At 18.5% G+C, this 72,089-nt stretch overlaps 14 protein-coding genes and 1 pseudogene across 14 annotated transcripts in view, besides 1 other annotated feature; 13 read left to right on the top strand and 2 right to left on the bottom strand.

The window, feature by feature from the left end:
- Nucleotides 1–2,426: 2,426 nt before the first annotated feature.
- On the top strand, nucleotides 2,427–3,312 carry PmUG01_08013700 (fam-m protein; the record flags this gene model as incomplete). The annotated part of the gene is made up of 2 exons (XM_029004304.1): nucleotides 2,427–2,510; nucleotides 2,635–3,312. 2 exons carry the CDS (start codon nucleotides 2,427–2,429, stop codon nucleotides 3,310–3,312), a joined length of 762 nt encoding a protein of 253 aa, XP_028861006.1.
- A 4,457-nt stretch (nucleotides 3,313–7,769) lies between these two features.
- PmUG01_08013600 (fam-l protein) lies at nucleotides 7,770–8,761 on the top strand (the record flags this gene model as incomplete). Its single annotated transcript, XM_029004303.1, has 2 exons — nucleotides 7,770–7,844; nucleotides 7,973–8,761. The coding sequence occupies 2 exons, from the start codon at nucleotides 7,770–7,772 to the stop codon at nucleotides 8,759–8,761; spliced, it is 864 nt and encodes a 287-aa protein (XP_028861005.1).
- Nucleotides 8,762–18,621: 9,860 nt separating this feature from the next.
- Nucleotides 18,622–19,635, top strand: PmUG01_08013500 (fam-l protein; the record flags this gene model as incomplete). Its single annotated transcript, XM_029004302.1, has 2 exons — nucleotides 18,622–18,708; nucleotides 18,838–19,635. The coding sequence occupies 2 exons, from the start codon at nucleotides 18,622–18,624 to the stop codon at nucleotides 19,633–19,635; spliced, it is 885 nt and encodes a 294-aa protein (XP_028861004.1).
- Nucleotides 19,636–22,917: 3,282 nt separating this feature from the next.
- Nucleotides 22,918–23,808, top strand: PmUG01_08013400 (fam-m protein; the record flags this gene model as incomplete). Its single annotated transcript, XM_029004301.1, has 2 exons — nucleotides 22,918–23,001; nucleotides 23,140–23,808. The coding sequence occupies 2 exons, from the start codon at nucleotides 22,918–22,920 to the stop codon at nucleotides 23,806–23,808; spliced, it is 753 nt and encodes a 250-aa protein (XP_028861003.1).
- A 2,744-nt stretch (nucleotides 23,809–26,552) lies between these two features.
- On the bottom strand, nucleotides 26,553–27,681 carry PmUG01_08013300 (PIR protein; the record flags this gene model as incomplete). The annotated part of the gene is made up of 3 exons (XM_029004299.1): nucleotides 26,553–26,717; nucleotides 26,839–27,519; nucleotides 27,655–27,681. 3 exons carry the CDS (start codon nucleotides 27,679–27,681, stop codon nucleotides 26,553–26,555), a joined length of 873 nt encoding a protein of 290 aa, XP_028861002.1.
- A 10,099-nt stretch (nucleotides 27,682–37,780) lies between these two features.
- On the top strand, nucleotides 37,781–39,018 carry PmUG01_08013200 (PIR protein; the record flags this gene model as incomplete). Its single annotated transcript, XM_029004298.1, has 3 exons — nucleotides 37,781–37,798; nucleotides 37,935–38,714; nucleotides 38,851–39,018. The coding sequence occupies 3 exons, from the start codon at nucleotides 37,781–37,783 to the stop codon at nucleotides 39,016–39,018; spliced, it is 966 nt and encodes a 321-aa protein (XP_028861001.1).
- Nucleotides 39,019–42,356: 3,338 nt separating this feature from the next.
- Nucleotides 42,357–43,318, top strand: PmUG01_08013100 (Plasmodium exported protein, unknown function; the record flags this gene model as incomplete). The annotated part of the gene is made up of 2 exons (XM_029004297.1): nucleotides 42,357–42,443; nucleotides 42,563–43,318. The coding sequence occupies 2 exons, from the start codon at nucleotides 42,357–42,359 to the stop codon at nucleotides 43,316–43,318; spliced, it is 843 nt and encodes a 280-aa protein (XP_028861000.1).
- A 1,999-nt stretch (nucleotides 43,319–45,317) lies between these two features.
- On the top strand, nucleotides 45,318–46,108 carry PmUG01_08013000 (fam-l protein; the record flags this gene model as incomplete). The annotated part of the gene is made up of 2 exons (XM_029004296.1): nucleotides 45,318–45,401; nucleotides 45,533–46,108. The coding sequence occupies 2 exons, from the start codon at nucleotides 45,318–45,320 to the stop codon at nucleotides 46,106–46,108; spliced, it is 660 nt and encodes a 219-aa protein (XP_028860999.1).
- Nucleotides 46,109–50,072: 3,964 nt separating this feature from the next.
- On the top strand, nucleotides 50,073–51,016 carry PmUG01_08012900 (PIR protein; the record flags this gene model as incomplete). Its single annotated transcript, XM_029004295.1, has 3 exons — nucleotides 50,073–50,078; nucleotides 50,238–50,717; nucleotides 50,846–51,016. The coding sequence occupies 3 exons, from the start codon at nucleotides 50,073–50,075 to the stop codon at nucleotides 51,014–51,016; spliced, it is 657 nt and encodes a 218-aa protein (XP_028860998.1).
- A 3,401-nt stretch (nucleotides 51,017–54,417) lies between these two features.
- On the top strand, nucleotides 54,418–55,428 carry PmUG01_08012800 (fam-l protein; the record flags this gene model as incomplete). The annotated part of the gene is made up of 2 exons (XM_029004294.1): nucleotides 54,418–54,504; nucleotides 54,631–55,428. 2 exons carry the CDS (start codon nucleotides 54,418–54,420, stop codon nucleotides 55,426–55,428), a joined length of 885 nt encoding a protein of 294 aa, XP_028860997.1.
- Nucleotides 55,429–58,704: 3,276 nt separating this feature from the next.
- Nucleotides 58,705–59,678, top strand: PmUG01_08012700 (Plasmodium exported protein, unknown function; the record flags this gene model as incomplete). Its single annotated transcript, XM_029004293.1, has 2 exons — nucleotides 58,705–58,788; nucleotides 58,914–59,678. The coding sequence occupies 2 exons, from the start codon at nucleotides 58,705–58,707 to the stop codon at nucleotides 59,676–59,678; spliced, it is 849 nt and encodes a 282-aa protein (XP_028860996.1).
- A 1,961-nt stretch (nucleotides 59,679–61,639) lies between these two features.
- PmUG01_08012600 (fam-l protein) lies at nucleotides 61,640–62,608 on the top strand (the record flags this gene model as incomplete). The annotated part of the gene is made up of 2 exons (XM_029004292.1): nucleotides 61,640–61,738; nucleotides 61,862–62,608. The coding sequence occupies 2 exons, from the start codon at nucleotides 61,640–61,642 to the stop codon at nucleotides 62,606–62,608; spliced, it is 846 nt and encodes a 281-aa protein (XP_028860995.1).
- A 2,522-nt stretch (nucleotides 62,609–65,130) lies between these two features.
- PmUG01_08012500 lies at nucleotides 65,131–66,102 on the top strand (annotated as a pseudogene).
- Nucleotides 65,131–66,102: a sequence feature (fam-l protein, pseudogene).
- Nucleotides 66,103–68,193: 2,091 nt separating this feature from the next.
- On the top strand, nucleotides 68,194–69,350 carry PmUG01_08012400 (fam-m protein; the record flags this gene model as incomplete). Its single annotated transcript, XM_029004291.1, has 2 exons — nucleotides 68,194–68,223; nucleotides 68,673–69,350. 2 exons carry the CDS (start codon nucleotides 68,194–68,196, stop codon nucleotides 69,348–69,350), a joined length of 708 nt encoding a protein of 235 aa, XP_028860994.1.
- A 2,688-nt stretch (nucleotides 69,351–72,038) lies between these two features.
- Nucleotides 72,039–72,089, bottom strand: part of PmUG01_08012300 (PIR protein) — a gene marked incomplete at both ends in the record, with an annotated part of 1,148 nt that continues 1,097 nt past the window's right edge. The window contains one exon of the mRNA XM_029004290.1: nucleotides 72,039–72,089. This exon is cut by the window's right edge and continues 123 nt beyond it. Coding sequence (XP_028860993.1) covers nucleotides 72,039–72,089 — 51 coding nt within the window.

Below are 72,089 nucleotides of genomic sequence, written 5' to 3'. Positions count from 1 at the left end.
TGTATTTTTAACAAGCACTTTTTTGAAATAAAAATTATAATGAGAAATAAATATTATAAAACTAAATACAAAAATATTTACATTATATGTTTATATTTTTTCGATAATTTAATTAGGATATATTCATATGTAATAATATAATTTTACTTATTAGAATGTAATATTAATAGCTCATTAATAATATAATAATTTATAATATATTTTAATTAAATGAGTGGTTTATATGAAGATTGATATCTTATTATTTATGTTATATTATATATGATGTTAATTATTTTTAATAAATATTACTTATATAACTATAATAGACGGGTAATATAAATATTTGTTATCGACACTATGTAGCTAATATATATTTGAACCAACGTTAGCCTAATATTGAAATGCATAATACAGAAATTACTTATTTTCTTCTTTCTGAAATTACATGTATATAGTTAAAATGAGTAAAATATATATAATGAAATTAAGTTATTCATAATATAATATTTAATATATTTTAAGGATAAATTTTATTTGTACTTATGACATCATTATATACAGATGATTATTTATACATTTGTTATTCAATGAATTTTTTTATGCTTTTACTAGGGAATTAATGGAAACTTAGATATATGAACAAATATAATTAATTTATATTAATGACTAAGAATTTTTTCAAACACTACACTTCCTTTTAAAAATATAAATGTATTGCAATAGTCATTTTATATATATATATATAGTTCATACATGTTTAATAGTTATTTTACTAATTTCATAAGCTATTATATGTTATAATTAAAATATTACTCTCTATTATGTATATAAAAATTACTTATATAAGGAAAAGTCATGTAATTTTTGGTGATATTTATATATGAGTATTTTAGTATGAATAATTATAATATTTCCAAAAATGCTCTCCCGTAATTTCAAAAATAAATCTTAAATCATGATTCCTATTCAATTTCTTAAGCATGAGGTACGTAAATTTGCAAATATATTACTTATACAATAAAAATATTAAGTATTTCATTTATTCGGATATATAGAGCTGAAACTGGATATTTTGAATTGAATATTTGCATATAAATACAAAAGAAATATTGATCATTTTGTTAATGAAAATTGTAGTAAGAACATTAATTTTTTTTTTCATTATAAATATATAAAGTTATGATATTTTACGAAATAATATTTTTTACGCATTTGATATATATACATACGTAAGGATTTTGTCCTAGGATTATGATTAAAGGAAGGATATTATAAAATTGCGTTAGTAAAGTTTTAAATTCAAGGAGATATGTTAGTAGAATATTATTAATTTTTGTATTACAGAGTTTTACTAATGAAAGAAAGATTAAATACATATATTACATTCTTGTCACAATTGCTTAATTGTACTACATAGGAATCATTTAACAATTTAGTATAAAATAATTCACTAATCAAAAAATATGTATTTTTATTCTTAATTGAATTAAACTAATACATATTTAGCTTAAGATATTTTTGATATTATTATATTTTTTAAAACAATTTATGTATATCGTCACTTTTTTTTCTTTAATCTAATTTTATCTAAATACACATAAATATATACATATGTAAATAAAATAAAAAAAATTATGTTTGTAAAATTAAAAATCTTTAATTTAATAATTATAATATAAAAATATATATAATTAAAATTTATACTGTAATAATAAAACATGAATCTATAATTAGCCTTAAAATATATATTTTATCATATATTATTTATTATATTTATTATTTTAAAATATGTTATAAAACAAACAAGAATACATATTTTCGCCTAGTAACCGAGGGCGGTAATATTAATAACACAAAGCAATATGTCATATAATGTTATTTTCATCTATTATTACTATTATTATAATAATTAATACATTTAATGAAATAATAAAAAAATTTCAAAGACATAACTTATATAAAATAAAAATTATTAATTTGTAACATTTATGAAATAGTAATTATTCTATTACTATAAGGATGAATTAATTATCTATGTTATATATTATCTATAATCTATATAAACTCTCTATATATAAATATTTAGAAATCGTTTTTTATTTTAAAAAGTTTTAATAATAAAATTATTTAATTACTACACTATATTACATAATTATTTTATTTTTTATTTCTGAATATTTTTCAATGAACTAAAATTATTTTATTAATGAATAAATCATTTACATTAAAATAAGATTAGGTAAATAATTTAAGATATATTCTAAAATCTTTTTTTGTCGTTGTAGTAAAATGAATTACACTTAATATATTTTATTAGGTATTTACAAAGGACTAATAAATTTAATTTATAAAAAGTAATAATGCATTTTATTATAAAAAATATATTATATTAATATTGTTAATTTTTACTTACTTTATATATTAGAATATTATAGAACTTTATTATGGAACATAAAATTAAGTTATTCTTATTTATTAAAATATATGCTTTCATAGGTTTAACTTGGATATGTGGTCTTAGAAATAACGTAATAAGAAAATAATAAATAAAGAAATCTTTATTTTAAATATTCTTACTATATTATTTTTACTAATACTGTTCTATAATATGAATTATTTATTATTTAAATTAAAAATACTTTGATTTTTTAGGGAGAGTATAACAAATATTTCGATGGAAACTACAATATTGATAGAAAATTAGGTATAAGAAAATATCGATTATTAGAAAAATATAAACTAGAAAAGGATTCAAATATTGCGCTTTTAAAAGGGAATTCACTAAATAATGAAAGGTGCAAAAAAAATTATGTATCTAATAGTGAAAAATGGGCTAACGAAAAGAACAAAAAAATTAATAGAAATTTATTAAATAAGGCGCAATATTATACAGAAGTTGTGGATTATGATAGTGGAATGTTCGATGGAAAACATTTCCATTTTGAAAAAAAATGGATAAAAAAGAAAAATTATAATAATTTAGTTGAACGAAATAGAAGAATTTGTGACATAGCTTTAAAAAAAATAAAATTTAGAAGTTACGGTTTCGGAGTTACTCAATTTTTTATTTTTTTGTTGTTTGGAGTAGGATTAGCAGTATTGCCAACTTTCGACTTTTGGAGTAGTGTGGAGGCGAAGATTAAAGAATCCTCATTATTAGGTACTTTGTATAGTGCTTTAAAGAATTTGGAGAAGTATGAACAATTTTATATTTATGTAGCACTATTTAGTTTAATTATGATAATGTTATCTGTTATGCTTATAATTGGAATATATAAGATCTTAAGAAATAATGAAAAATATAATAAAATTAAATTAATGACGGAGTAAAAGGTATAATTAGAAATATATATTTTTCTGTAAAGTATTCCTCAATGTGACGAAATAATTTTAATATTTTCTATTGTACTATAAATGAACGTGTACACGTGAACTTTTTAATATATGATAATAGAAATATATGTTTTACTTTTATTTGTTTATTTGAATGTCTTAATGTTTTGGAACTTGTATTTTAATTATATGTTGCATCATAGATAAATATTACGTTATTATATATATATTTGTGTATTTAAATATATTTCTTTGAATATATATTTTTATGCTTCAAAATGAATTATAATTGTACAATTAATACAATTTTGTGGATGTATTATGATATATATTTGTAACAAACTGTTGTTCATTTTATTTCATATATTATTGTGGTTTGATTTTATTATTTATTCAGGTTTTTAAAAAAATTTATTAACTATTTTTAATTCAAAATAGATGTGCCTTCACTTATATTCTACATAAGGAAATGAGTGTTTATTGGTACATTGGAAAAAAAAAAAAAAAAATATATATATATATATTAATAGAAAAAGACTTAATATTTATTATAAAAAATTCAGTTTTTGAGAAATATTCAGCAAAACATATTTATTTTAAAAATAATTCAAAGTGCTAGTTTTTTTAGCATTGTGTAAACTCACGCTATAAATGTATATTAACGCAGTCTTTTAATAATAAATTATTTATAAATGCTTAATAACTTGAGGATATTAAATATATAAATTAAGTGAAGACATAAAACATTTTATAATTTTATTATTGTTATTAATATTGCAATTAATTCAGTTTTGTTATAATAGCTTAAATATATATTATACAGAAAAAAACTGTATAAATAAGCTATCTATTTAATTTATCTTTTTGTATCATTAATATATTAAATTAATGAATTAATTGTATTCAGATATTTATAGATCATTTTATGAAATACTTTTTTTTTTTTTTTTTTTAATATTATTTATTTTTCCGTCGTATAACATCTAATTGGTATAATTAAAATCCTTTTTATTTAATTAATACAAATTTTAAATTAACTGCAATTACCGTTTATTATTTCTCAGAAACAATTTTATAACTAATGAATAAATATATTATCAATAAAAAAAAATTATAGGTATTTTGTTCTCGTATAAGACAGAACTTTTATTTTTAGCAAAAAAGGTATGTTGAAAATGCCTCTTCTACAATTACATTGGTTAAGTAATTATATAACTACAATATATATCTTTTTGATTATAAGGATAAATAAAGAATTACTTTAATTCGTTAATAATATGCATTTTAATCATATTAATAATTATATTTTTTGTTTTTATCTTAATTCAATAAACCCTTTATTATGCATAATTATTGATGGTAATTAAAAAAAGAAATTATCCTTGTAATTGTATACTATAAATTATAATAGTTCATGCTGCTCATTTTTAGTAATTATTTTCATTTTATTAAAAGCTCTTGTAATCTTTAATTATATATTTTCATTCTTTTATTTTAGTATTTTCTATTATTTACATATGATTCTTTGAAAATTTTTTATAAGTTTACTAATTATTTATAAAGATACATAATAATCATTATTTTTCTCCTTTTAAATGTACGTATATATAATATATCACCTATCATATACTTTCTCATAGAATAATTATTAATATAATATTATTTATGGTTTGTCTGATATATTTTGTCATGTATTAATATTTCTTTTTCATTTACAATGTAGATAATTATACTTATATAAAGATTGACATATGTTATATGAAAGTGCATAAAATATGATTAATACATTTCCATTTAAAAAGTATAAATTAAACTTTTATTGTAAATTAATTAATTTATATTAACACATAGTTTCAGAACAAATGCTAATTTACTTTTTTAGTACATATGTAATTCTCTAAGGTATGGTTACATTATAAAAGGAAAAATGTATATTATTTATTCTATATTAGTATCTTCTATTTAAATATAAAATGTTAAAGAATAAAAACATGTATATTTTTACATACTATTAAATATAAAAATAAAATTCTCCAGTGCTTTTAATGTAATATATGAGCTTTTGTATAATTTCGCTTTTTATAGAATATTTTATATAAAAATCCTCTTCTAAATAAAAATCTAATCAGTAATTATTAAGTTCATTATTTATTCTTAAAATTAATAAAGTATTTTAAAAAAAGATAAAAATATCATAATTTATTAATAATAAGTGCATAATGTTCTTTTGAAAAAGCTTGAAAATATCCAAACGTTTATCATGTTGTTGATATTAGAGAAGTAGCTGAAATCGAGATATAACCATATATAAAAATATATATAGGAAAAAAAAACGCACAAATAACGTAATATGGATGTACATATGAAAGTACTAGATAAATACAAAAATGATAAATTAGTGATCGGAAAGAGGCATTTCTTTGAAATATATGTGGTATTCCTTGCAAAATGTAAAGAAAAAACAACCATGAATAATTTAGAGAGTTTAATTTGAATTTAAAAAATGAGTTATAGAATATTAATTTATTGTTCAAATATTAAACGAACTATGGAAAAAAATGATCATGAAAAATTAAGGGAAATTACACACTTTAAAGATTACACAGAAAGATTAAATAAGAAAACATATAGATATTAATGTGGGCAAAAGAAAGTTAATAACTGTAAATACAACTCCTTTACATTTTATAAAAGTAATGTAAAAATATACATGAAAAAAATGGATAATGCAGGAAGTACTCATGATGGAATAATATCCTAAATGAATGATTTAACTAATTGATTAAGATATATAAGAGAGAAATGCATATAAGTGGTAACGGAGTTCAATAAAGTATGTTAACGACAATTATAGGAAGTTTTGAAGATAAATGAGGTTTCAAAGAATTACATAATTGTAAAATAAAAATACCAACGGAAATATTTGTAATGATATGTATAATAATATTAAAAGAATGCATTAATAAAGCATATACGCTGAAAAAATAAAATTTTTTTATATTTACCCATCAAACATATAAAGAGATTAGAATAAATTGATAAAAATTAAAATCTTTCAGATGCTGTGGAAGACATAAAGGAATTATTCTAAACATAATGAACATTAATAATTATATATATATATAATTGAAGAACCCTTTGTTAGGGTGAATATATTTTTGAAGTGTGATAATTGTAATGAAGAATTAATTTAGTTTAAAAAAGTGAATTTATATAAATTAAAAGGAAAGTTATTATTGAAAAAACTATAAAGTAATCGAGAAAAGTATAGTAAGGTGTATGTATATGAAAATATTCGAACGGAAAGAACTTAAGGAAATTATGGTATAAATTGTCTATATACTGTTCCTAATGAAGACAAAATAAAAAAAAAGAAAAATTACGACTAACGTATGTAAAAACGTATGCCTAAGAACTGATTTATTGGGGGGAAAAGTACTTTTAATTATGTTTTGAAAAAATAATAATAATAATATTTTATATATTTTAAAATTACTTTATTTTTTGAATTTTATTTTATTGTTCATCAGATTACATTAATATTTCTTTTATATATATATATATATATATTTTATAAAAAATAAAATAATAAATTAAGTATATAATTTTAAAATATTTTGTTTACGCTAAATAGTATAAACTATATATTATTTAAAACAAGAAATTTAAAAAATTATTAAAAAAATAAAAAATTATAATTTATATACCATTAAGATATAAATAGTTTTTTATATTTGATTATATTTTATAGATTCAATATTTTAAATATATTACGGACTATTTAAGAACGATATTTTTATAATTAATATATCATATAATGCTATGCAAAATTTTTGATTTTTACATTTGTCCTTATTATAACTTTATTAATAAAATGACACAATAATAATAGACTTTTCTGATATATAATATTTATAGAATAATTATAATAACATAACATTGTCAAAATTAGTTATCATTTCAATGTAGAGAATGGCGTATTACCTATATTCTATGCGTTATATATTCTACATATTCTATATTATTTACACGTCATATTTTACATCATCTCAATATTTAGAAATATAAAGAACTTCTATATGTTTTTTTATTTTTAAAAGATCTAATAGAAAGAACTATTTAATTATTCTATTAAGTAATTTAATAATATATTCTGAATTATTATGAATACATTCAAATATTTTTGTTTTAAACAAAATTATCTTTTAAAAAATAAAATTAAGATAGAAATTGTATAACATATATTTAAAGCTATTTTTATTTTTTGGTATTGTCAAAAAAAAAAAAAAAAATTATATTTATATATGTTGTGTTATGTATTTAGAAATAAATAAAAAATAATAAAAAAATAAATAAATAATTCTCCATTGTCATTAAATTAAGATTATAATAATGTCAATTTATTCTTTTATGGATATATTAAAATATAAATAATTAGACTCAAAAAAACAATAATGAATTTAATTCTATTTATTATAATTGTCGCGTTTTTCCTTTTAACTTTTATTTGCCAATTTTATGATGATTTCGTATGAAAATATTTTAAAAATAAATTTGTGTCATTCATGAATTTTGTATGCTTTTTTTTGTTAATACTTTTTGTTAGAATAAACTTAATTATTCTTTTAAATTACGAATATATGCTTTAATTTTTTAGAATACGTTTAACAAATATTTGAAAGAAAAGCACAATTTTGGTATAAAAATGAATAGAAGAAATTATCGATTATTGGAAACGTGTTGGCAGAATAAACTTTCTAGAAGTGTAAGATTAATGCAACAGTTACCAAATAATGGAATACGAGAGAAAAATGATACATCTTATTACGAAATGGGCGTCGCAAGACAAATGAAACTGTCAAATAGAGCTTTAACAAAAGATGAAGAAAATAATAAACAGTCTATGAAAAATAAAACTTGTATATTTGAAACAAAAAAATATTCCCATTTAGAAAAAAAAATATTCAAAGAATTGGATTATATGGATTTTCTTAAAAGGAGCAGGACAATTAGTGATAAGGTTTACAAAAAAATAATACTTAAAAAATACGGATTACGACATGCTTTACCTCTATTAATATTCGTATTGTTATTAATATCACTTATATTGGATTATTCTTGTTCTTACGGAATAAAAAGATGGTTGTTTAAGGCATTGAAACCCTTATCACCTGATTGGTTCAAGAACTTACATAAATTTTTGAGAACTTCGTATTTAGGTAGTTTCTTCAAGTCTATGGAAAAAGTAGTAAAAAAAACGGTAAATTCTAGTGCGGGTAAGGAAAAGACTGTGAAGATCATAACTGAATCTTATGTAAGCAGTTTTATGATTTTTCTAATTTATGTATTAGCTTTCATTATATTAGGTAGCACAGTTATATTATTAATTATATACTACCATAAAAAAGTTAAAAAATTTGAAAAAATTAGGTTCAGGAAAAGATAAGTAAATAAGATTATATATTTATTTTTATAAGGAAATAGTTTATATGAAGTAATATCTGCAATATCGTTATTTATATATTTAATTAAAATAACTATAATTAACTAAATTTTGCAATTACTCCTGCATATACGCGCCATACATTACACACAAGAATAAAATACATTCATATCTTTTTAGTGAATTTTAACGTTTTAATATATTTGAATTCTTATCATAATGAATTTTTTATGTTAAATATATATGTCATAATATATATATATATTTCCTATTTATATTCATTTTTATAAAAACCCTATTTTTGTACATAAAAATTAATATATAATAGAAAACTTCAAAAGATTATATAGAAATTTTTTGATATTTTTTATTCTAACTAAAAAGTGATTTCTATCGTATATCTTGTTCTAGTGCGCAATTATTATTTTTTAAGGTTATTAAAAAAATATATTGTTAGTTTTAAATTATCAATAAATGTATGCTCTTTGCTATTTAATGAAAGAAAGTTAATATATTTTGTTTTGTTGATATGTATACATATTTTGTTTTATAGTAATAAAATTTTATATATGTCGGTATGAATCTATGTTATGATTATTGGTAATAAAAAATATTTATGTTTATTATTAAAATATAACAATATATATTTAATTTTTTTTTTTGAACATATTTTCTATTTTTCATGCATATAACGATAGGAAGAAGAAGCTACTATAATTTTAAAAATATATATAATTATGAATATACTTTTTTATTCAAAATTAATAATGCATTAATATTTATAACGCTCATATCTAAATAAAATGAAATTAAAAAAACTATTTATTATGCATTTGTAAATAATGCATAGGTATATAACTTTTTTTTTTTTTGGTCACATAAGTTTTATTTTGTTGAATTTAAGAGCCCTATATTTTTTGTACAACGCTATATTATATAAGTGTAAGGTATATGATTTCATAAATGAATGTTTTATTAATAATTTTCGTGACTGAATTTTACATAATAAATATTTTTTAATGGAATCATATGAAAATTACAATATAATTTTAATACGCATTTTAGATATCACATTTACTTGCTCTTAAAAAGTATTTTTTAATTATTAAAATAATACATGCATGTTTTTTTCTTTGTAAAAATATAATAAAGTGATAGATAATAGCAGAGTTATATATGCGAATTAGTGTGTATAGTGAAAGGGAAGAAATTTATAATAAAAATATTAATATAAAATATTTATATGTATTTTATTTATATAATATGAATTATATCTGTATATTATTAAAATTTTTTCTTCTATTATTGCGATATATATATATAAAATAATTATATTACGATATTATTTTTTTTTTTTTAAATAATACGATATTTTGTTTTAGTAATATTTATAAGATATAAAATGGGAATGTTCTAAAAAAATCGAAAAATTTGAAGTTGCATTATTTAAAACTGTTACATATTTAGGTGTATAAGAATAATAATATAAATAAATATTAAGTTGTAATACATTATATATTAGTATATATATTATATTATTAGATTTATATTCGCATATATGTATCTGTACGTGTTTTCAATATTAAAAATGTAAACTTATTTAACCATTTTTATTTTTTATTAAGCATTAAAAAAATTTATTATATTTTTCTAAAATTAATTTACTAAAATTTATCATCTTTTATTTTTTAAAAATACATTAATAGTTAATAACATTAATAATTAAAAAATATTTAAAAATATATGGATTATATGTGAAAAATTGAAAAAAGTTGTTATATAAAAGAAAGAATAAGCCTAACACATAAAAATGAAATATGTGTTACAAAAATATTCTTTAATATAAGATATAAAAACTATTTTTATTTGAATTGCAAAATTGAAAAAAAAATTATATTAATAAGAAATTATCTTGCAATTAGAAGAAGATATTTGTAAATTATTTATTTTTATTCCCTAAAATTATTAGTTTTTCATTTATATGTACTTTTATACCGTACATGAATTTTATATGACGAAATATTCTGTTTTAATGTAATTCCAAGAAGGAATATTAGTAGAATATTTTGAATAGGTTTCGCTTTGCCATTGATAATTAAGTAAAATTTTTTATGAACAAAAAAAAATAGAAAAAAACTTTTTTTTAATCTTTTGCTTATTAAGTTTTTAATTTTCCCTGTATCTATTATTCTTCTAATTGTATATATATTTATTTTTTATATAACTTTGAATTATATTCTAATATATAGAAACATATATAGTTAAAAAATATAAATTACATATATATATATCCATAAAAGGTTCTTAACAACTTAAATTGACTCTTTCATTTCATTTTTATATTTCTCCTTTTTACCCCGCTTTTTCCTTTTTTTTTTTGCATTTAGTTTTCGAAAAATTAAAATAAAATAATAACATATTATTAAATATTAATGGAATTATTTCTTGTGTATATTTTTCTAAATTAAGGTAAAGAATAAATTGCATTTTGCAGTTGTGAAGAGACACTGAAATGCAAGTATTACCCTGACCTGTTGTAATAATTGGAATGATAAATGTAACTATAATTGTAAATTTTACTTTATTTTCCGTGTTTGGTATACTATTTTTCACCATAGGCTTAGATATTAATGGAGTATACATGCAAAAATTTTAATAATTGTAAAAAGTGAGAACTGCATACATTATCAATATGTATGGGTATGAATTATCTATATGATAATCCTAAGCATTTATATTTATTTTTTTAGGATACAAGAATCTCTATCAAGACAACTTATTCACGTAGAAAGAATGTTACTCCGATGGTGTAGAAAATGGAGAGTAAGCAAATTCCTATCTTACGAAACGATGCGTAACTCGTAGAAAATGAAAATAAGAAATATATAAAAATGTAAAATAAAATGAAATGTTATTTATAATGATACAAAATATATGTATAATTGTAAACTTTTGAAATTAATTTTTTCCCCCTTTTTTTTCTATATTAAGAAAACAATTACAAAGATGCTTTTGCAAAAACGAAGATATATTTTCATTTGCAAGTCTTATGCAAAAGAGACTGAAAAAAAGGGAAATGTAACTGTTTTCAAATTTTTTTTTATTTATTCCTGCTTGACTTAATTGGTATATAAAACATAAAATCCACTAAATAAGGAAGTAATTGTATATTCTCGAGACATCGACGTATTAGAGCTGAAAAAAATTGTTTTAAAAGAATTTATAATAATCAATCATGCTACTGTATCGTGTACATATACGTGTGCGTATAAATATGAGCATATGTACAGGCATGTATGTACTTATGTGTAGGTGCAAGTGTATGTGCACATATGTATACTTACATAGTGTACCATATCCATTTGCATATTTTAATATATGTACTTCTTTATATTTCAAAATACCTATCATTACTTTTAAACTTGTAAAAACATGTTAAATTATTTGACTATATTATTAAAAGAGGCGATGTAAGCTTGTTGTCTAATATAAACAGAGGGCACTTAAAAATAATAACAAATAAAACATATATGATATATCTTTGCCAGATTAATTTATCCATTTAATCTCATAAAATCATTACAAAAATTCTTTATTACTGTTGAGCTTAATACAGATATATGTAAATTTCTTTTTATGTTGTTTTACTCATTTTATGTGACCGGAAAAAGAAATTCAAGGGGAAAATACTTTTATAAAGACACTAATGCTAATTCAATCCGTTTAAAGCAAGATAAATAAAATAAAGTATTTATCATAGGAATACAATTATATGTCAATAACTGAAACAATTTAAGTATACAATTGAATTCATATCTATGAAGTTAATAGGGTAGTATTACACACGATTATATATTTTTCTATGTATAGGACAAGCGCGAATATATATATCATTTTTTATACTATTTTTCCTTGTATATTTTTTATTATTTATGCTCAAATGTCATAAAGGGTAAAACATGTGTACATATATATATATGTATACAAACTTTTGCCTATTGGAAATTTATTTACATGCCATTACTGATATTACTAATTTATGTTCATCCGTTATAGATATGAACAATTTAGAATAACGTCAAGTGCATAAGAGAGTATGAAAAGGATGATAAAATTCAGATAAATGACAATGGAAAGTAAGAGCAATGCATGAAGTTCGTTGAAACATGTACTTCTCTTACGGATGTTAATAAGGAAAAAGGAAAAATAGATATATATTATAAGTCACCTGAACAGTAAACTTTTAAAATTAATTATTTAGAAAGGAAATTCATTTAAATGTAGTCCAATTTACATTACGTCAAAATTGTTAACGTACTTTTGATTAGCTCTATTAACGATATTTATATGGGAATTAATGAATGCATTCATCGTAAGCATAGAGGAAGCAAAAAAAAAAAAAAAAAGAATACAAAAATTACAAAATTATAAGAAGTAAAGATAAAAGCGAATACACGAAATTAAATAGTTCTTCATGGTATGACAGGAATAATTTAGCATAAGTAAATAAGTGTAAGTATATATGAACTGTAATTATATGTTTATTCATATGTTCACAATTTGCACCATTGTTAAGATAGTATCAAAAGAAATATACACATGTAATAATAAATAATATGCACAAGGAAATTACATGTGCAAGTTTACTTTTAATGAATGAATTTATTAGGAACATCGAAAAAGAAAAAAATTATAATTAGAATTTTTGTTTTTTTTTAAATTCACTTAGATATACATATGTTATCTTATCTGTAGTAAGAAAGTGTTAAATATGTTTTGAAAAAAATAAATTAATTAGAAAAAATAAATATCTGTAAAGTTCTAGAGTAAAATGAAATACATATATATAAAACTTGTAATGATGCTAGTTTTAGGGATTATATTAACATATATAAGTTTGTGTGGACATATTTCAATAGACTTCATGGTTGCAATAGTTTTGTAAAAAGATTTAGTAGTTGTATAATAAGGATGACTGTAAAAATATAACTTAATGAAACAATAGAAAAACAATAATTTCGCTGAACCTATGTATAGAGCAAATTAATTAATTTTTAAAAAAATATTAAAATAAAAAAAGGCATATACCCTATTATTATATCATTAAGAACATGCTAAATTAGAACAAACATAATCTATGAAAACAAAAGTTATATATATGGGAAATGATTATTACAAATGATATTATATCTATAATATTCTAAAAAAATATTAATACATTAGTGTAAATATAAATGAATTAATAGATATAACTATATGAATTAAATGTATATATTTAATAACGCTAATCACCTGTGTTATATGACTTCACTTATAACGTAACTAAATATTTCAAGAAAAATAAAAATTGTTTATAGTTAATACTGTCATTTTACTGAATATGTATGACTAACTGTTTTAAATTTACATTGATTTTTTTTATGAGTACAATATGGATAAAATAATATAGGAAAATATAATGCTATAAAAATTACTAATTCCATTAATTACACGGAATATTAGAAAATAGAAAATATATAGACGTTTTTATGTTTATATAATATTTATTATTAAATGTTATATATATTTTTATTATTTATTAAAAAGCGCTATAGTATTATTTTATATGATCACAAAATTGTAAATTTTGACGATGTAATAGACACCCATATGAAGGTATTGTTTAAAGGAATTTAAAAAAAATTTTTTTAATTATATATATACCAATATATATATACTCTATAATTATGAAAACACTAAATAAAAAAATAACTTTTTTATTTTTGTGAAATACTGTAATATGATAAAAATTATATGGCATAATATAAATTTCAAGATTTTACATATTTCTTTTGAATTACATAAAAGCTATAGTTTAATATATGATTTGTGGTAATATTTATTTATAAATTAATAAAAAATACATTCACTATTAATTCCTGCATAATGCTATTAAAAAGGAAAATAATGAATTATGAATTTTCCTTTATTGTATTATATGTTATTTTTTATATATTTTTTTAATATATCTTATCTATATAATTTTATATTCTAAATTATTTTAAAGTATTTTTTTATGGTAATTTTTTTTATTTAAATTATAACATTTACTAATTGCATTTTTCTGTCTGCAATTACTTTTTTATTCTTTTTTTCAAAATTATCATTTCTATAAATATTATAAATTTATTTTTTTTTTCAAAAAAAAATGAAAAAAGAAAATATAAATTTAGTATTTGTTAAATTTAATAAATTTTATTTTAGCTATTATAAAAAAATATATCTTTTTTAATTAAATATAAATTTTAGTATTCCATATAAACAATATGATTAGGAGTATATAAAAAAGTTAGATTAGACAGTACATTTTAAAAAATTAATATTGTGTATGCAAACTAAATCCTATAATATCATTTCGAAATTTTTGTTGTATAAATATTTTATATGTCCTAGGTATATCGCACATGTTAAATTATAATTTATGCTGTAAGAAAAAACTTGTCTTATTTCTTTATTTCTTTTTTCCTAGAATACTATTATACATTATAAAATATTCTTGTATTTTTCAATTATAAAATAATTTATAAAGTGCATAACTTGTACAAATAACAGATATTATTAGTAGGAACCTTAGACAAAAAGTAATAACTATAATCTTAATATATGCTAATGTACCACTTCTTTTAGCATATATTTTATTTATCCTAATTGTAAAATAAATTACTAATGTACGCTCAAAACTATTTTATTTTATTTTATTTTTTTGAAAAGTATTGATAACAAAAATTTAGAATTGTTATTTTAAACCATTATGATATATATATATTTTTTGAGAATCTATTGATAAAATTAGTTCTACTAGAAATTATTATATTTAATGTTGCTTTTTTATAACGAGCTTTATTGGAAATATTTAAAATAATATTTATAATATGATCTTTTCTTTTTTATCCTTTATGTATGCATTTTATTGGTGAATTTACTACAATTTTAACTAAATAAAATATCAAAGCATTTAACTATACCCTTTTATCAATACCTTGCATATATACATCAAAATTTGTACCTACATATGTACGTTATAAAATTAATTAATACCATAGTGAATGGAAAAAACTTATATTTTATTTAAAACATATACATTTATTCTTTTTATTTGGATAAATTCTTATTTTAATAATGCTATATGAATATAACATAGAAAAAGGCTTTCTATATATTTTTATCTTCTTCATGTTATATATACAAATATATACTTATAAGAAATTTTCCCTTATGTGGGAGTAAATTTTTGGCATTATAAATAATAAAAATATTATTTTTTCCTTGTAGTGTACCTCTGATAAATCTTTAGATAATTAGAGCGATAATGACGAAACGTTAGATTCAACAAATTATATATTATTATTAGAAAATAGGGGTGAACTTATAAGATGGGAATAATAATATATTATTTGGAAATTGATATTATGATTATGACAATGAGTAAGATAATGCTTAATCATATTATCATGGAAAAGGTTGGTTAAAATTATTGTTAATTCTTGATTTGCATACAATAAATTAGACAAAATATTGATGTATGTTATATATAATTCATTGGAAGAGATACATATATATTTTTTGAAAAAATATTATATATAGGATTTAATCGTATACATATACTTATGAACGTAGAAATCATATCGAGAAGAAAGTTTTAAAACATTTAGCATGTATGAATTATCTTTAGCAATTACTCAATAAGGGCTCTTTGTGAAGTTTTATTACTTTTTTTATTTCTTATTCCATTATGTAATTCTCTATATATACTAGATTAAGAACTACGAACGCGATTACTTAATTCGGAGAAGAAATATATAACTGTATTATTGTAAGTTACTTTGTCATATATTTTACTGCTTATATATGTATCAGTAATTTTTTTAGAATAATCCTTATAAGCAGAAAAAAATGAAATTAAAGGCTACTTATAATTAGTATACCGTTATAAGAAATATTTTTTTTAATGATCTATGAAAATTTTTCTTTAATATTAATAAAATTGTGCTTAAAAAATATTAACTGCATATACACAATTTGTTTTTATGTAACACAGATAATATACAAATATATTTTGATACAGAAAAGTAAAAATTTCTGCATTAAATATTTATAATAGTTCGAATCATCTATATTTGTTCAAGAATTATAATTTATTTTGGAGGGTAATTTGGTTCCATGCCACAAAAAATGGATGTAATATATTTTTCGGATACATAAAAATGTGATATGATATTTCTCAGTAGTTATAGTAAAAGCATGTTTTTTACGTACAATTTTTGGAATTCCTAAATGCTTCGTTAGTATTTTTATTATAATAAATACACGATCGTTAATTTAATATCGAATTTTACAATTTATATTACTTCACTGATCTAGTAAAGTAATTTATATTTTCAAAATTTTTAACTTTTTTTTTTATGGTTGTAAATAAACATTTTGATAATTATTTTTAAAAATTAGTTATATACTACTTTTAATTTTAGTATATTATATAGTTCTTCGTTCAATAAAGTTAAAACCATGGGTTCTTTTGTTGTTATATGTATTTCCTATTTAAAGGTAAACATAAGAGATCATCTTTATGAAAAATTTATTATGATAATTATATGTTTAATAACTTATTTTATTTATGAATATTTTAATAAATCTCAATATTTTTTTCATAGTTAAAATATGAATATATGAAAAACTAATAATACAACTCTCCTTTAAAAAATGAGTTATTAATAGAAGATTATTAACTTTTAAATACATGAATCTTTATATTTACCTGAGTTACTTAAAGGATAGTTCCTAATTCACTTTTTATCTTAGATAAATTTTAGAACTAAAACTTTATATAAATATTAATATAAATATATGTAAAAATATAAGAATATAAAATTATATTCAATACCACTGCTAACGGAATTAAACAGTTATATTATTATATCAAGATAGTATTAAGTTTATTGAAAAACTATTCTATACATTATTTGTTTATGTATAATTATTTTAGTTTATTTCTTCTAAATATATATTAAATTAAAAAGAAAATGAAATAAGTTGATAAATTTACAAACTTTTCATTCATAGATAATAATACATATTACAGCTGATTAAATATTATAACCCTCGAAAGTTATTTTACAAAAATAAAGGATGAGTCTTTATTTACCTTTTAAAATATATACCTTTTTAGTTAATTAAATGGTTTGTTATAAATTTGATTTTGTATATATGTTCTAGCAGAAAAAAGAAAGAATAGATTTATAGTATACCTAATTGCAATAATGCAATATAAAACAAAAATCTAAGAAAAATATTTTTTTCATCTATTACTTCTACTATTATATTGTTATAATAATTAATAGTTTCTTAAGAATAATAAGTTTTTCAAGAGTATAATAATTATAAAATTGGAACCATTAATAGGAAAACATTGTTAAAATCAGTAATATTTTTTTTAATGTATAAATGAACGCATTATCTATATTCTCTACATTCTATATTCCAAATATAATCAATATTTCGAATATTAAATAATCATATATATTATATATTATTTCAAAATGAATTAATAAAAATTTTTTTTAATTATTTTATTATATGAAATAAATAATTTGTATGATTTAAGTATTTATTAATGATTTCAATTTATATAGTTTTAATTAAAGTTTTTCCTGTCTCTGTTGTAAAAAAAAATTATAGTTATACACTTCTTATTATGTTTCTACAAAAAAAAAAATATATATATATAAATAAATAAAAAATAATAGTGTCCATTATAATTAAAAGAATATTATATTATTTTTAATAGTACCCCTTCTCAGAATATTACCATTTTAATGATCTACGTAATGGAAAAAAAAGTTAAGTTACTGTTATTCTTTAAAATTTATAGTTTTATCTTTTTAAGTTGGATATGTTATTTATATAATTATAGGGTATGATAATATCATTTAAAGTTAAACGTATGACTTATATTATTCGTGCTTTATTTTTGTTAGTACTTTTTTTTAGCGTGAGATAATTCGTTTACATGATCCATTTTTTTTTTTTTTTTGCTTTTTCAGGTTATGCATAACAAAATTTTGCCTAAATGCTATACAAATCATCAAAAATTATATGCACGAAATTATCGATTACTGGCAAAATATAAGAAGGATAAGGCTTCAAGTATTGTATGTTTAAAAGAATGGATACCAAATGGAGTAAAAGATAAAAAAGATATATATAATAATGATAAATGGGCAACAGAAAAAAGGAAATTAACAAATGGAAATTTATCACAAGGTGCAAGAGTCCACAAAAAAGATATAATAAATAAATCTTGTATATTTGAAACAAAAAAATATTCCTATATAGAAAGAAAAATATTCAAGGAACTTGATTATGAGAATTTTGTTAAAAACAATAGGACAATCAGTAATAAAGTTTACAAAAAAATAATACGAAAAAAATTGGGATCACTACTGAGGTCACCAATTCTCTTTTTGTTTTTTTTGTTATCAATAGGACTTATATTAGACGTATCTGCAAATTGTGGGTTTATATATGGGATTACCAAGTTATTGAATTTATTTGTAAGAGGCTGGTTCCGTTTCTTATATGAAACATTGAGTTCGTCTTATATAAAATGGATGTTTCAGCCCATGGAAAAAACACCAAATCTTCTAAAAAAGCTTCAAAATGTTCAGGGAAAATTTAGTGATGCTGGGAATGAAGCAGGATATAATTATGCGCCGGTTTTTTTTGGTTATCTAATTTATGTTATACCTTTTATTATATTAGGTATCACACTTATATTAGGAGTTTATTATTACCATAAAAAGGTTAAAAAATATGAAAAAATTAAATTAAGGAAAGTATAAAATATGTGGTGTGGAATACGTTCATTTCTGTAATGAAGTATATAATATAACGTAACAACCGTAATGTCTTTACTTATATACTTATTAACAATATATATATGTTTTAAAATTTTATAATTGCCTCTAACTCATGTTCTTTTTTTTTACAACATAGTTAAAAATTATGTTCCTGAACTTTTGATGAATTTGAATTTTACAATATTCTTAAATATGTATTTTAGTGTACTCTTTTAGTATAATTACATATTTATGGCTTAAAAAATATATTTTTGTATATATATCGGTTTTCATGAAAATTTTTTTTTATGAATTATAATGAATACATAACATGACAATTTATATAATATTATTGAGGTAGTTCATTAATTTATATTTGAACTAAAAGAAATAACATTTTCTATTTTTTGTCTTATTTCGATATAAAATTGCTATTTGTTGATATATTTAGATATATGTATTAATTCCTTATAAATAGATATAAAAGCGTCTTATTTTGTATTTAATGAAACGAATGAATATAATTTGTTGCATTAATATATACATTGTTCTTTGTAATAAATTATAAGAGTTATTATATATGAAAAATTTATAAAGCAGATGATATATTTAATACAAAGGGAAATATAACCTAAATTATAATAAAATAAATTATCGTATTAATATATATGAATCATTACATAGGCATATTCATTAATATAATATATAATGCATTATAGATGTATAAAATACATAGGTATATAAAAATATTATAACTTTAAAGTAATATATAAATAAAATAAACGTTTAAACAAATAAAAAATTATGTGATAGTTAGATATAAGTTATTATGTTAAAATTATTAAGATGTTATATTTTTTTTCTTATAACTTGTATGTATGAATATTAATTTATATAATCGTTGTACGAATAGTATATAATATAGATTAATTGGAAAAATAAGTATATATGGAGAAATATATATAGCTTAATATCATAACACTATGAAAGGAGAAAGAATTTTATTAAGAAAATTTATTTACATGAAATACTTTTTAAAATATATACCATAAGAAACATATACTTATGTTTAATTTCTATGAGTATGAAAAATAGAATGTAAAATTCTTATAAATAAGTACATTAAAAAATTACAAATTATAAAAAAAATTTTGAACTAAATATCCGTTATAGATATAAGAATATTTTACTTATTTCTTAGATAAAATATTTTAAGAAACAAAAACAAATTTCATTATATAGTTATACCATTGAAAATATCATACATTAAAGACGAAGTATATATATAAATATAATATACATGAAATAATGAAATAACATAAATAATATATGATAAGCAGTTTAATGGAACAAATTCTGGAACATTAATAGGAATATATTTATATATAATTTTAGATATAGTTATTTAATGAAAAAATTAGCTATATTAAAAAAAATGGAAAACGCTTGCATATGACATTTTACGTTTACAAAAATATAAGAATTTTATACAAATATAGGTAATATTAATAAAAAAAAGAACAACGATGTTTAGAGAAAAAGGACTTTTCTAAAAAGAATGAATTCTTTATATAAGGAAATGTATCTTAAGTGTTTAATATATATAGGGTACATTTTTTATTAAGTTAAAAATATATTATTATAAATTCTTAGATTTTGTTTACATATATATATAATGGAAATATTAATTTTGAGATAAAAATTAAGGCAATGATATTATGATTATATATGTATACTAAATAAGATCCATCATAAATATCGCAATTACACTATAAATGCTTAAAAACAATAAGAATACGATAATATTGATTTTTGCGTATTTCTTTTTCCCGTAATTTAAAAATACTATTGTAAATTTATTTATTTTTACTTATTTATAAATTATTGACTATTTTCGTGTAACACTAATATTTTAGGTCAAAAATAAAAAAAGTTTAATATTAGATGATTAGCATAAATATTATTATACGTCGTACTTTTATAATTTTAAATTAGTACGTTATAATAAATGAGAAACATTAATAACTGAATACAACATATCCTTAATTTTAAATATCTTTTCAATAAAAAACTATTTATTTATGTTCATTGTTTAAATTATATTTTTAAATATTTTCTTAGACATGATATATTTATAAAAGAATAAATTATTCGTTTTAAAATTGTAAGGAACAAAATTACTAACTATTATATTATAGTAAATTATAAAGTCATATTTCCATATTTTCTATATGAATATTTCGTAGTAAATATTATTATATGAATATATTGCATTATATATATATTTTAAATAATTAAATTGTATGCATTATTTCTTGATTATTTTTTAGTATAAACCCTATTTTCCTTTTATTAACTATAATAATAATTATTCTGAATGCATATAATTATTCAAGTAAAAATATGAATAATTTAATTAGGTGAATAAAAAGATTCATAATATAATAATAATGATATAAATTAAACTTAATTAAAAATTATATTGTTCACAAATTATTTTGCAAAGGTGAAAAGATGCTTTTTATTTACGCTTAGAACATACATTACTACATAGAGTAGTAGATATATATTTAATTATATTTTATAAATATATAATATTTTATATAAGAATGCATATGCTTATATAGTGCTAAGATCATTACTATAAATAATATACAACAGGAAGTTGCATATAATATATTTTTCTGTTTTTATTAATATATTATAATATTTAATATTTTATTAGAAATTAAAAGTTTTTTAAAAATATTATATTTATATAATTAGAATTATTAGATGAAAAACACAATTAAAAGAAATTATTGTTCTTTTTATATACAAAATAATCGATTATCTATATTCTCTACATTATATATTGTATATAAAAAGAACATTTCAGAATATAATAAAATAAAATAAAACATATAAATATATATATTGTTTTATTTTATTTTGAAAAAATATAGCAAAAAACATATTTAATTAGTGTACTACAATAAATAATAAAATTGTATGATTTTATTATTTGTTCATGTATTCAAAATATATTATTTTAACAAAGTTTATTTTTTTTATTTGAATGACATTTGGATAAAAAATTTGAGAAATATATTTAGTTTAATTTATTTTTTTTAAATACTGTATAAATTTTTATAGTTAAATATATATTATTATAATTTTACAAAAAAGTGAAAAATAATAGAAAACAAAAATCAAATATATATTGTACTATCCTTTATCTTTGTAAGTATAATATTAGTAATACCTTTATTATTGTATATAATAAAAATATTAAAAATATATAACATGGAACAAAGTATTATATCAATCTTATTTATTAAAATTTCTGCGTATATCCTGTTAACTTGGATATGTCATTTTGACAATGATGTAATAGAAAAATATCATTTAATGATATTTAAATTTTTCTATATTTTGTGTTTTATTTTTATTAGAACTGTTATTTACCATTATTTTGTATCTTCTATTAAATAGCAAATATTTATATTTTATTATTTGTTTTTTTAGTACATGTTCAGAACGTCGTTAGATAACTATAAACTAGATATAAAATTAGTTAGAAGACAATATAGAATATTAGTAAAATATAAACAGAATAAATATTCAAAGTTTGCAGATTTAAAAGAAGATATGTCAAATAAAGTAAAGTACGAAAAAAAAGATTCATATGATAAAGAAAATGTGTTAAAAAGTAAAAACAGAAAATTTAATAAAGGTCTATTAAATAAAGCGCAATATTATACAGAATTCATTGATTATAGAAATGGAATGTTTGATGGAAAACATTTCCATTTTGAAAAAAAATGGATAAAAAAAAAAGATTATGATGATTACATTGAAAAAAACAAGAGAATTGGTGATATAGCACTAAAAAAAATAAAATTTAGAAAATGTAGATATGGAATTGCTATGCTTTTTTTTTTTTTCCTTTTGGGTATAGGATTATCTATATCATGTAAATTCGAGAAGACGTCTGGAGGTGCAACCAATAGTGGAATAGATCATCAGATTTTACAATTCCTTAAAGGAATATTAGGTTTAAATAATGAAGGACATGTTTATATATTATTATTTGCAGTAACTTTCATTATGTTATCAATCTTAATTATAATAGCTATTTATAAGATCTTAAGAAATAATGAAAAATATCAAATATTTAAGTTGATAACAGAGTAAACGAAACAATAAGAAATTTGTGTTTTCATATAAATAAGTTATTAGTAAGAAGAATTATGTATAATATCTTTATTTTTATCTACATTATAGTCATACTTATTATTGATATAATTTTATAAATATACATATATATAAGATATTATTTTTATACGAACAGTAATAAATTAAGTTTTTCGCTTTTTTGTATATTTGAATGTTTTAATGATTTTTATTTTGTATTAAAAATTATGGTTGCATTATATTTATATATTATTGCTTTATATATATTTTGGTGTGTTAAAATATGTTGTCATTAAATATATATATATTGAATCAAAATTAATATATAATATTAAAACTAACATATATTCCTTGGTACTATTTAGAATTCATATTTTAAATGAAAAATACTTGTGTTTTTATTTTTATCTTATTCAATTCTAAAATGACTGCTTATATATGTAATAAGAAAAGTACTTGCTTAGGTTTTTTTTAAAAATAAAAATATCATTTTTTGAATTTAATCAAGCAAAGTTAATGTATTATATTACATATATTTTACTAAAGGAAATAAATATAATTTTTATTAGAAATATATTATAAAATATATTTATGATGTAATACTTTTTATAAAACCTTTTTTTTTTTTCATGGTATACATAGGAAATTATAATGTATAATAAAATAATAACTTTTTTAAATAAGATTTTGCGTTTTTCGTGTGTGGATAATGCTAATATTATCCCTATTACTATTTTACTTTATTTTTTAAGCTTATATATATTATTAAGTACATAATTAACATATTTTAAAAAGAAAAATATATAATTTAGTGATTTTAGAAATGTAAAGATTTATATTATTATTATATATGAATAAGGAAAAGTAAAAATAAATAAAAAATAAATTTTAAAAATATTTTTTTAAGCTGGTAAACAAATTTTTTTTGATTCGTCTATTTTTACATATAAATGAATGCAAATTTTTTGTATATAAAGTTTTTTTTCTTATTATATAAAATAAATTATTAAAATTTGCTGAATTTATAAGGGAACTAATTAAATAATTTTTATATATTAATTTAGTTAAAAATATTTTAATTTGGTATGACATAAGAAAATTAGCAGGGAAGTAATACTTCATTATTTTTATAATTTATTTTTGTTATATACCTTATTATTAAGTTCTCTGTGCACATATATATATAGTATAATAATTAATTAAAGTAAAATAAAAAAAAATTATTAAAATATAACAAAATTGTGTCCTTATATTTAATAGTTGGTGAACTAAATACTGAGAACTTCTGAATATAATAAACGTATAATAACTATAATGAAATCTTCATTAAAAATAATACTAAACGCTTCCTTATCATAAAAACTTTTGGATTTGTTATTTTTATATGAAGAATTCAATGTTTTTTTTATGTTGAAATTTTTCAGTATTATGCATTCTTTTATTTTACTATTTTGAATGTCATATTAAGTAAATCCGAAAAAAGTTATATCTAAATTAATATATAAAATGTGTATATATAGTAAAATCTAAGGTCTCATATATTTATATGTAATAACTAAAATATATCAATATTTTGAAATTTCTAATTAACAAAATAAAGCGGTACATAAAATTTTTATGTGATTAAAAATGGGAGCTTCCATATCCAACAGATAGAATGTACAGTTATATATATAATTAGTTTCTAGGAGGCTATATAAGTGTAATTATCTTTGAATACTCAAGAAAAGGATAATTATTTTTTAATTTTTCTGATTCTATATGTGTTATTATATTACTACATCATTTATGGGAATATTTATAGAATATTTGCTTTAGTATAAAATAAATAGAAATAAAATATAGACAAAAAAACGCTATTTATTTTTATTATAATTCATTTTAATAAAAAAATTATAATTATAATGTAATTATTTATATGTTCTTTATTTATCCTATATCCATTTGTTTACCCCTCTTGAATATTATAAATATAAAATGGTATTAAATAACAAAACAAAAAATTAAGTATTGCACTTAAAAAGGATATATATATGAATTATTAACTAATAAATAAAAATATTTCTATTTAGAATACATCAACAATATTATTTTTTTCTCTTATCATCATGTATGTATATCCTTATTAAAATTCAACATATAATAGCTGCAACATGAAGGAACAATGATGAAATGTACTGCATTAGGTTAAATTTTCAATTCTACTTAATTTTAAAATAAAAAATAATTGCAAAAATATTAGATGCAAATTCTTATGAAGAAAATGTATAAATTTTTTATTTTTTGGGTAATCCTTTTATTTCAAATTTTTTTTTTTTTTTTTTAACTTGTATAGTAATATTATTGGTATAGTTTTTAATGCTTCTTTTTGTTTTTCCCTATTATTCCTTTTCAATATTTACGTAATAGATATTATTTAGTATTACTGTATAAGAAAATTAATATTTATTGAATAATCTTTTGTGATATATTTAATTTTTAAAATTATTTGTTTTGTATCCTGGATAAAATCTTACGTATAAATGTATTTTTGCGCTACTATTTCTTAATTTTGTGCTGATTATTTGTTAATCTTATCTTTGAATAATTTTTATATTAGTATTATTGTAATTTTTAAGAACTTTTATTTATTTCTTTATATTTTAATTAATTTTATTTATTAATAAATTTTCACACGTATTCAAAATTCATATCGCTCTGTATTAGATTTTTTAATGCAATTAATATAAACTGCAATTTTTGTATTATATATCTTTTCTAGGCTGATAACTTATATTATGAAAACTTTTTCCATGAATTCTATCAACTTCTTCTTGTATGTTTTGTAAGAAATTTGTTGTTTCTTCTTCAAGTTCAATTATTGTTTTTCTTTTTAAACGACTATGTAACCAAGATTTCAGTGGAGTAAACTATATGAAAAAAATAAATACGTATATTTAAAAATATAATTATTTTATTCTAGTAATTTTTGAAAATAAATATAATCATCGAAGTATTATATCCTTACAATTACGTATAGTTTTTATTAACCTTATATAAAAAAAATAAAGTGAATAATGTTAGTAATGCTATAGATGTTGTTAAACTGGTAACAAATATATAATCTACTTGTGTAGGTGGTAAAATATGTGGTAAACTAGAACAAGGTGCTACCTTGCGCATTTTATTATCGTATGCTTTCTTGAAATTGGATAACTCCTCACAAAAGGCATTTTCCTTATTTTTTTGACATTTGTCATAATGTTTAATATAAAAGTTGTAACACTCTTGAATTTTATTACAGTAACCTTCATTAGATGTGCCATTTGTGCCATCATATTTGTGAAAAGCATCATAATAACTATATAGTTTTTTAAGATTATTTAAAATATCAGGTTTAATTACTTCGAATTTTTGCTCACATATATTATCAAGTTTGGAAGAAAATTTATTATATTCATCAAACCAATTAGATGGCTTATTATATTTTTCTTCATTATTTATCCTGTAATTCAAGTATTTACAACGTCTTATTCTTTCAGAAAAATAATACTTCTGTATTTTCATTAAATACACTCCAATTTCTTGACAAGCTTCTGTAAAGTTAGAAACACTACTAAACACTGTAGCACATGTTTTTCCAGGATTTAGTTCAGGAGTTTTATCATAAAAATCTTGAATAGTCTTATCAAAATCCTTTTTGTATCTAAGAAATAATTCCACGCAATTATCCTAAAAATACAAAAAATTAATAATAACTTTTAAATAAGAAAAATCCCGCTTAGATGAAATATATATTTATCTATTTCTATAACAAAGAGATCTTGAATACAATATTATATATAATAATATAAATATAAATTTTACGTTTTCTACTATAACTTCAGATGCCATTGTATAAAAGAATATATGAATTAAATAAAATAAATTATATCTATATCATGTTAATACATATACAAATAAAAGTAATGCTCCATAGTACATTTATACATAGTATATTCCTTTTGTCGTGCATAAAATTTAAAAAGAAATTCCTTAGAAAAAAGACTCAATTAATTTTTACTTAATATTATAGGAATAAAGTACATTCTCTATAATATAAAATAAAAGTCTTTAATTATTAATATAATAATTTGGAAAAATATATTACTTTATTGTAATTAAAAAAAATTTATACAGAAATATTTTTGCAATTATTTATTATTCATATGGCGATTATGTAGTTGCGTATATATATTTTACAGAAAATTAAGTTAATTTTAATACATATTTATATAAATTTTACATTATATTGGAATATCTATTTAGGTATCAACTTTGATTTTTTAATATATTATAAATAAATAGATACTATTCCTTTTGAAAGTTTAGTTTTTTCGCTCTTATTAATTATTTTATGGTTTTAAGGTTAAAATAACACCATTCAAATTATTTGGATTAGTTTTTACTGTATATTATAATAATATATATGTTCGTCAAGAAACAAAACTTCGTGATTATTGCTGAAATTAAAATTTTAGTAAATGAAGGAGGAATATAACTAAAATGTAAATATTATATCTGAGAATATGTATTTTTTTGTTAAAGTAAAAATATAACTTTTTTAAAAATTAGTTTTAATTATAAATTTATTGTTCTCTGAATAAATTACATTGCATAACTATAAAATAATTCCTTAATTCTCTCCCTTTCATTACATATAATTATTAACATTTTATGTTCATTTTACATTTGACTATGTATAATATATAATTTTGTATTGTATATATAAATATATACAAAAATTATATATTATCATAATATAAATTGATTATTATCATAAGTTAACGATAAAAGAAAAAAATATTTAATAATTTTTTAAAGTGTTTAATAAAATTTGTTAATAAAATCATTTTGTATCTGCAGAATGATAATAATATAGATTCATATATCAAATAAAATTTATTATTATAATTTGTGTATCATATATTTTATTAGAAAATATATTCACAATAAGTGTTTTACTCTTCATTTATAATAAAATAATTGTGAAAAGTAATATCGTAATATTTTTCATTTATGTATATGTACTGCTATTTTACTTTTATTTATCATATATCATATGTTGTAACATGCTATAACATTTATTTCAAAATGCCTAGAAAAGAATAATATATTATTTCTCTTTTTTTTTTTTTTTTTTTTCATTTAATAAGATTATTGTTATTTACTAAAAATTTTATGTTCTTTTTATCAATTTTTAGGCCGTTAGAAAACAATATTTATAAGAATAAAATATATTTTAAATATGTTTCAACGAAGATTTCAAAGAATAATTTTTTATTTTTTAAGATAAAAATTAGAAAAAAAAAAAAAAGGATATTTAGAATAACGAAATTGTACCATGAATTTATATGAAATATTTTATTTATTTATATGTTATTATTATTTTTTTCGATATAAATTTATTTTTATTACAGATAATAAAAAATTATATTCATAATTTACACAAGTTTTATATTTAATAAACCATTTTTATAAACATAGAGACAAAAATAGTTAAATATAAAAAGTAATGAAAAAATTGATTGTGTGTTATTCGTTATTTATTATATGATGCTGTAAACATGTAAATAAAAAAAAAAAATAAAGAAAAAGGGATTTTCCCCTTTTATTTTATGTACGTAATTTTATATACACTTACATATAAAACAATAAAGAGAATAAAAACCAAATATTTGTTATTATTGATAACAAATAAACGTTTATTTATTTTTAAAGAAAAAATTTATCAAGTAAACACTTATAAAAAAATAGAACTAAATAAAAGGAAAAGAAGATAATAAGGTTTAGGTTAAATCTTTTAATTATTCTATTTGTATTTTACTTCATTTTATAAGTTGTATAGACTTGTTAATTATATAATAATAAATTTTGTATTAAAAAATTAGAATTACAGATTTTTATGAACATATATGTATTTTTTATTCATTAGTACAAAAAGCATAATAAAATAAAATAAAAATGTAAATATAAAATTGGTATAAAATATCATCTATTTCAAAAGTCAGCATTTAAAATGAAAACAGTAATTCTGGTCATATGATATTTAAAATGTATAAAATAAAAAACACATGTCTCTTAAAAAATTAAATTTAATTTAGAAGTTATATATTCTATATAAAAATTTGAGCAACCCATGTAAATTTTAAATTAGAAATAAGCAAAAAATTTTGATTTGTTATATTATTTTGATACATTAGTTATTTTATCTACAGTATAATCATAGCGTTATATAATAGTTATATAGAGTAGCAGTAAATATAGTGATATTCTTGTATTTCTATAAATCATTGTTTGTTTTAAGAAAAAAAATAAAAAGTTAATAAAGAATCGAAAAGAAGAATTTTCAAATATATATTTTTTTAATTTTAATAAAATTATTTTTTTTTAATATTTTTTGTTGTCTTTTATTTCATTTTTGTAAACACAATTTTCTTCTTAAGTGGTAAATCTCTTTTCAAAATAGTAAAATATGTTATTAAGCCTTATTTTTAGTTCCTGTTTAATAAAACTATAAATCACAGGAAAAAAAAAGATACTTGTTTGCATTACAAATATATTATATTATTAGTACAATGCATAATAAATTTTTAAGAAAAAATATAATTTTGAAAAAAAAGACGTTATCAAATGATGAATAAGAAGATAATGCAAAGGAAATAAAAAAAATATATAAACATCACTTAAAAAATATCAGAGAAAATACTAATTTCCAGAAAATACCAAGACTAATTAAATTAAAAGATATAAGAAATAACTCCAAACAAAATAATAACAATTTAAACATAGATTAATGGATATAAATTAGAATAAGCTTATTACCAAAAAGATAAGTCCTACATCAAAATCCATCAAAGAATGCAGAATATATATTTTGAAAAATGAGTATTGTATATAGTGTGCTATACAGATGAAAATAGAAAAGATAGAAACTTAATTAAAATTTTTATAATGAAATACATTTACGTAATTTAAATATATTACTTGTCTCCTCATATTTGAAATTATTAGTCTTAATTCTCTATTACAAAAAAATTACTGTATAACGTTTTAACTTTTTCTAGTATATGTAATGTAATATTAATCTAACATTTCTAGATACTCTAAAATATAATTTATCATCAAAAAAAATAGTTAGCACCATTATTAAGCATAATTATTTTCTGCAAAAGAGTATTTATTTCAGAGTTTAAAAACATTTATTGTATTCTTAATGATACTAAGTACTGGAATAATATCATTGATATATGTAATATATATGAAATCACTAATATATACTTAAATATTTTGATATGAAATATGAAAATTAATATATATTCTTAAATTTTAATAAAACTAGGATATATTTCTTCCAATATTTATTATATAATGTTTTTTTAATGTATCTGTTTTTATATAATATATATATATATATATGCATTTAATAATACTAATTATTTATGATATATATATTTACTTAGAAGCAAGTTAAATATTACGAGAATAAATGTAAATTATTTATATATGATTCTTTTATTTGGATGAATATGAATAATTAATTTAAACTTCCACGAATATTTTTATTAGATATAAAATTATGTAACCGCACATTTGGATTTCCCTTTTTAAAATATACAAATTTTATAGGTGTTTTCACTTCAAGAATACAAAATTTAATATAACATTGAATAAATGTTCTAAATATTCGAAATATATTTAACGTGTAGCTTGTATTTTTTGAAACAAAGAAAAATTTTAACTTATTTTTATTTTTGTTTCACATTCTATAATTAGTATTAAATTTCATATAAGTTTAATTTTTTTAATTAATAAATAATGTTTAACAATTATAGTAAGTATACAGAGCTATTTTTTTTTTAGGTTAATGAGAAAAAAATTAATAGTTATATTTGTAATATATATGTCAATATGTGTATTCAATGTATATATATATTTTTTATATTAAATACAAAATTAAATCATTAAACATTAAAAGATCAATTTTATTATATTTCTAAATGTTATAAATAACAGAATTTTTTAATTGTTCTATGGGGAAATATATATATATATATATATATTTCAAACATTGTTTTATAATATTTACTGTTCAACATTCAATGTAAAAAGTGTTACTTTATTAATAAATAACATTATTGCAAATATTCATTAGAACATTTTTAATATTATATTTTCTTTTTTAAGGTTTATATTTGTATTTTACTTATTTTTAATATCTTTTTAAAAACAAAAAATAAATATTTATAAATCAAATGACAATATTATTTTATTAGTAACTTGTTAAAATATGTTAAATTGTTTACACGCTCAAGGATATTATAAGTACGAATGATTTTTATGTGAATGGGAAAGTGAAATTTTTTATTTTAGTAAAAACTCCTATATTTCTTCTATATAATTTGTAACCTTCTAATTAATATAATGAGTTGTAATAATAGCATACTAGAAAATTTGCCTAATATTATTATCTACCTCATATTATATTATTATTAATAGTATCTTAATGAGTAAGTATATAATTTCGTGAATGATTTTTATACTTTATTTTGATTGTAATGGGCTTTAATAAATCTTTAGATAATGTGACAATTTCCAGTAGAACATTATTTTCATAAACGAATATTTTGTTTTCAGAGGGTGAGAAGTAGACAAAAAATGTAGTATTAAAAGTTACTTTATTTGTAAATGGTATTATGATTCAGAAATGAGAAAGATATAAATGTATTAGAATTTGTTAGAAAATTAGAATCTATGAGTAAAAATAATACAACAGTTGCGTCCAAAATTTTAGTTTATAAATTTACATGAATTATATGTAAACCATTTGCAGGGATAGATAATTTCTTTGAAAAATATTATGTTGGCTATTTATTCAAATATATAAATAAAGGAGATATGCGAACTCTAGGGAGAAAAAAGGCTTAAAATATTTATTACTATTAGTAAAGCTTTGATATTTGATCTAGCTGTAAAACTTTTTTTAATAGCATTTCTATTATTTACATTATTAAATTAAATTGGAAATATTATTTAATCCTATAATAATCTTATGCTTATTGTTGAAGATATATTATTGTTATTCTTGTGTAATAATGAAGTCATAGTTGGATTATAGTCGCCTATTATAAGTATATTTACGTTTATTTATATCCTAGTGTAAATATTCAAATATGTGGTTTATATTCGAGAAAATGAATATAAAGTATAGATGTAATGAACATATCTGTTAAAGAAGACAAATTTTTCATATAACTGATCAATTTCTACTTTTTGTTTAATGATTTAATGTTATTAAAAAAGTTCCTTCTTGCATGAATATAAATTTTATTATACTTCATGGATAATATAAACATATATATTGACACACAAAAATAAAAAAGTATGTATTAGATATTTATTTCGGTTTGTATGGTTCTATAATTATTTTAATAATATAGTGTATTCTTATGAGATAATTTATTATTCTCATATGTTATACTTATATATATGTATTTTTTGTTTCATTGTAATATTAATTACATACAGCTAATTATTCTCAATAAAAGTATGAGTTATATATGAGAAAATTATATGTATATAGGTTTTTACGTAGATTTTTATAATAAAATATATGAGCTCATTTAACTTGATATACAAAATTGCAAATTAATACAAGTTTACAAAAATGAATTAAATAAATATTATATTCTATTTTTATATATAATTAAACTACATATTTGTTTTAATTTTACATAATTAGAATATTAATTTGGTGAATTAAATACGGTAATATAATAATATATTAATATATATAATTTTGTTTTTCTTATAGTAGTAATATTTTATATATGTAAATATATCTGTAAAAAGCTAAGTAATTATTAGAATTAATGGAAATAAATATAAATTTTCTAAACTCATATAAATATGTGCATATTTTTTTATATATACTTATTGTACATATATATATAATTATAATTATTAAAGACTTATATCATTTTAAATATGTGTGAAAATATACATAGTTTTTATGGATAATTACTAATTAGTTTATATTTGTAACGCTTAATTTTATAATAAAATAAAATGAAAAGAAAAGCTATTATTTTTATATATATAATTAATAAATATAGAATGTTTTTTTTGGTTAATTTATTTTTTACTAGATATATTTTAAAAATTATTCTATTTTTCCTTGTAAGCTTCAATTAAATAAGCTTAATGTATATTATTTTGCAAGTAACTGCTTTGGTAATATATATTATGATTAAATATCAATTACGAAATGTCATTCTTTTATATTTAAAGGGAAATGATAATATAAAATTAATATATGTTTTAGCTATCATACAAACGCTTTAAAAGTTAATGTGGTGTAAATGAAATAACACAAGCATATAATTTTACTTGTAAAAGAATACTTAGGACTTAGGAGAAATAAGAAAAGTATACGTATATAAAACTATATGGGGATAATGAAAACATATTTAATTAGTAATCTTATAAATAGTACACATTTAATTTTTTAATAATTTAAAGTATTATTATATATTATTAAAATATATTACCCTAGGAAAATACTATATATATCTGGAGAATTTTATTGCAACATATTTTTTTTTTACTACTAGTAGTATTATATATTTGCTTAAATTAATTTTTAATTATTAACCGCTATATAATTATCTAAAAACTGTTAATACAATATAATATAAAATAATTTTTTTGTAATAAGAAATTTTTATATTATATAAAGGTACTATTTTTTCACATTTTTTCTTAAGAATGTCTATTATATAATGTATTATTATAAAATAATATATGCCTTTTTTCTAAATTTTTCTATTGAAAAATTAACAAATCTTTTATATTCAAAAATGTTTTTCTATCCTCCTTATTTATATTCTAAATTTGGACGTTCTATTACTTTTGTAAAACTTGAATCCTATTAATATTTGTGAAATTATAGAATTATCTAAAATAGTTTTATACTAACTTTATTCTTACCTTTGTTTTTATTAATATTACTATTATTTTAAGATATATTATTATTTATCTAAATATATGTATATTTAGCTTTTTAAAGAAAAAAAATTATGGTATTTATAAATTTAAAAATTTTTCATTAAATAACTATCAATCGGATGTAGATACAAGTTATAATATTGTAAAATCATTATACAAAAATGTGTAGCTCACTTGTATAGTACTTTTAAAAATATATATAAATTAATAAAATTTTTTATAACTATAAATTTAATTTTATTAATATATAATAGTTAATAATAGTAAAATAATAAGTATTTTTTTATAAATGTATAGCAATATACATTTTATAAAATAAACGAATCATCGTATTCTTCATATTCCTTTTGTGTAATGTTTAATATCATAATTAATTTAATTTCGCTATGAAAGGAAACTTCTCTAAAAATATGTATAAAATTGAAGTTATTATTTTTCAACATTGTAAAAATTACTAGTTAGTTTCTGAGTATTTATTAGTATATATTTTTTTCATGTTATACTTTTATTTGCATAAATTAAAAGTATTTATAGCTGATTAAATAATTTTTAATTTTGTCATAAATTATATAATCCACTTAATATGTTTTTTTTTTTATGAAAAAAGATTAATAAAAAGAATTTATATTCTCTCAATATTAAATAAATATTTTAAATATTTTAAGAGTATATATATTAGCTTTATTTAAATTATTTTATTATTTTATTTTTTTTGTTTTTTTTACATATTATAACAAAAAATTATGTATAATTAAAATATTGCAAACTTTTTTTCTATACATTTTATTACATATTTTATTATATGAGCTACAATTTTTTTATAGATAATGAATGTAACAAGGTTTTAATCATATTTTTATTGTAAATAAAAAAATTTGAATATTTTTTCAGTAAATTCAGAAATTATATCATGTATAATGCAAAAATTTAAATAATAAGGAAAAATTTATATATAAGAATAAGCTTACATTTAATAATGAACGAATCAGAGAGTATGAGGCACTTAAGATAAGCAAAATAAAAAAAATAAAAAAAAGGAGCATTTAATAAAATAAAGCTCCTATTAAATAACAGATTTATAAATGAAATATTTTACAGACATGATATTAAGTTTAAAATTTTTTTATTCCTATTATTGTAATTATGCCCAAAATATGGTTATCTGCTAATCATTAATTTTATAAAAGAAAATAAATTTTTTACAATGTGAGAAATCTTAAGAATGCAAATATTTATGTAAGAGTAATTTACTCTTTTTTATAAAAATGGATTAATAATAATAAATATCATAATTAAAATTATAACAGCTAAGAGTAATCTGTATACATATATAACTGTTTGAATAAATGAATAGTATATAATTAGATATGTTATGAAAAGTATCATAGAGATACACCATAATAAATTGGATCTATAATGATTTATTTAAAAATATTACCATTGGGAATAAGTAATAATTTTAATGAAAATATATGAAAATAATATTTACTGATTCTATTGTATACATAAAAAAATAAAATTACAAAATATAAAACTAATAAAAATTAATATATTAATATATTAATATTTTCCAAATATAATATATTCATTGCAATAATTGTGATAATCAAAGATAATGAAGTTTTCTTTTGTTTGTAATACGATATAAAACACAAAGAACAATTTAATAAATATATTTATAATTCCATTAATTTAATAATGTCAAAAAATTGTAATAAACTTTTTATAATAAAAGTAGATAATAAATGAAATATATTTTTTTATTACTAATATATTTAAAGAATTTTTTGCGTTATAAGCTTTCTTTTGAGACACAAGAACTATGCAAAACTTGCTTTATCGTCATTATATGTTATATACATTTATATCATTATTTTTAAATGTAACATAATAATTAAAAATTTAGTGTAATCTAAATAAATATATCTTTAAAAAATAAATTTTATATAACAGGATATTATATTCATCAACTGATAAATATAATTATAATAACATAATTTCTATTATTTCTGGTAGTTTTATAAAAATATTAATGAATAACCGTTAATAAAAGTAATAATATGATTGTATATATATTAATATTTTTAATTAAAATTTTGTGAAAATAAATTTAACAATTTAATTTTTCTAATTATTAAAATGTCATATTCTGATAACGTAATATAGAGAGATATTTAAGGTATATAGAATATATAAGAGCAGTAAGCCTTTATATATAGAGTTAATTGAACATTAAGAATTTTATGTTAATATTCAATGTTAATATACTGAAATTATTGATATTAAGTGTTCTAATAGTATTTAAATATGTAAATTTTTTTGCATAATATAAAAAAATTCTGCATTCAAATCATATTTACCTAATTTTAAAATTTACATTAATATCATAAGTGATTAAACTAAAAGAGAGTTTTATCATGACAATGGAGCTATATATATGTGTAAATAGTAGTTGCATAAGTTAGATAATAATTTTTTACAATAATAATGAAAAAACATTTTAATCAATAATATATTTTTAAGTATGCTAAATGATAAAATTGTATTCATTTTTTTATGAAATATTTTATGTATATGTATATTAGACGAAACGTTAAAATTATGATATGTAGTTATAATTTCTATCTTTTTAATATGTGAGAAAATTATAAAATATTATAATTTCTTTTCTTTTATTATATAACCTTATCTATTGTTGCTGTTATGTCAAATATTTTTATGTTACATTTTCATAAGAATAGTTATATTATTATAATATATATATTATAAAATTTAAAGAACATTTCCTAGTAAATAATATATTTTCATATTTTTAAATTTTTTAAAAAAATCTATGAAAATTATGAATATATTATGTATTTATTTATATAATATATAAATATATATACTTTTACAATGTTTTTTATTTCCCTATTTTGAATATCCAAAACTGAAGACATATTTGAGAATGTCCGGTGTATTGCAGGTTCACAACTTAAATTGTGATTTATACATAGTTAATCGAATATACTTTTTCTTATGAACTATATTAATAAAAGTATTCTGAGATATAAGTTTTTTCTAATTACATAAAAATTCTTTTTTTTTTTATTATATCTTAGGAAAGTTTTATACAATCAGTACCATCGAACAGATATTATAGAACAAATTTTGAGTCAAATGTCGATTACTGCTCATGGTTTGATGAGAAGAGAGAATTTTCAGAAACAAGATCTAAATTAAATAGTTATGAAAAAATTAGAAATGTTGCAGATAAGCTTATGAATGCTTTATGTCATGTAGCTTTTACTTTAGAAGGCAAGAAATGTAATGAACAATGTCATAATTTGTACTATTGGTTAGGAAATAAATTATTATTAAATAAATTAGGGGAAAATTCATTTTCTGTAGTTATTGGAATACTACAGGATGTTTCAAATATTATTCGTGAACCTGGTAAATGCAAATGTGATTTTTTTAAAAATATTAATACGAAAGATTTTGAAAAAATGAAGATTGTGCATGATTATTGTAAAGATCACGAGGAGATTAAAAATACTTTGGAACTAAATAAGAAAGCATGTGATAGTAAATTTAATGAATATCTTGTTAAAGCTACTGGTGAATATGAAAAAATTTATGAATGTACACAAGGAAATGCTGAATCATATTGTAAAGAACTTAAAAAGCATGTTCCTAGTTGTTTTGAAAAAAAGTTATCTCATTTGAACTGTGAAATAAAGCAAGTGCCCGCAGAAAACCTAGGTACAAGTCATTATAACACTACTATTCTTGACCCAGAATATGTAATTAATGTATCTGCCTTTAGTTCATCTCAAATTTTTCTGTTCTTTGTTCTACCCTTTATTGGCATTTTCTTCATTGGCTTCGTACTATATAAAGTAATTATTAACATTATTTATAAAATTAAATATCTTAATTTACTTGCATTTATATTTGTTTAATAGATAAACAAATAAAAAATAAATATAAAATAATTATTATATAATGATCTTGTATATATCTTCTGAATAATAGTTTACTCCAATTGTATTATGGATACATACTAAAGTATTAAAGAAAAAATCAATTAGACGTAATTTGGATGAAATGGATATACTGGAATTAACAGAATACACAAATGAACAAAGAAAATCAAATTTAGGTAGAAAACAACTAAATGTAGCATTCATGCCGCATGAATAATCTTTTACGAAAAGTATATATTAAGTTTACATTAAGAATAATAATTTTAACAAGAATATTTGTTCATATATTCTTCTATTAGAAAAGAAAGAAAAAAAAACGAAAAAAAATACATAAATTAGAACGTCTATATCAGTAGACAGAAAATTATGATATAGCAATTGATATTATAATTTACTGTAAATAAGAATACAATATTGATATATTATCATTGTAAAAAAAGTTATTAAATAAAATATATAGAGAATTAAAATTAATAAAAAAAAAGGAGTGTTAAATTGGAAATTTCCATGCTTTTCGTTCTTTTATTTTATGTATCATTAGTTAAAATGCAATTAAAAATGAATTAAAATATTTGAATTTTTGGAGTTTATTAAAATTAAATATTTTTTACATATAGTAGTATAGTGGAAACACACAACTTAAAGTAGCAAAATCTATAAAAGGAATAGTTAATTCTTTGTAATAGTACATTGTAAATAATTGTTATTATGATAAGAGGAATGTGCACCCTATAATAGAGAACATATATAATGGACCAGTAGTACAATAAATAATATACAATAAAATAAATGATTATATATATTATAAATTCTAAAATATATTCTAATTTTGGAAATAGCATATTCTATTAAATTAAATGAAATAACTTTTTATATGAATATGCAAATATAAGTTTTTCATTAGCTCTTAATTTACATAACATAAATTTACATGGTAAAAATAATAAATATGATTTGTGTAATATTTATTATGAACAATTCTATAAATAAAAGCTACATCTACATAATATTCTTTATATTTTTATATTAAAGAAAAATGTTATGCAAAAATAAAAAAAATCATGATAATAATAACAATTTTATAAGACATCACAGAAAAAAGTGATTTCAGCATTTTCATTGATAAAAATGGTATTCCTAAACATAACATTATAGAAATATCTACTGAATTTAATTATCTGTAATTAATAAAGTTTTTATTTTTTATTATATATAAAATGATGATAAACAAAAAGTTATATAAAATAAAAATGATTAAAAATATTGTATCATTTTTGTAATTTTATATTATATATATATTGTTTCTAAAAAATATATTATATATAGTCAAAATATGAATATATAAGGAAACATATTTGGTCAATATATATATAATGTATTATTAAATTTATTGAAGAAAAATTAAAAGAAAAAGCATAATATTGTAGGGAATAATATATATCAGCGCTATTATAAATGAATAGAATAATTTAATCAAATCAATGATCCCATTAATCTATCTGTGGATGAGAGAAAAAAAAAGTATTACAATTATTTTACAATAAAATTCAAAATAGATGAACTTTGAAATATATATTATCATAGGAAATATATACTGTAAAATTAGGATATTATTAATGTATAAGGCTTAAAAAATTAAAAAAGTATATTATAGAAAAATTGAATTATATATATAAATAAAATAAATTAAGCTTTATATAAATTATGTAATAAAATAGTAAGAAAAGGTAACAAAAGAAATAAAAATAGAAAAATAACTAAAAAATGTTCATTATATATACACCTTAGATCTACAATTTCTTTTTTTCTTTTATAATTTAGTTTTTACAAGAGTAATTTTCCTAGGAAAACTGCTATACATTATCATTATATTATTAAAATAATACATTTAATAAATAATATTTTTATAACTACCTAATACGCTAAATGAATCAAAGAATAAGGAATATAAACTTACAAATATAAATATTACTGTTTTCGAAATTATATTTAATAAAACATCAAATTTATTTTATTTATATTAGTTGTACAAGAGTTACTATTTAATAAATTATTTCAGGAGTATTCATGTATAAATCATGAATGCCTTATTTCAATGTCGTTAATATTTAAAAGAAAAATATTCATACATAAAAAAATTTCCTGAGTTTTAGTAAATTTTTTGTATATAAAATTTTGTATTTTTAAACTGTATTATTTTATACTGTAAATTCTTCCATATAAAATTATGCATTGATTAATGCTATAAACTTAAGTATATCTTCATTCAAATATTAAGTTTTATTTGGAGTAAATGACATAATTATATAAAAATAATAAATGTCTTTAAATTTATATACGATCTTTTTACGTGATATTTATTTTTCTTATAAGTTGTATTCTTAAACTCAAATTAACATAAAGGATTAAGTCCAATATTGTTTTTGGTAATTGTGCGATTTGAATATATAAAAATACATACCCTAGAATATAAAACAGCTTAAATATTTAATTTGTTTTTGCAAACATATAGTTCGAGCTAGAATAATTAAGGTACATATATAGATAAATGAAAGCAAAAAGGTTCACTACATTACAAAAAAACGCTTTAATATATATCTTAGTACATTTTCATTTTTGTGTTACTATTAAATGTTAAAATACTTTAAGCAATTATATTCATTTCCGCAAAATCTATACTTGTGTGTATAAAATAATTATAGTTTATGTTTCAAAATACTGGTAAGAAATTTCAAATATATAAGTATAAACAAAATATTTAGCTATAATATATATAAGAGATCATTAATTTTGACTAATAAAGTATATTACAGATAAATTAAATGATTTATACATTAATGATAATATTAGTGAAGTTAATAAATTGTTGATTTAGTTTAGTTTTACAAAAATTATTAGAATTTCTATGAAAAATTAAATTGAAAACCAAAAATATATAATTAATTTGATATTTTTAACATGTATTATACCAAAAAAAAAGCATGTGTTATGATTAGTAAAACAAGGAAATGTTCGCAAAAAACATATATTTTTAATTTTTTAACACTTTTGTTTCATTGTTGTAAATAATAATTTTTTTATCAATAATAACTACATTTTCCGAAATATAATATTTATAAAATTATAATAATTCCTAGGGAAACTTAAAAATAGTAATTATTCAAGGAACACCTAGAACAATAGCATATACCTATATTTTATACATTGTACATTCTATATAAATTTAATATTTTTTAAAAATTAAAAATAATGAGAAAAAAATTGTTTAATCACTCTATTATGTAATTAAAGTATATGTTGTGAATATATATGAATGAATTGAAATCCTGTAATTTTATTTATCGTTAATTTTTTATAAATAATATCAATAATGTAGTTTTAAAGAATCTTTTAAGTATTTTTTTTTTTAATAAGTAGTAAAATTTTCTATACATTTTAATTTAAAAAAAAAAAATATTAATAAAAATAAAAGAGGTATTTTTTTATTGTTAGAACTGCCTAAAGTGATGTTCATTTTTTCTATATTTTATATATTACAATATTAGAGTCTATAACATGAAACAAAGTATTGAGTTCGCATGTTTTATCAAAATTTTTATGTTTATCATTTTAATTTGGACTTGTCATTTTTACAGTAACATGGTACCATAAACCTTTTTTGAGGGAATTTGTTTTATTCATATTTACATTGTTTATTTTTATTATTTTTTTGGAATGGGAATATTTATCCACTTATGAAATATTCACATTTTTTTTTTTAGAGCAGGTTTAACAAAATTTTGGATGAAAAGCATGGCTCTGATAAAAAACTATATAAACGAATTTATCGATTATTAGGAAAATGTGAAAAGAGTATTTTTGCAAATGTTGGAGATTTAGAATTAAATATACCATATAATACAAAAAGGAAGAATGAAGAAATATTTACAGTTGATAATGAAAAATTTCAGAAAGAAAAAAAAGAAAAATTAGATAGAAGCTTATTATATAAGGAAAAATTGATTAAGCAACTTATGAAAAATAAATGTACCATGCTACATAAATCATATAACCATTATGAAAAAAAAATAATGAATGGACTTGATGACAAAAATTTTTTTAAAAAAATAATGTTAATTAATGATAACGATTACAAAAAATTAAAGCGTAAAAAATACGGGTTACGACTTAGTTTACTGTTATTATTGTTCGTGGTCCTATTAATAATACCTATATTAGATTTATCACTTGGTGGTTTTAACAATCCAGGTTATATATTAATTGCATTATGTAACTTAATAAATACAACATCAACTGATTTTTCGAGTTTACCTCCAGCAGAAGACTCGGCTGATTTATTGCCCTCTATATGTGATCACAGTAATATGACAGCAACATATAAAACCGGTAGTGTTCTGATATATTGTTTACCTATCTTAATATTTGGTGTTATACTTATACTAGGAATTTTTTATTACTATAAAAAAGTTATAAAACTTAAAAAAATTAAGTATTTGAAAGAGTTCAATGAATGGTAAGAAATATGTTTATTTATGTAAAAAACCTTTTAATATTATGTACATCCTATAATATCATTAATGATATATTAAATATCAGTATAATTACTTAAATTTTATATATGAACTTTCATATATGTAGTCCTATTTACACGTAAATGTAAAAAGAAAATGTTTTTTATTTTTTTTGGTAGATATGAATATTTGAACGTTTTTTAATTTGTAATTTAATAGATTCTTTCATATGAATTAATTATCATGCCTTTATATATTTCCGTTTACATTCAAATATAAAAGAAAAATATATATTTCTACATTAAAATATATATGTAACATAGCAATTAATAATATTTTGTTGAATTTGTTTATTAATCTATATATTAACAATAAATAATTCTTTTTTATATTTTTTGTCATTTTCTAGTATAAAAATATAATTTTTTGGAGTTATTAAGAAAACAAATGAATATTTTTAAATGAACCATTTACATGCTTTGTTTTATATATATTAAAAGGAAGTCATTATATTTATTGTATTGATATTTTTTTTTTTTTTTTGTACTTCAAAATAGTATTTTAAATTTCCTTTTTCCTGTTTCTTTTTTTTAATTTTTTAATTTATTCGTTGGAAAAAAAATATTTTTTTAAAAGAAAAGTAAAATAAAGTAAAATTAAGTTAAATTTGAAATTTTTAGAATAATTTATTGCAAACACAATAATTTTATAATTGTTATTATCTGGATTACACTACATATACAACAGAAATAAATGAACATATCGTTTTGGGGGATATAGGTATTATTAAAAAGAACAGTTTTTTTTATTATTTATAATATATAAGAAAAATAATTTTTTGGAAAAAAGATGTTTGTAAAAGACCAAACAAAAACTAATATATTAGCTCTAATAGAGTCATTAAGAATTTATTAAATGATATATTTTTGATAAATCATATTTCTACACTTCCTTATTTCAGATTTACATATATTAAACTGCGTATCAATCTCATAGGTAATTTTTTATTATTTTGACTATTTATAAATCATATTAATTATATGAAACAGTTATACATTAATTTAGCTGTTTCCATTTTCATTATTTTTTTAGTATATTAATATTTTTTCAAATATACATATATGCATACATGATAAATGAGTTAGGGAGATTAATTTGAAAAATATACTTTTAGAAATAATGGTAAAAATTAAATTTAATTAAATATTAAATTTCTTAAAAATATGATATAGAAATATAATGTGTTTTGTTTGTTTTTTAAATATATATATTTTTTTCATAAAATGAATAGTACGTTATATACTGAACTTCCTAAATATATTGTAAACCATAATATAAAGTACCTGTTTAAGTGACAAATAAAAAGTGTGTTATAATTCGAACAACAAAAAAAGTTGTACAAGGTAATTAATACATTAAGTATTACAATTATTGTGTAGTTATAATAATTAATGTTTTATAAAATAAATAACACGTTTCCTCAGAGTGTAATATCTTAGAAATTATAATTAACAATAGGGAAACATGATTATAATTAGAAATTACTATTTTAATATATAAAATATATCAATATATCTATATTCTATACTTTTTATGCTATAAATTAAATGAGTAACCTGAAATAATAATATATAGTATATTTTTATTTTACCTGAAACGTTTCTATAAAAAAAAACGTGTAATTAGTAGACTATATTGAATAATTAACTTATGCATTTTGAATATTTATGAATGAATTAAAAGTATAGTATTTTAAATAAAGTTATTTTTTTATTTATAACGTAAATATTAAAAATTTATCATATATTTTTAAAGGTATTTTATTTTACTTTACATTCTAAAACGTATTTTAGGTATATATATATATATATTATTATCTTTCTAAGAATATATAATAAAAAAAAAAATTAAAAAAATATATACAGTGCGATTTCTGATTGAATGTATAATACTTATTTTAAATATAATTCTTTTTGAATAAATTACAACTTTCGAAAACTATATAATGGATCAAAACATTATATTATTATTTATTAAAATTTTAACGTTTATTCTTTTAACTTGGATATGTAACTTTTATAATGACATGGTATGATAGTATTATTCAAAGGAGTTTTTTTTATTTATATTTTAATTGTTTATTTTTATTAATGCTTTTTTTTAGGATAAAAATATTTTTCTATTTATGTAAAAAATGTTTAAATTTTTTGTTTTTTTCAGAACACTTTAAATAAATATTTGGATGAAAGATGCAGTTTTCGCAGAAAATTAAATTCGAGAAAATATCCATTATTAGCACAATATAAACAGGGGAAGGATCTATGTATTGCAAATTCTAAGGAAGAAATTCCAGGTAATGAAGTCATTAAACAAAATAATATATCTAATAATAAAAAAGGAGCAAACGGAAAACATAAGCAATCCTGTAGAAGTTCACTATATGTTCAGAAATACGGTAAAAATGTTGATCAAAATAAATGTATTATACCTAAAACCAAAAAATATTCGGATTATGAACAAAAAATATTTAAAGAACTTGATTATAATGATTACCTTAAAAATATCAAGATAATTGAAGATAAGGAATATAAAAAAGTAAAACGTAAAAAACTGCGCATACGAATTTCTTTATTTTTTTTATTTATTTTGGTATTGATGATGCCAATATTAGATCTTTTACTAGAAAAACTTGCAACTGGTGGATTGTTGGGTTCATTAGGCTTGTTTTACATAAATAAAGTTGAAGGTGCACATACGATAGGTGGGGTGTTGAGTACATTATTCGCCATAGATTGATGGAGTAATTTACAAAAAACATGTGCAACAACTATTTTTTTTTATTGCGTACCCTTCCTTATATTTGTTCTGATATTTATATTAGGGATGATTTATTATTATAAAAAAGTTATAAAATATGAAAATATTAAATTTAGAAAAAGAATAAATAAGAAGTAATATGTGTTTTCCTGTAAAGATGAATTTAACCTATAGTCATATTTTTAGTGAGATATTTAACAACCATAACAATAACTATTTATATTTTATAAATACACCTAAATATATCAGTATTTTATGGGGAGGCAGTAAAAATGTATGTTCTTATTTCTTTTCCTAATTTGAATTTTTGAATGTTTAATTAATTTTCGATTCGTATTTTAAGCAACGTCTTAAGCGTAAATAAAAATTTAGTATACGTATTTACACCTTCATGTTCAAGTATATTTTATAAAATATATATATGTACTTTAAAATTAATATATAATAGTATAATTCAGATAACTTTGGTGTACTTAGTCACTTTCTATTTAACGAATCCTTTTTTTTTTTTTTTTTGATAAATTTTAAAATGGTAATTCTTTTAGGTCATATTAGAAAATGTATTATTATTTCTAAAATAACAATAAATGTATTTTTTTTTTGTATTTAGCGTATCTATATGAATAATTCTTGTTTTAGTAGTACATATATATATTTTATTTACTCCCAAACAAGAATATTAATATTTATGCTATAAAATACATCTTATGAGAAATATTTTATAAGAGATACTAATTGTAAGAATTTAACAGACATAATGTTTCATATAATCTGCATGTGAAATTATAAATATACAATAAAATATTGTACTTTTAAATTATGCATCATTTATAAATGTCTACACATTTGGGGATTATAAATCAGCACAATGATATGAAGTTTTTAAATAACTCTTATATTATTTTTGTATATAATTGTAGTGTTTACTCATTATTTTACAAATAAGTTGAATTTATATTATAATGAAAATTTACATTTATATAATCTATATATTTTATTTATTTTTTATGTCATTAAAGAAGTAAATTATTGGACAATAATTAAAAAAATATTAATGGATAATTTACAGGATTTCTATGTGATTATACCTTGTTGTGGATTAAATAATGGAAAATTTACATATAATTTCTTAATATGAAATGTGGAACTATTTTCGTATTTTTCTAATATTTATATTAGATATAATGAAGTTCGCATTACATAAGACATTAGTGGTATATTATTTTATACGCTATTTTAGACTACTTAAACAAATTAATATAAAAATCTTAAAATATTATTTTTTACATATTTTTTGTAATTTTAATATATTATTATTTCTATTTATATTAAAAATAGCGTGGAAAAAGACAAATATACATAATAAAAGTATATAAATTAAAACAGATATATGCAGAAATATCATTTAACGAACGATATTAAAAATTGAGATGAATAAATGTTCTAAATTAATAGAAAAATATTTATGAATAAGAAAAAAATATATATAATTATAATATTCTTAAATTTATATATAAAAATTATATGATGAATGGAAATGGAATTACAAAATATTTATACATTAACCTTCAAATTATGATATAATGCTATTGTGAATATAATAATATTCCATATTTAATAATATAAGAGCGAAATAAATAAATATAAAACAGCGCACTAATTATATGAACTGTAAGTTAATAATCTAAAAATGTATATATTAATCTGAAAAATGTATTTAATAAAAAATATTTTTAAAGAGATACTAATTTATTTACAGAGAAAATATTATATTACATTAAATTATACATTTTATTGTGCTTTAAACACTAAATAATTTTTTACTATATTATTAGGAAAAAATTTTTAAATGGTCTATTTTAATACTCTTAATATAAAAGTAATAGTAAATTAAATTTTATTCTTTTTAATTATTACATATATTGAAAAATATACGCAAAAATATTTAATTCTTCAAAAATTAATATATATTTATATTTGATGATGATTACACAGAATTTTTTAATCATTATATTTTAATAGAACATTGTTATATACATAAATAATTGAATTAGTAAATAAATTTTGTATTATTCTTATATTAACATCCTTATTAATTCATTTAAAAAAACTTATCATATAAATAACGGAGAAAGTAGAAAATAGTAAAAGTATTTGCATCGTCTAAAAATATAAATGAAAATAAATATATTTATTTTTTATATATGCAAAATTTTAATTTTAAATGTTCGAATTTTGAAGAATAGGCATATTTAGATTATATATATATATTTTTTTTTAATTTTATTTTAAAAATTCTATGTTTTATTTTTGATAATAAATCAATTACCATCAAAAAATTTTTTTATTTTTGGTTAAAAAAAAGGACAAAAATAAAATAATTGGAGAATTTTAGTAAAAAATGCTTTAAAATACAATTTGAAGAAATTATATTTTAGGAATTGTCTTATTCATTACTAAAATAGATAGTCACTATAATTTTAATGTTTTTTCCTTTTTTGTATTCTTTGAGATTTTACAATTAACTAAAAGTATAAGTAATGTTATATTAGTATATATAATATACTTTATATATGAGAATATTATATAAAGGTTAAATTCAATTTTTAATAAAAAAATAGCATACACAGAAGGCAAAATTAAAAGATATTATGAACATAAAAAAGACTTATACAAATAACGCTTTATATATTTATTAGCCATATTTAGTAATATTACAAATATTATGTATTTGGAAGAGACCAATCATTATACTTTGTCACGCATAATATTTTATCCTATATCTTTATATAGAAAAATATAACACGAAATTTTAAAATATTCATAATTTTTTATAATTTTCAATTCGAAATCTACAATTTCAATATTTACAAATTTTTATAAATGCATATAATATCAGTATATTTAATCTGATATATTTTATGTTTGAATAACTATAAAAATTGATAATAGGAATAATAATAATGATAAAAAAATTTATACTTCATTCTGGATATTATGTAATAAAATATGTTTTATTGGCTCTTCTGTTTTCTACATCATTAATGTTATTATCATTTTAAAATTATATAATTAATACGAAATAAATTTTTTTAATTATTTTTATGAAATTTTTCTTTAATAAGTTATATATAATACATTAATCTCTATATTCATGAATATAATTTATACATATCCATAATATTGTTAAAAAATTTATGTAATAAATTGATTAGGTAATCGCTTTTACAATTAAAATATGCATATACTAGTGAGATAGAAGAATTTGGACGAATAAAGTTTTTAAATTATACATGATGATAAGTGAACAAAATTATAGATTTACTCAGTTATTATATTATATTATATTATATTATATTTTTCTTATTATAAGTACATTTATATAATATATATATGATTTCTATACGCTCTTCTTAATTATGTCATAATAAACGATAAATTAAAGCACTTATATTTACTATAATTATGTGTTTTTCATTGTATATGAACTATTATTAAATAACAAAAAACATTGTTTTTATATTTATTATTATAAATAAATGGTATTTAAAAAATAAATATGAAATAAGTTTATTAGATAAAATACAATTTCATTGTATGAAGTACTGTATTAAAATTTTTTTATAAATATCTATTCATTCTTTAACATATATAAAATAAGCAGTTAATAGAAAAAAATATATAAATATCCTCTTTCCTTACATTTTTATAATAAAATTTGTTATTCATTCCTTCACTATTTAAAAGAATTATTATTAAAAATGTTATGTCCATTTATTTCATTGTTGATAATTAATAAAAAATTCATATTTTAATTTCTTAGACGTCGAAGTAAAAAATGTCAATATTGACAGATTTTTTACATAATATATGAACAACTATATGTGGAAATATTATAATTTCTCATTGTTAATGTATTCACATTTAGCAGAATTTTTTAAAGATGGTTGTAAGTATGAATTTATACATTTAATTTACCTAATAATTTTTATGAACTAATTTGAATATTATAATATATAGTTTATTTAGTATTAATTTCCTAAAATATTTAATATACTTGTATTATCGTGCTTTTATTTCATTTTGCTTTTTTACTTTTGCTTTTCAGAAATTAGAAGCAAGTAAGAAGGATCAAATTTTGATGCACTTTGAAGCTGATGTTGAACTTCATGATTCATCAAAATCATTTACATTATTAAATCCTTTAAAGAATGATAATGAAAATTTATATAAGATTGGTTGTAAGCTTGATCACTATTACAAAAATAAAGAAGTAATAAACGTAATGATAGGCCCAAGTTATAGTGTTAGTGATACTGAGTACTGTGGTTTTTTGAATGAATGGTTAAATAGAGAAAAAATTGATTATATTTCTAGTGGATCCAAATGCGAAGGTAATATAAAATTATGGGAAGAATACATTGAAGTACTTTGGAAACAATTAGAAAAGGATATACAGGATAGTTATTCGTGCAAAAGGAATACAACAATCTATAAATGTTCTATTTCACCTGAGATGAAGACTGCATTATCTGTGGGTTTTACGCTTCTGGGAACTTTTCTGATTACATTTTATTTTTTGTATAAAGTATTATAAGAATTATCGTTAAAAATTATCAAAATTTAGGACAAAAAATATACATAATTTTCAATAAAATAATATTATTCATATATATATATATAACATTTTTCATTCCTTTTTATTTTATATAATAGTTTAGTCCCATTGGACCCCGAATTCACAGTTGTCGAAATAAAAAAAAAAGAATAACGAAGAACATCGTTCTAGAGGAATCATGTGAACTATTAGAAAGATCTTCTAAAAATGTGATTTCACACACAGAAGACGGAAGAATTAGGATAGGTTATCATTCTGCAGGTAATTAGCAATATACATATAATACACAATAAGAGATTTATTTTCATATTGATATAAGGAATGAAAAGGTTATTTCATAAACATTTTTATATGCAGTAAAAATTATAAAAAATAAAATAGTAGACATATAATTAGAACATACAAATATCGTGAAAATAATATTTTATACGTATTAATATAAGATATTAATGTTAATACTATTTTGAACATAATCAAGTACAACAATTTCTATTTTGTTATAGATTAGAACAAAAATTTATGATGAATATATCGTATTTTTTTTAATAAAATATATATTTCCTAAGCGAATTATTGTGAACTATAAATCTATTAATTATATAATTCTGCATAATATTTAACTAAAAAGTTTATGTGACAATTATTCTCATTTTAACATATGGGAAATCCTATCTTTTATATAATCAGATGTTTTAGTTGTTAAAATTTTTATGAGTCCAATATTATTTTCTTGAATATGCAAATAAAATAAATGAGATATGTTAATTAATCTTAAAACAAAAAATTATAATTAGGTTCTTAAAATAATTCAAATATTAAAAATAAAACATGATTAAACATGTTTTATACTCCAAGCTTCGAATAATATACTTTTGAATTTAAATTCGTTAAATATTTATATAATACATAGAATATATATTTTTTTTAGAAGATATATAAATAATATATATTTTATTTTTTATTAATACAGAAATAATTATAATAATTCATATTATCATATTTTTTACTTACATTTCTTTATATTATTCATATATTTATTCTGTATATAATAGCTATAATAATGAATAAAACTAATGTATATTTATAAATACATTAATGTAACAATAATTATACTATTATTTTTCATCTTATATATTATACATACAGCATAGCAGTATTATCATGCTTTAATTATCTTAATATATTTTAAACGTATAACTGTATATTTTTATTTGAATATAAAGTGAGTTATTATTCTTACTGATTCATTTATATCAAATATATTTTCATATATTTTCTACACATACATATGAAATATTTTTGTATATATATTTATTCGATTTACATAAATATATCAGAGAATGAAAAATATGAAATAAGAAAAAGAAAATAAACAGCAAATATATATCTTCTTATAATGAAAAATTATAATGTCTTTCATTTGTTTTAATATATCTTTATTAATTATATATGAGGTATTAGTTTATATTTTATGCATTATTTCTATATAAAGAGAATATACATATATAGGAAATGAATTATTTTATGAATTATATTGTTAATATTAATATTTCATTATTAATAATTTTGCAGTTACTTATAGTACTTTATTTTTTATATGTAGTATGCACTAATAAGCAAACACAAAATATATATTCCATATAGCTAAATGAATTTTACTCTAATAACAAGAATATTTAGTTCCAAGTCATTATTGAACATATTATATTAATATAACATTTATTAATTAATAAAATTTACTAACTAGAAATAAAACCGTCCAAAAATTAAATATTATCTTTTTTATATCATAAACTTTTAGATAAGTTAAATTCATAAATAAGAGAAAATAAACAAAAAAGAAAACAAAAATTAAAATAAATAAGTATATAATAAATGATGTAATTCTTAAATGTTTAGAATATATTTAAGTAAATAAATGTTTACAAGAAAAAAGATAAGTATACTTGAAAATTCTGAAATTCATAAAAATGGCCAAAAAGTTTCACTGACCTTTTAATATAAAAAATATATCTTATTACATATTGGGAAATAAAAATAATTTTAGAAAAAATTGCAAATAAAAATGAAAATCAATGAAATTAATAAAAAAAGAGAAATGTATGGAATTACATGTATGTCATATAATTTATAGATTATTAGAACACGCAGAAAAATGCGCAAAGTAAAAATATCAAATTATTATCTTTCTTCCTAATACACATTATGGTTTAGCGTAATTTCAAGAATATTAAATTAATATAAGTCGTGATTAAATTATGAAATATGAAAACATTTATATGAATTATATTGTTATCCAAAATTACCACAAAATATTAATAGAAAATATAAATTTCCGCATTGAAGAATAATTCTTTAAGTCGGAAAAGTTTAATAACTTTTAACATATTTTATTTGAAATAAAAAATAAATTGTATCATATTTTTTAATTGATATAAAAAATTAATATTTTTAAAAATTCATAATCACCATGTAAAACATTCAAGCTTAAAAAAAAAGATTTTCATATATAATACATATTATGGACAACTAGGTAATGTATCAGAATTTATAAAACGTGGTATTAATAAAAATATTTTTATAAAGCTAATATTTTAAAGATATACTTAATATAATATATTCAATATTTGCACGAAAAATTATAATATCATACTATATATTTATATGAAATTATATTTAATACTTCTATATGGAAGGTAAAATCCACTTTAAGTAACAACTGTAGAAAACATTGTTATAATAAAACATATGTATGTTTATTCCTTTTATCCACTTTCCTTCCTTATATTAACAGTTCTTTTAAAAATATATATTAATTAAAAAAAAATCGAAAAAAATTAATCAATGTATTTTAAAATATTGCAATTACTGATAACAGGAATAAAGCTTAATTGAAAATTATAATTTTCACAGATTATTATACCAAAATAAAAAAAATATAATTCATTTACCTTAAAAAAACATATTGTTCTTTACATTTGATAGTACGATATAGATTCTACATTTTAAATATATTACAGCCTATAAATGATTGAGAATGTTATAATTAATGTATCATAGAATGATGTACAAAATATTTTTTTCCTAATTACCACTATATTTATTATATTATTATAATTACTAATGTTTTATAACAATAATATATTTTTCGATTGTATTATTACAAAATAAAAATTATTAATAAAGTTTCATTGTTAAAATTTATTATTATTAATTCCATATATAAAACAATATATTCTCTATATTCTATACATTCCATATTCTATATAAAGTCTATAATTTGAGATATAAAAAAATAATATATTACATTCATATTTTATTTTTAAAAGGATTAAATAAAAAATTATAAAAATACACTAATATTTAAATAATTATTTTATATATTTTTAATATGCATCAATGTATACAAATTACATTTTTCTAATGCGTTAATTTTTTATAAAGAACATTTATATAAATATTTCATAGTATATGTTTAAAGTTTCTTTTCATATACTCTGTTATAAAAAACATAACATTTATATTTAATTTATTTTGTTTTTAATAAAAAAATACTAAAAAAAAATACAAATTATATAAATAATTATAGTGTATCGTATATGTAAGAGGATATTATATTACTGTTAATTGTTTTTATGTTGAATACATTACAACATTCAAGATTTATAAAATGGAGCAAAAATTGAATATTAAACTTTTTATTAAAATTTTTACGTTTATATTTTTATGTAGGATATGTTATTTTTACAATTATGTGGTATGATAATTTTGTTAGGGAAAATTTGCGTTATTCGTACATATTCGTTTAAGTTTTTTTTTAAATACAACAATTTTACATGAAATTATTTATTCTTTTAAATGATATATAATTACCTTTTTTCAGTGTACATTTAACAAACGTTTGGATGAGATGCACAAATATGGAAGAAATGTGCATATGAGGACTTATCGATTATTAGCAAAATGTAAACAGGATAAGGATTCAAGTATTATAGGATTAAAACAAAATATAACTAATAATGGAAATAACGAAAAAAATGATATATGTTATAATGAAAAAGGGACCTCAACGAAAAAGGAACAGCCATATGAAAGTTCATTAATGAATAGCAAAGGTCATAAGGAAGATTTGAAAAATAAATCTTGTATATTTGAAACAAAAAAATATTCTCATATGGAAAAGAAGATATTCAAAGAATTAGATTATGTAGATTTTCTTAAAAACAGCAAGACGCTTAATGATAAGACATACAAAAAAATAATAGGAAAAAAGTTAGTATTCAGATTTTCTTTACCTGTATTATTGTTACTGTTTTTTATAGCAGTAGTCATAGCAGAATTTTCACTGGGATTTTCAGGTAAAGATAGCTTACTGTTAAAGCTTGGTTTAACAAAGGATCTTTTAGAATCGTGGGCCAATAATGGTACTATTTCGTCCATTCTAGACACATTAAAGAAGTTAGAGGGGTTTTGGAAGCACGGTACTTTTTGGGGATCGGGAACGTCATGTAGAGTGTGCACAACAACGGAAATAGCTAGTGAGTGCGTATTAGGACGATTATTAGGTCATCTGATATATTTCATTCCTTTATTTTTATTAGGTATTACTCTTATATTGGGAGTTGTTTATTACCATAAAAAAGTCAAAAAATACAAAAAAATTAAGTTTAGGAAAAGGTAAAATAAATAGTATGCAATATATGTATTTCTGTAAAGTAATTATTATAAAATAATAATCGTAATATCTTTGTATATTTATTTATTTTAACATATGCATAACTTCTTATATTTTAAAAATCAACCTAATTATTCGTGGCTTTTTTGATACACAATATTAAATAATATGTTATTAGTTTTTATGTGAATTTGAATATTTGATATTTTTTCATTTCTTATTTTAATGTATGACTTTATCATAATAATATATTATTGTTAACAGATACATTTTAGTATTAAAATAAATTTGAATAAACATACATATATACACGTTAACTTTTATATATAATAGGACAAATCATATACTTTTACAGAATTCAAGTGCTAATTTATATTTAAACAATATGAAATGGTTTTGTATTTTTCCTTTTTATTGGTCTAATATTATTAATTTTTGATAAAATTAAAAAAACTATTATTTTTTTTTTTTTTTAAATATATAAGTCTGTTTTTTGTATTTAATGAAATGAACTGTTTATACTCTATTTCCCGGAAATATATATACTATTCATTAAAATTAACTACAAAAGTTATGTTTTTATATATCGAAACTTATATAATAAAAAAGATTAATATTTTAATGCAAATAGATGTAACATATAAAAGTAAATAAAATAAATTATCATATTAATATGTATGATTCATTAAATAAGAATTTTGTTTAGTATAATATATAATGCTATCAAAACTATGTAATGAGTAAAATATATGAAAATGTTATTAACTAAATAATATATATAAATAAAAAAAATGTTTGAACAAATAATTCGTTTTTGGGGGATCAAGTATAAATTATATGTATAATATAAATAGGATGTAATATTCTTTTTAAATAACTTATTTTATGCATGTTAACATATGTATGTATTTAGAGGGGGAATTATTACTTGGATTAATAAGAATAATGAGGGCATATGAAGAAAAATATATATCTGGAAATCATGATAATGTAAAAGACGCATATAAATTATATAATTTTATTAACAGGTTATTTTATTTAAGATATATATTATTATAAGGATATAATAATGATTAAAGTCTAAGGTTATAGACAAAGAAGGGTAACATTTTTACAGTAAAAATATAAAAGGATTATGTATTACTGAATAAATACAAACAAATTTTATATTGTGATTGTAAAAATATTTTTACCATATCTTAGAAAAAAATATTCAAGATAAAAATGTGAAATACATTATATGTATAAACATTTAACATTTTTCGTTAAAAGAACAATATATTAATATAAATGATGTATTTACAACAATATATTAACTCAAAAAATATTGAATATTCATTTGAATAATAAATATATTGTAAGACTGATATATATATATACATATTCTTAATACACTGTATAGTTATATACAATGCAGAAAACTGAATATATTATGAACAATAAATTATTTGTACATCATAATTTCATTTTATAACGTATTTCAGACAAATATATATATAACTAAGAAACAAAGAAGACTAAAAGTATATTCAGAATCAGTGAATCTTTGTAATACTGATAAATTCTTTATATAAGTAAATATTTAGTAAGTTTTTTTTATATATATAGTGTATATTTTTAATAGTTATATATATGTATTATTATGAATTCTTAAAATGGATTAATGTGTATTTTATATGGAAATATTTACTTTAAACAAACAATTGAATTGATCAACTCATCATAAAAATACCAATGTAACTATGTCAATGCTTATGAAAATGTTGCAAGAACACTATAAATCGCTTAAAACACATAGATATAATTATGTTAATTTTTATAATTTTTTTTTGGAAATTCAAAAATAGTATTAAATATTTAACTGTTTTTTAGTTTTTTATTTTGTTAATTACTTCCATAAGAGACTAATATTTTAGATATAAAATGAAATATTATAATGTTAATTAGTTACCATAATATTTTATACACATAATATGTTTATAATTATTTGTAGTTCTGTTATTGTATGTTAAGATCAGAATAATTTAAACACGTCATATGTTTTCTCATAAATATATTTTTAACAGAATACTATTTATTTATGTTAATTGTTTAATATACATTTGTACATTTTGTACCTAACATGCAAGTGTAAAAAAAAATAAATAATAATTAATATAATTTTTTTAAAACTGTCAACATAAAAATTACTAAATCACATATTTAAGTAAATTTTATAGTTATTCTTTCCTATTTATGAGTGTATTATAACTTTTATATTATTCTTATTTTAAAATTTATTTTATTTAAAATATAATTAAATTGATGAATTAGCATGAAATATATTAATGTTATTTTAATCTTCGTTATTATTTATTTCTTTTTTTCATATTAATATTTTTTCTATATATATTTATAATTTAGAGAAAAAAAACTGTATTTGACTGTTAAAAAACATTTTATATAGAAATAAAAGCATAAAAAAGCATAATCAAAAATTCCATTTTTCAAAATTTATGATGAAAAAAAAAAGATATTTTTTATTTCCCTGTAAAATATGTATTCAATTTTATATGAAATAGTAAATTGTAAGTTATATTCTCTGGATAAATTATAAGGTATAACAGAAGATAATTATTAAAGTATCAACTAAAGAATATTATATTGTTTATGTATTACAACAGGTTGTAAAATTTTTTTTTTTTTTTATTTTTTATTATTACTATTATATTTTTAAAACATAAAATATTTTTTAGCGATAATAAGCACATTTTTATAATTATAATTGTATATATTTATAATTATTAAATGGAAAGTATAATTGAAATTAATTATTATTCTTCTAATATTTAGAACAGTATAATATCTCTATTCTATAGGTTACATATGGTAAATAAAAAGAATAATTTTAAATATTAAGAAAAAACATAAGTTTTTTTTTTTGGAATTTGATTTATAGAAAAATTCATTTTATAATTCTTCTAAGTTAAATAATTAACTTATACATTTTGAACACATATGAATAAATTAAAATTATATAAATATTATTAAATTTAATTATTTATAAATAATTTTACTGTTAAAATTTTATAATGGCTTTCTAAATGTAATTTCTTTTCTTTTTTTTTTGTGTATAAAGTAAAAATGTACCATAATTTTATATATTTTTTTATGTTTTTATAAAGAAATAACAAAAGGAAAATTAAAAAAATAAGCTCAGTAACTTTTATTATTGCTGAAGTATTATATTATTTTTTATTTTTGTAGTATATTGTATGTATTGCAGTATTAAGGAACTATAACATGGAAAGAAAAATTAAGTTACGCTTTTTTATTAAAATTTTTACGTTTATATTAACTTGGTTATGTCTTCTTTACAGTGATATGGTATTATAAAATTTTTTTATTATAATTTTATTATTCATATTTTTAATATTTGTTTTTATTAATTATTTATTTTAGAATGAGATTATTTATTTTTTATGTAACAAATGATTAATTTGTTTGTTTAGAATATATTTGACAAATCCTTGGATGAGAGAAACAATTTTGATAGAATGTTATATACAAGAAATTATCGATCACTAGTAATCTATGAAAATAAAATATATTCCAGTTTTGGAAGGTCAGAGAAGGAGATACCTTATTGTTTTAAAAAAACGAATGAAAAAAATTTTACAATTAATTATGAAAAAAGGAACAAAAAAAAAAGTGAACATTCATATAAAACGTCAATAATTAATAATAAAGGTTATAAGGAACCTATGAAATGTAATAGTAACATTTTTCATAGAACATGTTCCAATTTCGAAAGAAAATTTTTAAATGCACTTGATAAAATGTGCTTTTTGAAAAAGATAAGGATAAATAATGATGAATCTTACAGAAAATTAAAAAATAAAAAATATAAATTGCGACTTGGTTTACTTTTATTAGTTTTCTTGCTTGTGTTAATGATACCCATGTTAGATTTATCATTCACATATGGGGGACAAAAAAATGGATTATTGGGTACATTAGGGCTGTTATCTGTAATTGTTACAAAAAGGTTTGATTTACGTATTATGGGTGGTGATATTACAATAAGTGGACCTATAGCAACATGGTTTGGCCTAAGTCAGAAGCATTTTGTAGGAATTGAAACAGCAGTGAGTATTCTCTTTTATTGCGTGCCTTTCTTTATATTAGCTATAATACTTATAATAGCGGTTGTTTATTACTATAAAAATTCCATAAAAAATCAAAAAATAAAGTTCAAAGAAACATTCTATGAATAATATGAAATGTGTCTCTTTTTGTAATGGAGCCTTAAATATAAAATAATATACATGATATCATTAGTCATATACATAATAAACACACCCATAATTGTTTATATACTATAAATGGACTTCATTTATTCTGATTACTTTATAGGTAACAATAAAAAAATATGTTATTATTTTTTCTATGAATTTCACTATATAAGTGTTTTCCAATTTGTATTTTAAAATATTGCATCATTTGAATGAAATATCATGGCTTTATATATATATGTTTTTGTAATTATGTATATTCTTAAAAAAAATATGTTTGTTTGTTAAGATTAATTTAGAATAGTATAATTCGTATGTAGTTTTATTGAAGTCATGACTTCACCTCTATTTTAATTATAAATAGATGTTCTTATAATTTATGAAATTTAGTATAATGATTATGGAGTTATTTATTTTAATAAAAATACTATTAGCATTAAATTAAAAATAAATATGTACTGTTTTCTATTTTTTGAATTAAAATAGTATATAAATCTTTGTACCTATATATAATTTTTCTACTTTTTTATTTTTTAATTCGTTCCAAGGAATTATAATATTTTATATATAGAAAAATAATATAAATTTTTATTTATGATGATTGAAATAAAATTTGGGGAATATATTATTTTTACAATTATCATTATAATATTTCCAATACTCAAGGAAGAGTAATACATGAAAAAATATATATTTGCTCTTAAATATGCTTTTAATAAAATGTTGTTATATATTTAACCTGATATATTATAAATCACATCTAAAATATATTCATGACATTATATGATTATAAGTGAATATATAAAATATAATATATTATTTCAAAAATTGGCAACACAAAAATTACTAAATCATAAATCTTTGTAATTTATAATTTTATTCTTTCTTATATGTTATATGAAAATTCTAAACTACATATTATTTTTATGTGTAAACTCATTTCATTTTAAATATTTTTATATAAGAATAAATGTATGAAATATTTTTATTTATACTAATTTTACTAATAATTCTATCTTTTTCATATATATATATTTTTTTTCTTTTTTTATTAATATATATTAATGTAAATATTTTGAATTAAAGAAAAGAAGAAAAATATTAAGCATAGAAATTTTAAAACATATTATTTAGAAATAATAACATAAGTTAAACTTAATTAAATATTAGAAAATTATAAAATAAGATATAAAAATGAAAAAATTACTTGTTATTTGCATTTTAAATGTATATTTCTTTATAGATTAGATACTATGTTGCAAATTCAATACTTTAATAATATTATAATCCAAAATAGTAAATTTTTGTTTAGTTATCATTTAAATTATGTTTAATAGCTTATATAAGACAAACAGTTGTTGGTCTACATCTTTTTTGTTTTTGTCATTACTATTATTATAGTTCTATAATAATACATATTTTTTAAAAATATTAATTGTTTTTTCCAAAATTGTATGTTCATATATTAGAATTATTAAATAGATAACACCGTTGGCGTTAGTATTTACTCAATTAATATTTAGAACAGAATAATATCTCTATTCTATACAAAATATGTTATAATTAAATTCAATTTTTTAATGTATAGAGAAATCATATATTTTTTATTATTTTAAGTTTAATTTGTATTAAAAAGAAATTATTTAATAATACTAATATAATAAATTATTGATTAATGAATTTTGAATACATATAAATAATTAAAATTGCAATATTTAAATTAATGTTAATTTTTTATATATAGCATTAATATTAATATTTTACAATTCATTTTAAAGTTATTTTGTTTTGTCTATTATGTAAAATGCGCTATGTTATATACATTTAATATTTATTTTAAGATAAATTAATAATCATTAAAAAAATAAACATATCACCATTTGTTGTTGGATGTATATAATGTTTTAATTAGTATTATTTTTAATGAATATATTGCAATATTAATGTTGTATATCATGGAACGAAAATTCAGGTTACTTATTTTTGTTAAAATTGCATCGTTTATTATTTTAACTTGGACATACTATTTCAAGAGGGATTTGGTATGATAATATTTTATATATTTGTATTATTTATAAATTTAGGGTTTTACTATTAAGAATACACTTTTTTCTAATTAAATTATTTATTCTTTTAAATAACATATATTTACATTATTTTTTTAGTGTATGTTTAACAAAAATTTTTATGAGATCCACAAACTAACTGAAAAAATAAATGCAAGAAAATATAGATTACTGGGAAAATATAGGCAAGGTAACAATTTAATTATTGTAGGACTAAAAGAAGGAATATCAAATAGTGGAATGTGCATAAGAGAAGATTATATTTATAACGAAAGAGAGACAATAGGAAAAAAGAGGGAATCAAATAGAGATACGTTAAATAATTCTAGAAATAATAAAGAAGCTACGAAAAATAAATATTCTGTATTTGGAGGAAACAGATATTCCTATTTTGAAAAAAAAATATTCAACGAACTTGATAATAGAGAATTTCTTGAAAAGAATAAAACAATTAGCAATAGAACATACAAAAAAATAAATTTTAAAAAACGTAAACCACGTTTTTCTTTAGGTTTATTTTTTTCCATATTGATTTTTCTGGTACCTTTAATAGATTTATCCCTTTATTTTGTGTGTGGAAAAGATTTATTAAGTACGTTAGGTCTTTTAACCGTTAGTGGTGGTCATGAAGGTTATTTCCCTAGAATAGAAGATGGGGCGTTAAAAAATTTATTAGGCTTAGAAAATTATATGTTCAGGGAAGCATTAAGAGTTTCTACTATTCTAAAATATTGTATTCCTATATTTATAATATTTGTTTTTCTTGTATTAGGTATTGTTTTTTATTATAAAAAAGTTATGAAATATGAAAAAATAAAGTTCAGGGAAAAATTAAAAGAATATTAATGAATATATTTTTTTCTGTAAAGAATTATTTAATATGAAGTAACAAGCCTACTATCTGTAATGATTTACTTAATAAACATACCTATGAATGATTGTATTTTGTTGATGAATTTAGGTATGCCTAATCCATTTAAGAGTTATCAGTTAAATTTATGTTCTTATTTGTTTTGTGAATTTTTATGTTTTAATATTTTTTAATTTATACTTTAAGTTCCTCTTGCAGAATAAATATATATTATAGATTAAAGTGCACACATATGTATTTTTAATTAGATTATTATTAGAAATAAATGTATTTGTATTAAAATTAACATGTAATATATATTTAGTATAATTTTACTAAGATTGTATAATTTATAATCAAGATGAAAATTAAATTTTTCTTTTTTGTATAAAGTTTTATTCTATAATGATTATTTGCTACTTAATATAAATAAGACCATTATTAGTTTATAATTAAAGATTAATGTTCCATCTTGAGTATATGAGATGTTCTGCAAGTATTTTTTTGCATTTATATACATAAATGTTTTAATTTTATAATAAAAGCAAAATTAATATTTATTTTACAAAATATATTTTATGCGGAATGCCTTATAGAACATATATATATGTTCTACACAACAATTTGTCATGTGTTTAACTTTTTTTGCATAATATAAAAGGGAAAGTATATATATATATAATAAAAGAATATCTTTATTAGATGTCAATTATTTTTAATTCTGCAGTATCTTCGTAAATTTAAATATTCACAATAAGACGAAAATTTAAAACAATTAATTATTTGAATCATTATACTTAATTGTGGCATTAATTCAGTTTTTCTAAAATTACGTAAATATATATTATGTTAAAATTTTATAAAATATATTACTATAGTTTTTATGTTCCATGTCAATGAAATATTAAATCGATGAATTAAAATTAAAGATAAATTAATAGATAATATAAACAAAATTTCATTTTTTCCTTTTCATAATAGAACATTTTTAAATATATATTTTACTCAATTGCAAAAGATTCATAATCATAGGGTTAATAAAAATAAATTTGTTTTTTCTACAATTTTTTAGTAATGTGTAGGTATTTATTTTTATATTTCCCTATTTTTTGTGGTTGTAAGTATATATATATTACATAAATATATAATATTAATTTGAGGATACACGTAATTATATATAGTATATATTCACCATTGTTAACTGTTTAATATTTATAATTCTCATTTTTTAAATAATTATAAAAAGAAAATTTCTTTCAATATATATTTCATAAATGCAAGATTAGTTTTTAGAGTTTGAATTCAAGCAACTCTTAAGGAATGGTGAATATTTATTAGCGTAATTTTAGTTCTAGTTTCAGTTATATGTTGTGTATCATTAATTCTGTGTATAACTACATTGTATCCATAAATAAGAGTAAGCTTGTTTACCTGTATTATTATTGGAGCTTAATAGTGGTTAATTTTGTTTATAATAATTGTTTAAATGTTTTTAAAAAATGTATTGATAAAAAAAATGTAATCTTTTTTTATTAATGATATAATTAATTAGAGACATTATACAATCAAGATTATTTTGATTTTAATATATTTACACAAGTATTACACTATATACTATTTCTTTGTATTTTCATTTATATATTTTATGAAGGTATATAATTAATTAGAAAATAAAAAAAGTTACATACGTAATTTTAAAAATTGTTCATTTAGAAATAATAATATGTATTATATTTAATTAAAAACAGTAAGTTTTAAATTACATATAATAAAATTGAGAGATCATTCTTTAATTAGCTATAAAATATATATTTATTCATAAAATGCGTAGTATTTTTTAAATGCAATTTTTAAAATATAATATATACCGTAGAATATTTCAAGTGGTACATGTATTATAGAACAGAATGTTATGAAAAATATAGTTTTTTTCATTTATTGTTACTATTATTATATTATTATTTTATCATATTATTATAATATTAAAATTAGTTCGTTATAATAATTAGTATTTCAAAAATATAAGGTTCACAAAAATAGAATTATTAATATTAGAACATCGTTGAAATCAGTAATACTTCAATTAATATGTGAAACTATATATTATATATATTTTCTACTATGTATATTGTATATATACTAAAAATTTCAAAATAATAAGAAAACATATATGTGCTTTTTTATTTTATTTTGAAAAGAATTAATAAAAAAAAAATATTTATTTATTATTCTAAATTAAAAAAAAAATTCTTATATTTTTTTTATCTATTAATGAATTCAATTTATACTATTTCAATTAAAATTATTTTTATTAATTACATTAAGTTAAGAATTTTGTAGATTATATTTAAATTTATTTTTCCTTGTGTCTTAAAAAAAATAAATTTATATAATTTTAATATTTTTTTATGAAAAAATAATAAAAAATAAATTAAAGAATAATTATGTTCACTATCATTTTAGGAAAATGATATTAATGTTATGTTCTTAGTATATTACAGATATAAAGTTCTATATCATGGAACACATATTTAAGACTCTATTATTCATTAGAATTACTACGTTTATCCTTTTATGTTGGATATGTCATTTTTACAATGAGATCGTATGAAATTTTTATTTAGAGATATATTTCTTATTTATATTTTTTTTGTTTTATTTTTTTTTATTAAGATTTTTTAGCGTTGTAACATTTATAAGATTAAATAATATTTTTTTTTTTTCCTTAGAATATACATAAAAAATTCTTAGATGAATGCTACAATTATCATAGAAGACTATATATAAGTAATTATCGTTTATTGTCAAAATATTGGCAGAATAAAAATTCAAGTATTGTATGTTTAAAAGAGAAGATTCCAAATGTAATTAAAAATAAAAAAGGGATGTCTAATAAAGAAAAACGTACTGCAAGAAAAAAGCAAAAATCATATGGAAGTTCATCAGGAGATGCAGGAGCACATAAAAATGTATGAAAAATAACACTTGTATATTTGAAACAAAAAACTACTCCTATTTAGAAAAAAAAATATTCAAAGAACTTGATTATATAGATTTTCTTAAAAAAAAAAAGACAATTACTGACAGGCTTTACAAAAAAATAATACGTAAAAAATACTCATTAAGGCTCTCTTTTCCTGTGATATTGTTATTATTGTTATCCGTAGCATTTATAGTAGAATATTTTACGTGTAATGGACTTGTAAAAGTGCTATATAATAATGTATTTTATGAAAGCCTTAAATTACAGGGGATACAGCTTGTGAATTCCATTAAGAATGGATTTCCTGATACTACATCAGGGAAAATATTTTACATACTTGTTGAAATCTCTAAAGGAGATAACAGATATGGTGTTAATATAAATTTTTTTGGTAGTCTAGTATATATCCTACCTTTTTTTATATTAGGCATTGCAATTATATTAGGAATTGTTTATTACCATAAAAAAGTTAAAAAATATAATAAAATTAAGTTCAGAAGAAGGTAAATTATATAATGTTGCATATGCTTTTATTTTAAGGAACTTATTATTATGAAGTAATGTTTTTAATATGTTTAGTTATATACTTAATATACATATACACAATTTTACTAAAACAATTACATATATATTGCCCTCTTTGGTATACAATAGTATAAAATTATATTGTAGGTTATTCGGTAAATTTAAATATTTTAATATTTTTCTATTAGAATTTTAAAGTATTTTTTCAGGATAAATAAACATTATGACTTAATGTATACATGTATATATGTTATTATTTCAGTTTATTGTTATGTAAATTTTTTTTTGTTTATTAAAATTAATGTATCATAGAAAAAATAACATAATTTTTTTAATGTTATGTATTAATGTATTTTTGAAATATATTAAGTGGTTCATTATATGTTTTATTTTTTACTATTTTAAAATTATTATTTTTTGATGAAAATATAAAAATGAATGATTAGTTCTGAATAAAACATTATTATATATTGTTTTGTGTCTAATAAATCAAGGTGAATATTTTTTGTTTAATATTTATATATATATATATATTTTAGCTCTATAAGGAAAAAAATTTATGAATTAAATGTAATCATACATTAATATATAATATGTTGATATACTTTTCTTTTATATTGTCTTCTTTTTTTTATACTGGACTTATGAAAATGTGTTATTTATATTAATAAAAATGTTCATTTACGGTAATGAAAATATATGTATTCCTTTTTGCAACAATATAATTATATGTAGTTAAATATTTATATATATATATTTATCCTATTTTTTAATATTTTATATAAATATATTTAGTAAATAATCAGTAATTTTTTAAAAGCATATAAATATATATATTTTATATTTACAATTTGTAATTTCTTCAAATTAATAATGGGGATTTATAATAAAAAAAACATGTAATAGTAAAAAGTATTGAACCTTTATAGATAATTTATAAATAGAATTATTGTTTTTATTTTTTTGTTGAGAATTAATAATTTATATCTAGATATATATTTTATTTTTAGAGAAAGAATAAATTAAACGAATATAATGAATGAGGTTCCCCATATAGCGGTTAAACTAGTAGGTTTCATGATTATGCGTCATTTACTAAATGTGATTTTTTATAGATTCAAATCAAAATAATAATATAATATTAATTTTTATTTTAATTATCACATTTACATAAACGTTGAAAATTACGACTGGGGCAATGAAGAATCCTTTCAATATAATTTTTTTTATAATGTTATATTTACTACATGTGGAAACTTAAACTAGCATATATGGGAATACTGCAAGTTGAAATTTAAAATACTGATAATATAAATTTTAATAAAAACTATATATATTTTTTTCATATAAAATATTACTATAATTTATTAAAACACTTTAATTCATTTGAATAATATGTACATAAAAGGACAAAGCTAATAATTCTATGTTGAGCATGCTTATATTATCTCGCTATTATGTTAATGTTTCTTCTGTATATGTATAATTAATTTATAATATTATTAAAAAATTTAAGTAAATCGACATAAATAATTATTAATTAGAAATAATTGTATACATATGTCATAATTAAAAGTTATGATATTTTCGAATTATACCAGAAATATAAAAAATCACTTAATATTTTCTATTAAATATATATTTCTACATGTATCAGGTAATATGATACATAATAAATTTATTAAATATATTATATAATATAAATGTTTGTATGGGAATTAGGGTAAACTAAATCATATGTTATGTTTAATGTAACACAAAATATTATTTGTTTAATATATTTATATAAAAAATAATATTTAAGAATAATAAAAGTTTCTTCTAAAATTTAATGTTTATAGCTTTAAAATTATTAGAAGTATAACATCCTTATTATTTGCAATTTTTGCGCTAAGTTATAGAATAATGTATTAACTATATTCTTTACGTTCTATATTCTGAATGAATACTATTCTTCAAAATATTATTAAAGAAATATTTTTTTTTATTCTATTATATCTTGAAAAGAATTAATAAAATAATTATTTAATTAGTACACTAAATTGAATAAATAAAAATATATTATGAATATCTATGAATAAATTTAGGTTAATTTATTTCAATGTAAGTTAATTTCCTATAAATTATATTTAGGTAAAAATTTTATAATATATTTTTAAATTTACATTTATTTGTATATTTTTCAAGAAGCTTAATATTATATATATTTATTATGTAATTAAGAAGATATAATAAAAAAATGTTTTTATATACGAGTAGTACCTTTATAATTAGAAGTTTATTATAATATTATTAATTTTTTCATTACAGTGTATATTAGAATTTTAAAGATATATATCATGGAAAAAAATAATAATATAATCATATTTATTAAAATTTCTTCGTTTGTCCTTTTAATGTGGATATGATTTTTTAGCAAGGATGTTGTATGTTTATATTTTTTAAGAGTATTGAGTTGTAAATATTTTCTGTGTTATACTTTTATTAATGCTCTTTTTTAGAATTAATTATTTATTCTTTTCAATAGTAAATATTGTTCGTTATTCTTATAGATAAAATTTAACAAATATACTGATAATCACAATCTTGACAGAAAATTATTTTTACGAACTTTTCGATTTCTAGCAAAATGTAAGAAAGATAACTATTCAAATATTAAGGAGTTTAAAGAAGGCATACCACATATTGGAGTTAAGGAAAAAAAAGATATAACTTATAATGAAAAGAGATTAGTAGCAAAATACAAACATTCAAATGGAAGTTCATTAAATAAAGCACAATACTATACAGAAGTTATAGATTACAATAATGGAATGTTTGATGGAAAACATTTTCATTATGAAAGAAAATGTATCAAAAAAAAAGATTATGATTATTTCCTTAAAAGAAAAAAGATAATTGGTGATATAGCTTTAAAAAAAATAAAATTTAGAAATTACGGGTTCGGAGTTGCTCTATTTTTTATTTTTTTCTTGTTGGGAATAGGAATACCCTCATTATACGGAATAAACTCCTTGAATATTAAATGGGAAAATATTGGAAGCTCTGATTTTTGGAAGCATTTCAAAGAACCTATGGAAAGCATCGTTCCCAGATCTATAGCACCTTATATGAATATAATATCATTTAGCATCCTTATAGTTATAATATCTATTATACTTTTAGTAGCGATTTATAAGATCCTAAGAAATAATGAAAAATATAACAAAATTAAGTTAATAAAGGATTAAAATGAATAATAAAAAATTCATATGTTTATATAATGAAAATTTTAATATAAAGTAATAAGAGTAATATTTTTTTGTGATTTGATTAATGAGAATACATATAATTTCTAAAATATTATAAATGCATATGTGTATAACTGGTGTTTTGAATGCACAACATAGATATATTTTCTTTGCTTTTTTTGAATTTAAATATTTTAATGCTTTTGAATTTGAATAGATATTATTATTGTATCTTAATGTATATTATTACATAAAGTATTTATTTATATTTTTAAATATATTTCTATAAAAAATATGGGTTTATTCTCAAAAGTTTATGTATTATAGTACAATACGGATAATTATTTATAACTATAGAAATTAACGTTTATAATAAAATATATTTCTTTCTATATTGTGAATTGTAATCTAAAATTATTATTTGTTCAAGTAAATAAGAAAGTGTATTATTTTAAAATTAACAATAAGTATATCTTGGATTATATTAAAAGAACGATAGTAAATATATTTCTATGTATTGATGTATATATATATGTTATTTTACTTAAGAAAGAACTTAATATTCATTATATATAATATGTTTTAAGTAAAATGTGTTATAAATTATATCAATTGTAAAAATTACTTTATTAGAATTTTAATTTTCTTTACATCGAATAAAAGTAAAATTATAAACACATAATTAATATCCTTTTATATAGGATTCTTAGTTAAGAACTTATGGATTATATTTTAATTTCATTTATATTCTTATTTTATTTTATTAATTTATAAATATTATTAAATATACAATCAAATATTATTTTAAAAGGAAAAAAGTATACTTCATAGATTTAAGAAAATAAAACATTTTTTTATATATAAACTTAAAAAAAAGTTAAAAGAAATACATTTAGAATTATAAAAACATTTTTCTAATTGTTAAAGTTTTGTTGTTTAAATCTTATATCTTTAATATATAAATGAAAGCAACCTTTGCAGCACTAAAATTATTTCTTTATAAAAATTAAATTAAGTATATATCGAATTTTTAGAACTAAGTAAAAAATTTTTATAGATTAATTCTGGTTAAAATATATTAAGTAGATATTAAATAAATGAAGTTGTAAGATAACATTACTTTATTACTTTTATATTTTATTTTTATGTGTCACAGTATGTGGTTGATAATGTATGTAAATATATATTTTAATAAATAATTACTGTTCAAATGAAAACAATAATTAACAATTATAACAGAATAAATTTTGCTTTTATTTTAATTAGATTTATGAATTATGTTCTCCGAACTTTGTTTTTACTAAATCTATGCTTACTGTAAAGAAATGATAATTAAAAATAAAATTTAGTACCTCATTATCATTAAAATTATTTCATTTATCCTTTCTATATGAATACTTCATTCTTTGAATAATTTTCTATAATTTCAATATTACATATATTTTTGTTTATTATTTTGAAAGCAATATTTAGTATAGTGAAAAATATATTATATATTGTTAATAACTAAAATTCATATTTATACTAAAATCCAAAGACATATGTAACTATGTACAAAAAAAAAAATGAGTGAGTATATGAAGTTTACAATTAACAAATTACCATGGTGCCTAAAAATTTCATGTAATGATAAATGAAATCCTCCTTTTCTAAATTATTATTCTTATTTGAATGTATAGATAATAAATTGTGTAGAAAATATGGAAATGGATTCTATCTGGAAACTCAATAAAATAAGAATTACATTTCTATTTCTCACTTTTTATAAACATAAACATGTTACTTGCTATTATATTTATGGGTATATTTGTTGTATTTTTCTTTTTAATGGAGAAAATAAAAGCGAAGCATAGGCATTTAAATTCTGTGTGTTATTATTAAAATTTACTTTATCAAAAAATTTATAATGTAGGTACACCATTTTTATTATTTACCGTATATCAATTTTTTTAATCATATGTATCTTATATATAGAATAAGGTATTAATGCAGTAAAAAAACAATAAGAATAATGCTAAAGCAGAACTTATTTATGAATTATAAAATAATGGTTAGGATTTTTCCCATTTGAATACAATTAAAATTAGAATTCATCTACCTTAGCGCCAATCATAAATACCCTTTCAACAATATGACATATAATATATATCAATAGAAGAAAAAAACGTTAAAACTGTTACATAATGTGTAACATTTTTAGTAATATTAAATTGAAAGTGGACAAATAATAAAAATTTTGAATAAAGTTATAAAGAAAAAGTAGATATATACTTTATATTTTGATTAATGTTTTTATTCCAAGGTTTTACATTTTTTATTTATATAATATTATTATTGGTGTTGTTTCTAATGTTGTTTTTTATTCTGTTATACTGAGAAAATAAACGCTACCTCATATTGTTATATAAGTATATCCACTTTTGCCTTAACATCCTGTGTTATATGCTTAAGTTTTAAAATTATTTATATTTCATTCTAAGGGGGATCTCGTTTAAATGGAATTTTCTATTACTAATTTTTAAAATAGCATCGTATTTATCTTTTTATTTGAATAATTTTTATAGATATATATTCATTTCTTTATTTATTGTTTATATTGTTTTTTAATGAATTTGTACATAAGTGTAACATATATATCACTAAGTATTTTATTTTCTATTGAAAATAATATAAACAGTTAATATTACATCAAGTGTCTCCTTGAGGTTGATAGGATATATTATGAGAACTTCCTTTATA

The sequence above is a fragment of the Plasmodium malariae genome, assembly GCF_900090045.1.
Source record: "Plasmodium malariae genome assembly, chromosome: 8".
Taxonomy (NCBI): Eukaryota; Apicomplexa; class Aconoidasida; order Haemosporida; family Plasmodiidae; genus Plasmodium; species Plasmodium malariae.
Note: the sequence above shows the minus strand (reverse complement) of the source record. Positions and strands in the feature narration are given on the sequence as shown.